This window comes from Nilaparvata lugens, chromosome X, assembly GCF_014356525.2.
Source record: "Nilaparvata lugens isolate BPH chromosome X, ASM1435652v1, whole genome shotgun sequence".
In the NCBI taxonomy this organism is placed as follows: Eukaryota; Metazoa; Arthropoda; class Insecta; order Hemiptera; family Delphacidae; genus Nilaparvata; species Nilaparvata lugens.
In genome coordinates, this window is record NC_052518.1 from 82,694,745 (window position 1) to 82,745,624 (window position 50,880).

At 33.1% G+C, this 50,880-nt stretch overlaps 1 protein-coding gene across 1 annotated transcript; it reads left to right on the forward strand.

Annotated features, from left to right (window-relative positions):
- The first annotated feature begins 4,498 nt into the window (after window positions 1-4,498).
- Window positions 4,499-50,593, forward strand: LOC120354676. Its single transcript, XM_039442076.1, has 2 exons — window positions 4,499-5,219; window positions 50,457-50,593. Exons 1-2 carry the CDS (start codon window positions 4,499-4,501, stop codon window positions 50,591-50,593), a joined length of 858 nt encoding a protein of 285 aa, XP_039298010.1.
- The last annotated feature ends 287 nt before the right edge of the window (window positions 50,594-50,880 follow it).

Consider the following 50,880-nt stretch of genomic DNA (forward strand, 5'->3'; position numbering starts at 1 on the left):
CGGAAACAGCCGAGCCCTCACGAAGTTGAAGTTACCCGAGCACGGAATTTTTCCGACCTTACCTCCGTGCACTAGGAGTGCGGAGCGACGCGGAGTGACGCCGTTCCGACCCCGAAAAGTCCAAAAACTTTTCGAGCTGCGCGCCGCGCCGCATGATCACATGTAGGCTATTCATTTCCAGGTCGGAAATTCTCCGCGCCGCATCACGCCGCTACACTGACGTAGTGCACGTTCTACTTAATAGTAGTCAACTCCTGGCAGACGGCCTGAAGGCCATTGCTGTATAAAATTTATCAAGTTATTATATATATTTTTTGTTGATATCATTAAAGATTTTTTGTATTATTATTATTACCTATTATTATTATTATTATTGTTATTTATTGTTATTTATTATTATTATTATTATTATTATTATTATTATTATTATTATTATTATTATTATTATAAACTAATATTCATCTGGATGCTGTACAAATATTCAATTATGCGAAGGTGATGAGATGATGATTGCTTTTAATGTCGCATGCTTCAAAATATGAAATCAGTGAGAAATGTGAGTTTAATAACTTGACTTTTCGAAAGTATCTAAAGGTGCAGAAACATCGCAAGTACAAACTGAAAAATTGAATACTTGAGCACTAATGCGACAAACGTTCTCTGATGTCAATGTTGATGTTAAAAGGCAGGAAACTTTTGGATTGATTCTGGAAGCTCATGCAAAGATCAAGTTGCCATTTCGCGAAATTATTTCTTTGAAACCTTAAAATATTCTAAGAGAAAAGAGATTCGGAATGAAATTGTAAGAGAAAAGATTACCATGGAGGCCTGTCAAAGAGCCTGTCAGAATAGTGGCACCGTTTCGAAGATGTTGGGTCCTAAAACGAATGAAAGGTTGTTTATGGATGTCATTCGATTATGTAACAACTAACTGCAAACACATTCTGAGAAATAAGATGAAAAGTCGAAGGATTCAAGGATTTCATGACAACTTATTTGTACTCAAAGTAAGCGTGCTGTTAAAACTCAATTTGCATCATCCTTGATCTTTGAACTTAGCGCGTTGCCAGTATAGCCAACGTTTGGCAGATTTAGTCTGCATTGTTTTCAATATTTGTATCTTTGTAATAATTTCAATTTGTTGTCTAGTATTATTTGATTAATTTCAAATTTGTCCTTTTTCACTTGCTTTTGAATAATATTTGTGTTTTGTATCTTTATTCTTGCATTTCTCACTTGCGGAAATCGTTGTAGGTAGGTTTTGCTCCACTCAGCTTGTGTGGCGCTGGTGTGCTGCTTCTTTGTTTCAACTCGATTCCAGAGTTGGGAATTGGCCAGCTCTTGTTTTCAATTTTCGAATTTGAATTTATTCCAGCTGAATATTCAGTACTTTCATGTTTCATTGGCATATTTGCGATAAATATTGGCCTAATTCAATCGAACAACTTGTATGTCTTCACGGATTGTGTTTGAATCTCAAACTTCTGTTTGGATTTTGGGAAACTCAATCATTCTCTCTACATCTCTTGAATCAATCTGCTACCGAATCTGTTCTACAATTCTACCTACGATCGAATCTACCGATAAAGGTCTGCAGTCTCATTGACAGTCGAAATTGCATCCACTTTGGGGTTCCATATACCCTCCCACTCACTTGGTCGACTGTGCAATTTAGCATTCCACTTTGGGGTTATGTATACCCTCCCACTCTCTGGTGATGATGATTCCCATTGCCGGAGCATTTCTTACAAATGCCTACAATCTTCGACAGCTTTCGGCATCCTCAAGATACTCAGGTTGAGTAATTGTATATTCATCATAAATTTGTAATATCATCCATTCTTATCCATTCATCTATCTATTTTCATTCATTCATTATCATTCATACTGCTATTGTTCATTTACTTATATAGATTTATCTTACTTATGAGCTGTGCCTACAAAGGCAATCAAAGAGTTTGTCATTTCAGGACATTGAATAATATTCAAAATTTTGAATACAAAATCATTTTATTTTTTGAATTTGTTTCTTTACAATTTGAAAGTCTTTACAATTGGCATCACATTCAACTTATGTATTTTGAAACTCACATCACAATTAATTCAACAATAAAAATAACAATTATTCACTACTTGATTTTGCAATTATTCGCATTACCTATTGTTTTGGTAGGACGAGTTGTATTCAGGACTCAGCCTACCTGGTCCTCTATTAATTTCGCTACCAGAAAAGTTATTTTGATAGATATGAGGCGCATATTTATCATTATAAGTTTGGTCCTCCGGGCCGGATACTTCATATTGACATATGCTTAGAAAATACATTTATTCTTATTCATTATTTTACATCAATTGTGTAATGATTATTGTCTTATACTTTTATTCATAGTGTTTATTTCTGTATGTTCAAGGTAATATTTGTATTGAGTTGCTCGTACTGATACATTCAACCAAGCACTTATGTCATTGTTCCCAACAATTGGATACAACACCAGTAGCCATCCAGTGTAAGAGGAGGTTGAACATTTTTAATTGGGGTATCGTTCCAATTTTCAATATGCCTCCTAAAGGCAAATGAAACAGCCTTCTCACTGTGAGAAGTGGCATCATTAAAAATCTATCTTGGCTTTATACTGAATATTTCAATTTTAAAATCAATGATGAAAATGATTTTCAAAAACTACTAGCAGTCAAAACTAAATTGCTCAACTTTGAGCAGCGTTATGAAGAGATAAGCCTGGAATTTGATTCAGATGACATTGATGACAATGAACATCAAATTGTCACAGAAAAATGTTTAATGTTAATTGCTAATGTAAATACAATTTTGAAAAATTATGATTCACAGCAGCAAGTTGCTACATTTCAAGCACCGGCAATGGAACATCAGTCACCAAACTCCTCTCCAGTTCCCAAATCACCGGGGTCTGTAGATCATAATAGTGTAATCAACACAAATCAATTGCCATCTGCTTCAGTGACTGCTAATAATGTCAATTCTCTGCCTTTGCAACCCACTATGCCTATTTATCAAGGTCTACAATTACCAATGGTACCGTTACCAGAATTTTCAGGTTCCTTTGATTCATGGCTTGAATTCTGTGATACCTTTTCCAATATAGTTATTGAAAACCAAACTTTGGCTCCAGCTACAAAGCTGTATTATTTGCACAAAGCTCTCAGTGGTGAAGCCCTTGCACGCATTCAGAATATTCCTCCAGGGAATGAAAACTTTGAGCTTGCATGGAATCTGCTTACACAGAGGTACAATAACCCCAGATTAATTGCAAGTACCCACATTCAAGGTATTGAATCACCCCCAGTACTCAAGAAAAATTGTTCCAAATCTCTTAGAGCTTTCATTGATCACTGTAAATGTCATATTAATGCTTTAGAAGCACTCAAATTGGATGTTCAAATTAAAGATTTACTTTACATGCAAAAAATCACTTCTCAACTTGACTCTAATATCTTGCGCGAATGGGAAAAACGCATTGAAATAAATGAAATCCCTACTATGGATAAACTGTGGGAATTTCTTGAAAATCAATGTAAGGTAATGGATGCTATTTCATCTCATAGCCCCTCAAATCCACCAACTAATCAAAAGGTTTTTACTCAAGCTACTTCAAATGCACCCAATGTTAAGCAAAATAATCGTCCTTTTGCTCAAAATAATACTCTGAATAATTTTCAGCCATCAGTATCCTGTCAATTTTGCAATGATCGATCTCATGGGATTTTCAAATGTGTCAATTTTTCAAAGATTCCCATCAATCAACGTTATGATGCAATCAAAAGGAAAAGGTTGTGTTTCAATTGCCTTAATCCTTACACTGACAATCACAACTGCTCTTCTAAGAGATGCCAAAAATGTGATAAGCGACATCACACTGTTCTACATGATTCCTTTACTAGCAATTCAGGAGGTAAGAATGCTGTTTCTAATGTGATTCAGTCTCAGAATGAGTGCACCGTTTCTAGTGCCCATTCATCTTCAGCATCAAATTCAGTTAGTTCACAATCTGATAATTCAGAAACAACAGTTGTTTCACATGCTGCCTCATCCATCATTTCTAATAATAAGTCATCAGTTCAAGTATTACCTACCACAGAGGTTCTGGTTGTTAGTTCAAATGGTGAATTAATTGCATGTAATGCTTTAATGGACACAGGAAGTGATTGTTCACTCATCACTCAAGAGTTGGCTGATAGATTAGCTCTTCCTTCTCATCATGTAACTAATCTGATTAATGGAGTGTCCAGTATGCAAGCCAAATCTACAGTTGTTCACTCAGTATTAATAAAATCATCTGATCATACTTGGTCAACGCAACAAGAATGTATTGTTGTTGAGAAATTTGCCTCATGTATTCCTCGTGTCACAATTGATCTTAACTATTACAAGATTCCAAGCAATATTCGACTTGCAGATCCAAATTTTCATAAATCTAAGAAAATTGATATCCTATTGGGTATTGAAGTTTATGCCGCAATCATGACTGGCAATCAAATTATTGTGTCACCTGATGTTCCAATCCTACAAAATACAAAACTTGGCTGGATTGTTTTTGGCTCTTGTCAATTACCTAAATCAGTGTCACTCAAAAAATCATCTAATCAATTTGTTACCAATTTTGTCTCCACAGCTGAAGTCTCCAATCAGTTGGAAACCTTCTGGAAGCTGGAAGAAGTCTCTTCAGTTATTCCTGCCTCTCCTGAGTGTGCTAGGGTTGAAGCACACTACAAAGAAAATACCATCAGGCATGAAGATGGTCGTTTCCAAGTGTCCTTACCTCGCAAGGATTCATTTGCCACCCTTGGTCATTCAAGGACTCAAGCTATGAAACGTTTCCATTCATTGGAAAAAAGATTTCTTAAAGAACCTGAGCTCAAACCTCAATATGTTGAATTTATGCAGGAATATGAAGATTTAGGTCACATGCACCCTGTACCGCCACCAGCCCCTGAGGAACAAGTCTATTATATTCCACATCACGCTGTCTTCAAGCCCGACTCCACTACAACCAAAACAAGAGTTGTGTTTGATGCTAGCGCCAAAACATCAACCGGAATTTCTCTCAATGATGTTATCTTCAAGGGTCCTGTTGTTCAGTCAGACCTTTTTGACATTGTCCTACGATTTTGTATGCGACCATTTGCTTTCATTGCGGACATAACTAAAATGTACCGCCAAATTCTTTTAGATCCTTCTGATCGTAATTTGCATCGTATTTTTTGGAGAGATGATACTTCAAAACCTCTTCAAGAATACCAATTGGCCACAGTTACTTATGGGACAGCTTGTGCATCTTATCTCAGCACTGGAACCTTGAATTTACTTGCTGAACTTGAATCAACACCTGATTCTCCATTGTATCATTCAATTCATCAAGAATTTTATGTTGATGACCTAATCTCTGGTGCATCTACATTGGAACAAGCCATGGAATTGTCACATCAATTGCTCACCACTTTGAATAAAGGATGTTTTGAATTAAGGAAGTGGATGTCCAATTCCCCTGAGTTACTGAATTCACTCCCATCCAATTTGCTAGAAACTTCCATTGTTAAACCAATTTCAGATCCTGATGATGGAATAACCAAAGCTCTAGGTTTACTGTGGAATTCCAATTCTGATAGTCTATCCATCTGTTCTAACATTGATAAAATTTCTGAAAAGACTTCATTCACAAAGCGTGAGTTTCTGTCAGTTATTGCTTCAACTTTTGATCCACTTGGAATCATTAGTCCCATCATAATCCTTCCAAAAATCTTATTTCAAAATTTATGGCTTGCAAAAATTGATTGGGATGATAGTCTGCCCAATGACATGCTACTGAAGTGGTTGCAGATCATACAAGAACTATCCAAAATTTCAAGCATTTCAATACCACGTTGTGTAGTATCAAAGGATCAATGTTCCATAGTTGAACTTCATGGTTTTTCTGATTCTAGCGCTACTGCTTATGGAGCTTGTGTGTATGTACGCACCATCCAAAATAATGTTGTTCAAACTCATCTTCTTTGTGGAAAATCACGTGTTGCACCTCTCAAGCCTGTCTCCATTCCAAATTTGGAACTTTGTGGTGCCTTAGTATTATCACGACTCATTAACAAAGTTGTAAGTGCTTTGAATTCTCTTGATTTGACTATTTCAGGTGTTTTTCTCTGGTCAGATTCTCAAATTGTCTGCAAGTGGTTGCAGTCTCCTCCTGACAGAAAGTCAATTTTTGTTTCATTGAGAGTAGGTGAAATCCAAGAATCTACCTCACAGTATGTCTGGAACTATGTGAAATCATCTCACAATCCAGCTGATTTAATTTCTCGTGGCATGATTCCTAGTGAATTAGCAAACAACAAACTCTGGTGGCATGGTCCCCCATGGTTGGCTGATCCAACTGATAGTTGGAGGTCATTCTCTTCTCATGTAGCTATTCTAGCTCCCAATACAGTTCTTGTAAATACTGCAGTTGTTTCACCTTTATCCATTATTTCTGAACGTGTTTCCAATAGTTTTAAAATTATTCATGTCACTGCTTATGTTCTGCGTTTTTTACATAACATTCGTCAGAAAGTTGCTGATCGCCGTACTGATGCCCTTTCAGTTGATGAAATTTAAGATGCTGAAATTCATCTATTGAAGGCCATTCAAGCTGAAGCATTCCACAAGGAGTTGGAAATTTTACGTGCAAATGATGAGTTGAATGCCTCCAGTAAGTTTCATTCTTTGTCTTTGTTCATTCACTCTGATGGCCTCATAAGAGTAGGAGGACGTTTAGCTAATGCTAATATTGATTTTGATTTCAAGCATCAGATATTGCTTCCTGCCAATCACAAATTCACCAAGGCACAGATTTTTTATCATCATAACAAATTGTGTCATGCTGGTGTGCAAGCAACCATGGCTGCAATCAGACAACGGTTCTGGATACCATCAACAAGGCGTACTGTTAAGAATGTTCTGCGAAAGGCGTACTGTTAAGAATGTTCTGCGAAAGTGTATCAAGTGTTTTCGTTTCACTCATACTCAAGCTGCACAATTGATGGGTCAATTGCCCTCTGTGCGTGTAAATATTGATTTTCCATTCATGAATGTTGGTCTAGACTATGCTGGACCTTTTAGTCTCCGTATTGGTGGTCCAAAGTCACGGACATTTGGTAAAGCCTATTTTGCATTTTTCATTTGCATGATAACTCGTGCTGTACATATAGAAGTAGTATCAGAGCTGTCCACTTCAGTCTTTCTGGCTGCTCTCACCCGTTTCATCTCAAGACGAGGTATTCCAAGGAATATATATTCAGACAATGCTACCACTTTTGTGGGTGCAAATAATGATCTCAAAGAGTTAGGTGACTTCCTCAACTTGCCTAGCAATCAACAAATACTTCAAAATTCAGCTGCATCTTTGCACATTCAATGTAATTTCATTCCCCCAAGAGCTCCTCATCATGGTAGTCTGTGGGAGAGAGGAATAAGAAATTTCAAGAGTATATATAAAATTATTGCTTTCAAACATATTTGGAATTTTGAAGAAATGTGTACTCTTTCTGCACAAGTTGAAGCTATTTTGAATTCTTCACCTATTGTTCCATTGTCTGAGGACCCTCTTGATCTTCAATTTTTGTCACCTGGGCATTTTCTCATTGCACGCCCACTCAATGATTTGCCTTCTCATGAGCAGAAATTCAACCATGTGAATTTTCTTGCACGTTGGAATAGACTTGCTGAAGTCACAAAGGAATTTTGGCAACAATGGTCTGAAGAATATTTAGTTACTCTTCAGAAAAGACATAAATGGTCTTCTTCATCACCCAATCTTCAAGTTGGCACTCTTGTGCTATTGAAGGATCCTGGGACACCACCAACACTCTGGAAGCTTGGACGTATTACAGAGGTTTTCCCTGGCTCCGATGACAAGGTTAGAGTCATCCAGGTTCTAACTGATTCTGGTGTTTTCAAATGTTCTATTGCTAGTGTTGCACCTTTGCCATTAGATGATAGCGAATGATGCAAATCTCTTTAACATATTTTTTCTTTCTTCTTTGTTTTACAATTCTTCTAATTGCAAAACGGGGCCCAGTCTATGTTAAAACTCAATTTGCATCATCCTTGATCTTTGAACTTAGCGCGTTGCCAGTATAGCCAACGTTTGGCAGATTTAGTCTGCATTGTTTTCAATATTTGTATCTTTGTAATAATTTCAATTTGTTGTCTAGTATTATTTGATTAATTTCAAATTTGTCCTTTTTCACTTGCTTTTGAATAATATTTGTGTTTTGTATCTTTATTCTTGCATTTCTCACTTGTGGAAATCGTTGTAGGTAGGTTTTGCTCCACTCGGCTTGTGTGGTGCTGGTGTGCTGCTTCTTTGTTTCAACTCGATTGGGAGTTGGGAATTGGCCAGCTCTTGTTTTCAATTTTCGAATTTGAATTTATTCCAGCTGAATATTCAGTACTTTCATGTTTCATTGGCATATTTGCGATAAATATTGGCCTAATTCAATCAAACAACTTGTATGTCTTCACGGATTGTGTTTGAATCTCAAACTTCTGTTTGTATTTTGGGAAACTCAATCATTCTCTCTACATCTCTTGAATCAATCTGCTACCGAATCTGTTCTACAATTCTACCTACGATCGAATCTACCGATAGAGGTCTGCAGTCTCATTGACAGTCGAAATTGCATCCACTTTGGGGTTCCATAAACCCTCCCACTCACTTGGTCGACTGTGCAATTTAGCATTCCACTTTGGGGTTACGTATACCCTCCCACTCTCTGGCCGGTATGGTGATGATGATTTCCATTGCCGGAGCATTTCTTACAAATGCCTACAATCTTCGACAGCTTTCGGCATCCTCAAGATACTCAGGTTGAGTAATTGTATATTCATCATAAATTTGTAATATCATCCATTCTTATCCATTCATCTATCTATTTTCATTCATTCATTATCATTCATACTGCTATTGTTCATTTACTTATATAGATTTATCTTACTTATGAGCTGTGCCTACAAAGGCAATCAAAGAGTTTGTCATTTCAGGACATTGAATAATATTCAAAATTTTGAATACAAAATCATTTTATTTTTTGAATTTGTTTCTTTACAATTTGAAAGTTTTTACAATTGGCATCACATTCAACTTATGTATTTTGAAACTTACATCACAATTAATTCAACAATAAAAATAACAATTATTCACTACCGGTACTTGATTTTGCAATTATTCACATTACCTATTGTTTTGGTAGGACGAGTTGTATTCAGGACTCAGCCTACCTGGTCCTCTATTAATTTTGCTACCAGAAAAGTTATTTTGATAGATATCAGGCGCATATTTATCATGTGCATTGTGAAGTGCATAGTTACAGCATATTAAAATATAAAGATTGGCAAGCTCACTATATCTGACGATTGAAATCCAGGAAAGAAATGCATCCAAAGTACAAAATATTGAGCGAATGGTCAGAAAATAGGATGCAATGATTCTCAATAGTGCAGTAGTTCCCTAACCTAACAAATCAAGATGGCTTGATCGAAGAGAGAGAGAGAGAGAGAGAGAGAGAGAGAGAGAGAGAGAGAGAGTCAAATTTCCAGAGAAAGATAATTACTGTTTGGATAAGAACAATGAACTTAAGAAAAAAATAAGCTCAAGGGTGGAGAGAAAAGACAGGAGATTCAGACTTGCGATGGAGATGAGAGTGAGAGCGAGATGTGTGAAGCGAGATGTGTATTATTGCTTTCTACCTGATACCGCTTAACCTCAATAATATTGTTTTGATAATTGATGAATATTTTTAATAATAATGATAATACTTTTATCATAAATATAATAATTAATAAATATTTCCATTTTCACAAACTCTTTATAATAATATGGTGAATGTGAAACAGCTGCATCAAATAAATTATCTCAAAAACCTCTGTTTAGAAAAAACTTTCCTCCAGTTGCACGTATGTTGGTTAACATTTAATCACAATAGAATGCTATACTTTAATTGAGATTAGTGCTAACTGATGCATTTTGGTTGCACAAAAAAGAATTTCAAGCAATAACACTGCTTACACTGACCAGCGTAAAAAATTTTAATTCTGATTAGTTGGCACCATTCTAACGGCGATCAGCTGAAATGAAGAAAATTTGGTTGCACAAAGGTAAAAATTGAAAAATAACACACGTTAAACTAATTGACCTAAAAAAAATTTAACAGGCCATTCACGGGAAATTGAATCCAACTAACGCAGATTAGGCACCTACTGATAGCTGTCTTCCAAAATTAGTTTTTGGTAAAAAAACTACAGAATCAAAACTACAAAAGTATGAGCTAAATATATGAATGAATTTCATCAGTAAATAAAATAGAAAAGAGGATTTAGCTGATATTAGCATTCAAAATTGGATTCTGATTTTTGAGGTTAGTTTTCGATCTGGTTTGTCTGCAGATAGCACGACCATGACACTGGCGACAGAAAGATCATTTTTTTGGAGCATGCGTAATGAATAGTCACCGCTTCAATAACATAACCTCACTTTTTTGCCATTTGTTGAGAATAATAATTATAATAACATCACTGTCGGATAAATTACAGTGTTACCGGATTGTGAAACCGTTCAAATCTTGGTTAGTTAACTGGAAAACTTAATCAGAGTTAAAAACTAAACGTTCTTTGTGCAACAGGAATAAATCCATAAAACTAATGCTGATTTGTTAATCGGCGTTAATGCCCATATTTAACAGACATACATGCAACTGGCCCATAGTTTTGAAAATTCGTTATCCTGATGCAATGTTTAGGCCTACACATGGCATGCATTATCAATTTTTCCTACAGTTACCTTGAAAAGTGGCCATTCCTGCACTGATTACAGAACGCAAAGAATCACTTTTCCACTCTAGTGCAGGAAAAGTTTTCCTGCACTCCAGATTTGCAACATGGCAACACAAAATAGTTGGTGGGTTATATGGAGGATTAGTACACGAAAACAAAAATTATGTTGGTAACAATGACTGTGGTTAGATTTAGATAAGAATCATTTCAATGGCTACCCTACATTTATGATAAGATCCCAATCTAGAAATCCAAAACAAGAATAATGTTTATCTAAATCATAATTAAATAATAACTCATCATCATTTAATAATAAATCATGTTTATTTTCTATTGACAGTAATAATTATTTCAACTATAAGCAATGAGAAATGTAGCAAACACACATTATGAAATTCGAATTTTCAGGTTAAATAATTACCGTTCGAAATCCATGTCAATAAAATTAATAAAATAACATTAGAATATACTACAATAAAATATTTTCTGTTGTCTATGTTATTTTATAAATATTTTTTAGTTTACTTATATTATTTCTCAGTAATTTAGTGAGTTAACCATGTCTAAATATCTGAATACTGTTTTTAGTTGGATGAAAGGAAGTTAGGTACAATTCTTCCCGCTAGGTCGCGTGCTTGTCGGTTCAGCCATTCTGCAGTCATCCCAACCAGCTGTTGACGTGTATTTTTAATGCGAATTTTTTGTTTTATCTGTATTTTTTCTGATTCTTGAATGAATGAAGATGAGAACTTTGGCTGAGAATTTTCAACTTCAATTGGATTATTAATTTTTAAATGAATTAAGGTTGTTATTAGTAACAGCATCACACACACAAACATTTGATGGATTTCAGTCATCATTTTATCCATAATTACTCACTTTTCATATTCAATGGTAACTGTAGGAAAAATTAAATGTGAAATACGTGCGCAAAGTTCCTCTGCTGCACTCAAGAAACCATTCCGCCCTCGCCTACGGCTTGGGCATAAACATTTCTTTTGGTGCAGCAAACTGTCACTTTGCGCACTAGTTGCACAAATAACTATATTCAGTTAGAACAGCTTTTTGAGAATAATAAACGTTTACAGTTTTATCAATGCTGTATCGGCAATATGAAAACGCATGCAGTTGATATGTCTTTGAATAAAGGTGTTGATATTCACATAAAGATATTATTTTCTTCCATTTTTATTTAATTAAAATTTTAAAATTATTAGAGCCGTTTTATTTCCGCCATTTTGGAACCGCTTTAAATCTAACATACTCTTTTGATTGAAAGGTGGCAAGTTTTTTTTTAATTCAAAGGTGAAATTGAAATTGGAATATGATACATGATTCCGATACAGGATTTCCAGAGAAAAGGTATGGTGAAAACCGCACATAGATATCTCAAACCTTTCAAAATTTATTCTCATTCATTTCCTTTATTATAATATAGAAGATGATAGATAGATGGATATATCATCCATCTATCTATCATATTCTATACTATAATAAAGGAAAGAACTGGCTTGAACACATATACACGTGTAGAGGAAAGGAAAATTATGTTTGATGCATCATCACGTCTGAACTACTGGACTGATTTACTTGAAATGCTGCTTATAAATTTTCAATCAACCGAGGATTCTTATAGGCCTATTTTCAATTCTTCTAGATTTCATTACGTCAACTTTTAAAATAGACCCTTGTGAAGCACGGGTTACCTGCCAGTTAAATAATAAAAATATGTAACACAATAATTAGGGGAGAGTATTGAGAAGTTTGGTGCCGATGATATTCGAATCCACCGTTGAATCTGTTTGATAATTTAGTTAAAATACTAATGAAGTTATAATAATGTTTTAATTCAAAACTCTTTATTAATATTATTATATTTCCAAACTCGATGCTTTGACGTCTTGACTAATCCATTTTTGTCACAATCAAGCCGACTGATCTAGTTCTCAAAGAGGCCTGCCTAGGCAGTTTTTCAACCTGCTTCAGCAAGTTAGTGTGTTTGCTTATTCCTTAACACCCGAAACGATGTTAGGCTACTGGTTGATTTCGGGAGGCTTTGAAGCTCACAATGGTTAGCACAGAAATAGCGCCTTCAATTCAGCCCTTTCAACACCTAGTCATGAAGATCAAAGAGCCCCTCGATAATGAAATCGTTTTTCTCTCCGGACCAAGATGACACTTCTTATACCTCCGTGCATAATGCATGCAGTATTTTTAGGTGTAATACTATGAACAATACCTGATTCTACTTCTTCGAGAAAACGGGGAAGACTGATCGTTTCCAGTTCTTCGTTTAAGAGGATTATAAAGTATTTTCTTATAAAAAATTATGAAACCAATCAACTTATTCTAGTCTCCTTGTCCTTTTTTCTGGATTTTTTTTTATTCAACAATCACAAAATATGCTTATATAACATAGCATATGTTTTCCAATACGAGTATTATTCAATATTAACAGTACATTCAACTCATTTGGGTGTAGGGGAGAGCTTTCTGCCCCACAGCCGAAGGGAAAGAAATCGACCAACACACACTGTTTCAAGCAACTTCTTGACTTCATCTGCAAACGGAAACACCTTCCTGGGAGCGGAAATCATTCCTGCTTCAAAATCAGTATTAATTTTCTCGTGTTTACAGTCGAGGGTTTTCGTTTCCTTGAATCAACGTGATAGTTGATTACTTTTTTCTGTTCTATTCAAATTTTGCAGTTTTGATGAATAGTATTTGTGTATTTTACAAGCTAGTTAGGGTTTAATTGGATGAGATGTTGAATACTGATGACATAAAGGCAGTTCTAGATGTCAAACAAAACAGACCACTAAAACTTTATTCATTTAATCATTTTCACATTGAATGAAACACAAATCATATGTGTTTCACAATCGATTCTCTATGTTTATATAATGAAATTTGAGTTTCTTGCATAATCATGTATCACACATAACTTCACATATTACACTGATATACAGTTGAATCTTTACAGCCAAGACGCTTGTTTCCCAACTTCAGTCTAGTCGGTAGTAAAACAAAGGCTAGTGGGATTTCGGACCTTTGTGTTGGACATCTAGATGATCTAGTTCGTACGACTAGACTTCCAACATCTGATTCACGAACCGTTATCAGATCGGATTAGATGTTTGAAGACAAGTCGGAAAACAAATCGTACAGTGAATAGCCTGCTTAGTAAAAGCATAGAAGAACAGGAAGTAGCCTATTGTATTGTATTACATTAATTTCTCCACGGTGAAAGCTCATACAGTCATATGAGAGCAACATCCAGCAAAAAGTGTACAGTGTCAATCGAAAGTTGAGATCAAGTATTTAAATCAGTTATTATTATTATTTGTTTTGATGAAGTATCCAAGATACTTTGTCCAAACATCCTATGTTTGGATCTTTATCCAATATCTTTGAGATAGCTTATCCTGAGTATCTTAGGTATCTTAATAAAAAGATAGCCTACTGTATCCAAACATGTTTGTATATTTATCCAATATTTTGAATACTTTATCAAACCAAGTAACTCACTTTGATACTTCTTTAAAACAATACTATAACTTTGAAACTTTGAAATTTTATTGGAGCTGGAAGGCAATTACATAACCTTTCATGCTAATTAAATTCAAGCTCATACCATTTGAAGCTTTGAGAGTGGGGGAGTAAGAAGAGCTCGTCCAGCAAGAGAGATGAAAAATTGGCGAGCAAAGGGGCAGGATGGCTCGCTTGCGTCCAAAAGTAATTTTTGCTGGAACAAATATTCGTAAAATGTGAAGGTCAGTGCGACTGGTGCATATTCGTCAGGCTGTCGGGCAGCATTGCTTTGCAGCATCGCTCAAAAATAAGCTAAATTTTATTGTCTTCCAGTAAATGCAACTTGTTTACGCGCCTATGGAATGTCACCACTGTCTAATGGTCAACTTTTTGAACCCACCACTAGCCACACAACAGGCCTATCAGCTTCTCTTTCATTCTTCACCAAAAACTCTTCTCTCTGTCTCTCGTTTCAATTACTCCCAGAACAATGTTTCTGAACTTTCGTCGTATCTTATTTATCTATTTTGTAACTCTTGTAGTTTTTGTTGGTATCTAGAAAGCTAGAGAGTTGCATAACAAAAAAGCAAACATTGCTTTTGAGATGAATGGTAGAGTTCCAGGGTTGTCTATCGAGGGGAGATTCATGAAATGAATCATCATTCTTGTGTGTTCATCAACATCATCAACGTCTTTATTCGTTAATGGATTGCAAAAAGTAGCCCATTATTTTGAAATAGAAGTAAAAAATCACACGAATAAAAAGTTATGAAAATGAAAAAAATGTCTAGAGAAAAAGTCATAGAGAAAAACGTTCATCAGTGAATGATCATCATTCCCACATGACTATAGAATGATATTCTGTGAATTTGAAGACACAATCACAGATATAATTATTCTGTGAAGTGATATATTCTGGATAATTATTGAATTTAAATTTTTAATGGAGATTTCTGTCAATTAATACGGATAGAATATTTTCACTTGAATCAGTAGTCTAGCTGTACATTCTAAACGGGAATGTTTGATTTTCATAGTGAAGAACGGGGACCTGCCTGTAATCTTTATAACACAAGTTTACAATAACCATTTATTATTAACTTTATATATTGAATATAATGATCCTATCATTCATGCAATAAAAAAAAACCTCATAACAATAGGATTACTGTATTCTGAGTAATATATTACAAAGCTTTATTGTCGTGAAAAAAATAATCTTGAACATGAAAGCGTTAGTGAATGCTGAATGGATAGACAAATTTTCCTTAATACAGCTGCTGTGAAGGTTCTCGGTTTCGACCTTGAAAATTTGTCACAGTAAATGTTTTTTCTGCAATAAGATGAGATAGCATTTTGCTTTGTAAAGTATGTTCTTCTTCGTAAGAAACATGTCAATACAAAAGTGCTCTCCAAAAATTGCATTAATACATCACTGTTGTCCTCGAGTTAGTTGTAACATTACACAATTTGAATAGAACCAGAATAAGTAACATAAGTGAATAATTTAGAAACTATACAAAATAAATGGATTGAGAATGAATTGTGAGAATATTTCATAGTATTCCATACTGGAAAGTTCTAGTATAAGTTGCTTCACAACTTCAAAGAGAATAAGCTCTATGGTTATTGAAATTGAATTGTCAATGTTCGTAGACCTCTATTAGAAATAATTGCGTAGAATTTGAAGGGAATTGAGTAGACTAGTAAGCTTGAAAGGAGAAAACTGGACTGGAACTAATAAGTTGACGAAATGAATTGCAACAAGATTTTAATAGTATTATTCCAAATGCTAGAAGCAATAAAACTTTCTGAGTACAAGAATCAATTTTTTGTTGAGTATTTTTTGTTTGTAGAGAATTTCTTTAGTACCTCTAGATAGATGAGCGAGGTGTGAGGAGTTCAGATATTCAGTTGTATAATTAATTATTGCCAGCTCACACAGAAGTAGTCTAATGCCAAATGATTTTTGAAGTTTTAGATTTAGTTTGAAGAAGGAGTTGCAGTCATTATTTCCTTACTCTGTAGAGGAGTTCAGAGAGTATTATGAACATTTAGATGGGAGTTTGAGTGGTTGAAGCGATTAGTTCTATGTTCGGCTCAAGACCTTTCACATATCCATAACACCGAATGAACACCGGAGGTCGGTATGGATGCAATAAAATTCTGATATGATCCTTTGATAGAATATGTTGAAAATTGAATTTTTTTCCCCACTCGAGAGGAATTCAGAAAGCAGTGGGACTTTGTCAGAAAGAGCTTCTCTCCCCAAAATATCGCCATTTGATGCTGCTACGCAAGTGATTTCCGCGATTGGTTTGAAACTCCACCCAAACACGCCATATTAGTCTACGTCAGCAGTTCAGCAGCTCATTCCAAGAATGTGGAAGTATCACTCAATCCAAGAACGAAACTTCTACGATCTATTATCTTCTATTATCTATTGAGCTTCAAAGAAATTGAAATTAGAAACGATTGGTTTTGGTTTTATCAAGAAACATCCACAGGGAAGCTCAATGAAATTCTTACAACCTTGTAACCTCACAAGGTCGGCAGGCTTTCCTTATTATTTTGGCTTCATTATGTACATTAAAGGGGTTATGTGAATCTCTAGCTTCTTCTTGTTTGAACTCGGAATATGGCTCGCCACAAAAACAATATTTGTCATTTCTAACATTTCAATCGCTATATGCTGGCTGCAATGAGTGGAGAAAAAACTTCAATAATCGACTTAATCGCAGAATACTCATTTGATGTCACATTTCTACGTTAATCTCAAGAGTGCATGGAACTAAAATAGGATAGGGTCGATATGGTATTCTCAATAAACCTTTCGTTTGAGAAAGCTTTCAAAAAGAACATTTTCCTGACGCTTCTCATTGAAGCTAGAACTGATGTAGTTTTCCATATCATCTTCAATAATTATGAACTTCACAGTTATAATCTTATAATAGTTGAATTATGCGAATATGAATGCATCCATTGAAGCGTTCACAAGAACAAGAGGGGGGTGTGGAGGAGGTGGTTAACTGAGAATACTATTAAAAATGTTTCCATACATGGCCCCTCCAGAGAGGCCGTCCTGGAGCCGCCCCTGCCAGTAGAGATACCTTTTTCTGTAAGGAATTACTTTAATTTCCTTTCATTCTGCTTTCAACTGCTGAAAATTATGACATGATTCTATTTCATGACAAGTTGAATAATTCGAACTCATGCAACACATACAATTCATAAAACAAAGAATAATATATATCTCTGTATACTGTATAAATCAGTTTACGGGTAAATTACGAATAAAGTTTCTGATGGAGGTTTGAGATGTATTTACTACATTAATTGGAAACAAAAGAAAACTAGTTTATATATGATACTTGAAATATTATTTTTCATATAAAACTTTTGTTCATTTGTTGAAACTAAGCAAAGAACCAATGATGAGATCAGTGAGGCTTGGGACTCAATTAAAGTCCTACTACATGAATGAACAAAAAACAGCTTTGGTCTACGTCCAGTGTGGAGATTTCCAATTCAACTTTTCACTTGTATGAAAAATATACCAGGTAACTGGGACCAACTGAATCAAAAATAAAAATGTTCACTTGATGGAAGATCATTGTCAGCTTAATGTTCATGAGAGAGCGTTAGCGCTTCCATCTTGTTCTCTTTTCTTAGTTTTCCACGTTCCTTCAGTTTTCTCTTTGGTGCCGGTTTGTATACTTCAATCTTCAATCTTTATGCTCGTGCTTTGAGTATTAAAATACAAGACAGATTATACGCACAATTCGTGTCTCGTAAATACCTTAGAATTTTTCTGTTGTTTGTTGAATCTGAAAATATGCATCTTCGGAATTAAAAGAATCGCATCCTGTCCATCATATTCTGATCTGAGGTTACTTCTGTTGTATTCTACACTTCTCTGTTACTCACTTCCCAGGCCAGAGATTGAGATAGTATCTTTTGGACATTTCTCAGGTTGTCATGCTTAGAATTGTATCGGCCTTGACATTATACGGATACGCAGCAGGGGTGTACTCTCAGGCTCCGCTCTCATTCACTTATCAAATCTTCACGTTTCAAGTCTTAAATCAAGTAACATTGACTGAATTAAATATTTATTTGATATCTACCTTGATACTATTTGAAGATACGGATCATTCCATGCTTCAAGATGAAACTTAGTTACAGGTTCAGCTTCATGTCATATTAAAAAAGTCCATATTTTATCTTACTTTTTTATTACTCTTTTTTATCAAGATCATAAAAACTTTGAACGAATCAATTTGCTCTAGAATCTGTTATGATGAGTCGAGTTCGAATTGAATTGTTCCAAGAAATACAATATACAGGGTGTCCCAGATAAGGTGTAAACCCCGGCTACCATAGATTCTACATGCAATTTGCAACAAAAAATGTTCAGTAAAATTTTCTCCTATCGACCTTCGTTTTCGAGATATATCGATTTTTCGATATTTTTCAAGTAGGCGTACTTCCAGTCATTAAATCGTCAATATCTCAAGAACCATTGGTCTTAAGTGAATTTTATGGACATCGTTGAAAACAGTACAAAATTTCACATTGATTTGAGGTATAAAACATGCCAAAGTCGATTATTGAATAGTATTCTTTAGCTGTCAAAGTTGAAAAAGAGTGATTTTTGAATTTTTTTTGAAAACTTCAGACACATTTTTCTCGATTTTTTTTCCAGGGTACGAAATAATTTTTATAGCGCAAAAACTTCCTTTTTTGATTATCTTTCGAATGAGACCAAATACAGGTGTCTAGCTCAAATCCTCGAATCAGAGTTCCAGTTTAAATTCGATTTTTTAATTAAAAATGAGACTTATCTTGTTTGAGTGTGAATAATTGTCTACAATTTGATAGCTTTTTGTGTCGAGTGATTGAGGGCGTAAAAATACTTTTTCTATAGGAAATTTGGCTGAGAAATTCAATAAAACTGGTTAGAAGTTCGTATCTGCAATTGTTATTGAGATACAAGTTGAAAAAAGTTCAAAGTCTAGTTAAAATTTTCATTTTTTAACACTCTAGTTTTGAAATTTTCCTGAAAAATTTATACTCATTCGATATTTTATAAAATGGCAAAGTTTTTTCATTATTGAAGGAATATTGTTACCGTGAAAAAAAATCAAGAAAAAACTGTTTGAAAAGTTTAGATTTTAACTCGACTTTGAACTTTTTTCAATTGTATCTCAATAACAATTGCAGATACGAGCTTCTAACCAGTTTCATTGAATTTCTCAGCCAAATTTCCTATGGAAAAAGTATTTTTACACCCTTAATCACTCGACACAAAAAGCTATCAAATTGTAGACAACTATTCACACTCAAACAAGATAAGTCTCATTTTTAATTAAAAAATCGAATTTAAACTGGAATTCTGATTCGAGGATTTGAGCTAGACACCTGTATTTGGTCTCATTCGAAAGATAATCAAAAAAGGAAGCTTTTGCGCTATAAAAATTATTTCATACCCTGGAAAAAAAATCGAGAAAAATGTGTCTGAAGCTTTCAAAAAAAATTCGAAAATCACTCTTTTCCAACTTTGACAGCTAAAAAATACTATTCAATAATCGACTTTGGCATGTTTTATACCTCAAATTAATGTGAAATTTTGTCCTCTTTTCAACGATGTCCATAAAATTCACTTAAGACCAATGGTTCTTGAGATATTGACGATTTAATGACTGGAAGTACGCCTACTTGAAAAATATCGAAAAATCGATATATCTCGAAAACGAAGGTCGATAGGAGATAATTTTACTGAACATTTTTTGTTGCAAATTGCATGTAGAATCTATGGTAGCCGGGGTTTACACCTTATCTGGGACACCCTGTATATATTCAGCACTTTTATTAGATAATACATTTCCTACATAGACCATTCAAGACTGATTTGGGTGATATGGAAGGAGTATTATAATTACAGAAAAACACTAGTACACTTATTAAATTTTTCATCAAACACGACTAGTTTCGGTTATAATGCCTTTATCAAGTGTTCTACCAAATTTAATTATTATTATTCTGCTCATGAGGACTTTTGCTATTTTGTATATGTTGTATAATGCATATTCACAAAAAGTGATTCAACACTGAATTTTTCTTAAGTTTTCCTTGATGAGATTGAAGATCACTCATCACTATTATATAGATTTTCAACTCTAGGTAATGAGATCTCAAATACTTAATTTTAAATAAATTGGTTATTTATCAAATAATAAATTTGTTGAGGACCACTTATAAGTGTTAGTTTAAGGGTTTAACATGCTCCACAACAGGGACATTGCATTCAGAAGGAGATATCGAACGTGTGAGTAGTTTACATTTTTATCCAAAGTGAAGCCGTCAACTAGATGTCGTCAACTAACACTTAAGTTTCCAACATAATAATAATTATATTAGATAGATTATAATAGATTACTATATATTATATAGATTACTGAAGATTGACGCATGAAATGTAATCATAGTAATGATCTCACAGTTCAATTGAATAAACTAATCAATTTACGATCATCTGCATCAATAAATGATAATCTTGAAGAAAATTCGTTAGTTTAAACGTTTAACTGAAGAGCTGAATGATTTCTCATCCATTATCAGAAGGAATCCAAGGTAATCATCCATACATCTTTTTTCCCATTACAAATAATCTTCTCTTGATTCGTCGGTGCCATTCCAGTATGGATTTCTTAAAACCTGAGTACTCAATTTCAATTTGGCTCATCAATAATTGGGAACTTCCCTGAAGTAATGTTCCCTAGAAATTGATATTGAGATCAAAAATCGACAAGGTATGAGCAAACTTGATACTGTCAACAATATAGAATTCTTACACGTCCGTGTGGAAAATTAATAATGGTTACGACAAAGGTCTATTCAGTTCACTGTATAACGCTGTAAGTTTGTCTTTGAAAGATCGAGCGTCTGAATAGGGCTAAAGAATGAGAAATTATCTGGCGCATAGCATGGCACCTGGCACAAGCGGTTTTTGACTTTCAAAAGAAACGTTTATTAACTATAACAGCTATTATTATCAAGAACAACCATATTGATAATAATAATGATGTTTCATTTCCAACAGCACAATATACAAGAATTCAAATCCATAACATCCTAAGCTTGGCTTTCGCCGTCAGCTCGAGTTGAGATTTTTCATTTTATCTACGATGAGAATTACAAAAATATTTATTTTAAAAGTAAACATATACAAATAAATCAAACATAGAAGAGAGATAAAACAATTTAAAAGCAAAACAATTTTCAGAAAATCTCAATGGGCTATCCCACAGTATCAATACATGCAGAGACGTTATATTGAACAGAATGTGAGTCGGGAAGTGTCTTATTTCATTTGTTTTCAATTGACATCATCCATATATTATGTGCTTACCCTACTCCAATAGTTGAAATTATCTAACAAGAACCACCAATAATGCCAAGCCACTCTACAAAATTCAACCAGCCCCCGCCAATCTCCTCCGTTCACAACTTCTAGGTACTCATTTTCTGATAGAATTGATTTTCCCAGCCACCTTCGTCACCACTCACCCAAACACCAAACACCGGGCCACAAAATGAAACGTGTCCTCTCTTTCACCCGCATTACACATTGAACACATTCTAATTCTTCCCTCCAACCACGGTCTGTCTATCAAATTTAACATTTTCCCCTCTCACTTTCATTATCCACCTGATGTTCTCAAACCAAATTCCTCCTTTAAATAGCCATCACCCCCCCCCAAATTCACACTCTTAAGACCTTTTACAGGATATGATATCTGGCTGCATTTGCTGGGATCTTAAAATCCTCGATGTTTCTCAGTTTCCTCAAATTCCAAATTTTATTAACTTTACTTTTCCAATAACTCAGATTGTCAACTCAAATCAACATTCGCACCCAGCTCTTGCGACATATCTGACCAGCTCTTATACCAGAACTAGAATACTTTATTTTTTACAACTTCGGCTGCTATTAGTTTAGTTAAGCGAAAATCTTGCATTTTCATTACCTTGCAAACATTTAAATGTAATCGGAGCGTATATTTAAAAAGCGGTGGCTCTCCTGTTTCTAAGGCTAGAATATAACTCGGTGTATTGTAAAGCAGGCTGAACAATCTTCTAATGAAAAAACGCCACAAATTTCCCACCAGTTCAAACCTTCTATATCCCCACACCTAAGCAGCATACACTATGATCGCCCTTGCTATAGCTCTGTATAAAACCCACTTAGCCGACAATGGTACTTACCTATTATTTATGAATTGCTTCTATCCAGCATTTCGCAGCTTTCCCATCCAGCTTTCGCACTTCCCAATACATCTTCAATATGAGTTTACGTATTATTGTTGAGTTTACTGAAGCCCATATTCCAATACACAGAAAATCGCCAATTTCTATATTAATACATAATCTATATCATTTATATAGAGAGTTTGTAGAAAAGTCTGTTCACCGTATCGAACGCAGATGAGAAGTCGACGTAAAAACAGAAGAGTTTTCGACTAATTTTTAACTTGAATATCGATAATAAATTGAATATATTATTGTCGACTGTGGAATATCCCTTCCTGAAACCTGCCTGATATTCGTTTAGTACGGTATTTTGTTAACGTGAACCCACTTTTCTAATCTGCCCAATAAATTACCAGTGAATAGTTTTGCTATTGCGTCTATGAAAGATATTCCTCTGTAGATCTCGTCTGATTTATTTCTCTCTTTTTGTGTAGAGAGAAGACTATTGATTTTTGGAAAGAGCTTGGGACGCTTGCCGTTTTATAAATCACACTAAATATATTCTACTAAAAATATTCCAGTTATTCTTCTCAACATCCATTTTCGTCTGGGCCATTCTTATAGATCTCATAGCCATCCTGAATAGATTCGACAGACTAAACATTTTATCTCAAGCTTTTTTACAGTCGTTATCAAACCACCTCTGAATGAACCCTGACCCTGACACTGTAGAAACGATGAGCTTGATGCCTTTTCTATGCAATCGCAAACTTCTTTTATTGTCATCTGATTGTCTTCATTATCGTCAGTTACTGATTTTCTCAATCTTTCTGCCACCCTACCTGCAAACAAACGCTCATCACTTATTCCTCATATAAGCTTTCTCGGCAAGGACCTACTGAAACAACCATATTATGTACTGTATTCTTTGAAAAGGAACCATATTAATTAAATCATTACATGCATCTGACAATTATTTCGAAAGATTGTTTCGAGAAAAATTATTTATTTCACATGTAATAAGTTTCTGAAAATTGTAAAGAAATGTGATAAGTTTTTGAAAATTTTGAAGAAACTAGGGTTCGAAGTAGAACTTTCACAAGTTATTTTGGCAACTGTAGTAGAAGGCAGAAAATTTACCTGAATTCCAGTTTCCATTATATCCTCAAAATAAATTGATTATATTATACAAATCATTTGATTGGCTACAGCTGATAGATCCAGATGGTTTATATTTCTGATGATGTCGATGTGAGTCTATCATGTGCCCGGATGATGAGGTGAGGGATGATACAAATAAACACCAGACGAAGTCGGAATCAAACCCATGCCCGGTGTAGCGTTAGCAGGGTAAAGTAACGATCTAAAAATGTCAGACCACCAGACTAATGAAATTATGGAGTTTGTTCAAGATGAATTATTGTAATTTTTTAGATGAAGATTTTTATTTGGTTAGTCTACTCAATTGGTAGATTTATTATAACGATTAATTTTGAATTACATTATTATCTTTCTCTAGGTTGATGAGAAGATCAACCTTTTGTCTTTTTTTTAACAACATAGAGAGTTTATAAGAATCACCCTTGTACTCTGAACTCTATTTTTTGAGTAAAATGGAGAGGTAGAGGAAGTAGAGGTGATCAAACTCGAGGTCCAAGGTTCCTCTTGATTCTCATATAGGAAAACATAGAAATCGGCTCAGAATCGGTGGTTAAAGGGATCCAATTGAGTAGTCTTTAAAACATACAAAAATTTGATGATGTGAAGAGCGCGAGTTCAATGCTGGATTTCCATTGACTGATAGCTTATACTATTAATGCGATAATTATCACTACAACTTTCATTCTCACTACAATTAGATATTGTGTAACAATACGCCATACCGTACAGTATACATTATTATGCAATGTCCTCACGGCTCGCACTGTGAGCCGTTTCGCCATACCATGAATGACAATCTACCACCAAGGACCATATCTATAAAAAATATTCTTAAGAACGTTCTCAGCCAATCACGCGTTGGTTGTCAAGCAATCAACAACTAGAATGTATAGTTCTGATTGGCTCCTTTGATTGATTGCTGGGCAATCAGAGCGTGTTTGGCAAAAAACGTTCTTGAAAATCGTTTATAAGTTTCCCTCGACCTCCTAACGTCCTGATCCTACTTGTTCGTCGCATACGAGTGCTCTCAAACTGGCGTCCGCAACACAGGATTTCATCCAGATGTCTACAAGAGCACAGCAACCCGCGTTGCAGACAGGCAGTTTTCCTGCCTGATAAAAATCTTTATAATATTTCAACAAGAGATCTAGTTTCTCCAACGCCACGCCAAACCTTTGTCACTAAGGACCAAGCCATACCCATACGAATCGTTTTTCATGTGCTCTCAGTCGGCGTTTCAAGGGTCGCCAGGGCAAAAAGCTCCATGATTGGCTGATTATCAGCTGACTGGGATTGCGTTTAGGAATCAGCTGATAATCGCCAATGGTGAGCCCTGCCTTCTCTAAAAACGCCGACTGAAAACGTCTGAGAAAACGCTTCGTATGGCTCTTCACTACTTGGCCCTTCACTACTCGTCAATGCATGCAAAATGGATCGCTGTAAGATCTTGAATGTGGAACACGACATCTAAAGTGTCCTCCGACTGGCTAATTCTCACCAACAGCTAATTCTCATCACTGGCTAATTCTCATCCAATCAGAAGGCATTATCCTGGTCGTCTTGGGGAGAAACTGGTGAATGTGAAAAAAGGTAAACTCTCGGTTTTCTTCTCTCATTGCGTGTCTCACCATATTACAGTTGTGGAAATGCACGTTCCTGCTCTTTGTTGTTTTGAATTTGTTTGTTTACATAACCTAACTTTGTTGACATTCTATACATCTCGAACACTTGAGGGACAGAATGGAGTGATCGTGAATTGACCTACAAGATATCCACGGTTTTGGATCTTTCCAGTTTGGAGTGACATCGCGGCGTTGGAATGCTCGTCAGTGGCCAGCTTAACTTGTGGAGTCTTATTCACCGGAGTATTTCCTGGGTTTTACCTATCATAGACACCTCACTTTTCTCTGCCTCTCATGACATGACTAGTGATGCCTCTGACATATTGTGAGGGTAAATATAGTGTAATTGGCAACAATGTCTAATTTATTAGGAGCAAGCTGATGTGTTTTACATCTAACACCTACTCACTTTCATAAAAAATATGTATTTACCAGGGAGAGAGAAGATATGAGTTGATAGAGAGTTCATAAGGCAATGTGACCAGTGTCGGTCTTTCTGAGGCAGGATGTCTATCGTTATCGGTTGGAGTTGTGGACAAGAGTTGAAGCATTGACCATCGCCTAGATAACGAAAAACGGCACATAGAGCGAAGCTAACAAGCCAAGAGAAAATGGTATTATTATTTTTTTAGATGCGGAATGCTGATAATGGACTGTTTCTGTCATTTTCACGAGCTATATTCGTCGTTGGACGTTCGCACTGCGTTTACGGGGCATGGATGACGTATAGCAGTCGTCGTAAACTGTATGATGGATGGCTGATGCTAAAGAAAATATTACATTGACAGATAATATAAAAAGACGGATTGGATGGACCCGTCCACATTTGCCCTTCTCTCTTCTCATACGCACTATATTTATACATCTATAATAAACACACACACACACACACACACACACACACACACACACACACACACACACACACTTACACATTCTCACACACTAAGTCTGTGCAAGACAGACACAACCACTTGCGCAGCTTGAGTTCACTCACCATCCTTATAACACAACTTCCTCCACAGCTCTTGTAAGTTGCACTGAAAAACATATGATTAAATCCAAAGAAATAGATTGGTATTTTTTGTATCTTCAGTGCAGTTTCTCACACGAAACGCCAATTATCCGGATAAGCTTACTAGAACTAATTTGAATGAGATTGATGAATCGGATGAATATGAATTATTGCAAGAATGATAATATTTTAGTATATTATGCCTATGCAAAAAAATCAAACCCGTATCTAGTATAAAATAGAAAATAAAATCAGGCACAATCCATGCTACAATGATAAAGTAGACTGAATAAATATAATTATAGTTATATGATAATGAGTAAGTGTATCATGATTATATAAAAAAGGAACATTAAAATAGAATAAAGAAAAATTTGATTCGATTTATGTTATTGGTGAAATAATCGGTAGATTTCTCGAAATTCAACAAGAACTGTCGATGACTGTAACGAAACATGCATATTGGAACCAAATTTTAAAGAGTTGGTGAAAATTATGGAAACTGCAAAATATTTCCGTTACTAGGATAATTGGAGAATATTTCTGACTAGGGATCCTATTTGAATTAAAATTCTGTATCGAAATCATGTATCATAATTATGACCATCTTCCTATTAAAAAAATGAAGGTAGATTCGAGTGGTTCCAAGATGGTGGACCAAAATTTCGAAGTGACAGAAAATAATTTTTCAATTCGAATAGGATCCCTAGTGAAACCTTATATCAAAATAACCTTGTAAAAGAAATATAAAGCTGTTTCCATAACTTTCACCAAACATGGTAATATATACATACACCTCATAACCACTACTGCATGTAATGAGGCTAGCAAACTACCGCATTACTTGATAAAAAAACTGTTACTATGATAAAAAACAGTAAACTATCCCATTGTTTGTCAAAATGTTTAGAGAATTCTATTATGAATCTCTCAACAAAGATAAACACCGTTTCAACTCTAGTAACTATTTATTTTTCTACAAAATTTTGTTAACGAGAAAATCTCGAAACGTCTTTAACTGAGCTGTTAAGTTACTATTTGTGGTATTACTTTGAATGAATTCATATACATGTACTTATATATTAACAAGTTTTATCATAAATATTGGTTTCCTCATTCAGCATACCTGAGTTTTCTACATGCTTTTCTCCTGAATCTGTATGGTTATAAATTTTACCATTTTTATGTCTCCCTTTTTAATTTCAACATTATTGTTCAGGCTCTTCTTGTGTATCTCGAGTATCATTACCATACATATTCCTTCTATGCTTTACAATCTACATTTTTATCACTCACATCTTTTTGATCATCATTACATCTTTGCCTCTATTCTCGAGGTTCTTTCATCCAACCATCTTCATCGAATATTTCTTTTCAACCTCTTTCTTTCTGAGTTCACTCTCATTCTTCACTTCTCGTTTCTCTTCTAAACTATGATTCTAATTAATTTCACGTTTTTAATAATTAGCCATTGTTTCTTTGATATATTTTTCTGAATGTACATCTTGTCTATCTTTCATACCATCATATGGTATGAGATCACTTCATCAACACACTTACTCTCATCAGTTCTATCTTTTGTTCTGCGTTTTCTCTTTCTAGATTTCGTTTTTTTTATTATTCTGCTGAAGCTTACACATCATTTTCGAGCAGTACAAGATCGAAAAACTTGTCACTATAGTGATTGGCAGAATATTTGGATGAACTATCTCTTCCATTAGTTGGATTTGTAACTTCCTCATTATCATAAATGATAATTATTCTCTTTCTTTTGTTTTGTACTATCATATTCTTCCATTTCAGGATTATTAAATTTATCGGGAGTTCGTTCTATTGTCTAAATTCATCTCATCATTGATAGCAACGTCAAATTGTACCGATAGTTCTTCCACATCCTCGTCCTCCTCCTCCTCCTCCTCAACTTCACTAGCCACTAAATTTTGCTCTTGACTTTCAAGTATCCTCCTAGCATTTTGATAAACTCTTGCATGAAATAATTATCTAAAATATGGCCTGACGGATTCTGTTTATCTATAAATTTGCTCTGTTGAATATATATCTCTTATCGTTCTTTCTCTTCATATTCACGTTCCATTCTTTCTCTTTCCAAATCTTCTCTTTCAATTCACTCCAATTCTTCTCTTTTGAATCTCTTTTCTTTTCTCATGTATCTCCTCTCTTTCCAACCTTTCTTTTTCAAATTTTTCTTAAATTTCTTGAAATCTTTTCTTTGTGTTTTCTCATTCTTCTTGAAATCTATGTTTTGTACTGAATTTTCTTTGTAATATTCTGTTTCAATATTCTCTGTGTTGTACAGAATCTGATTAAGTCTTCATGTTTGCTACAGAAGAAATCTCCATGTTGTTGTAGTAGGCTATGTCTTCATTCGGTTCAAGAATATGTTATTCTTCTACGAGAGTCACAAAGTTTTCGGTTGAGGGTTGAGGCTTGAGAAATATTATTCCATCATGAAACACATGATTCTAAAAGTAACAAGTTAGTCACTACAAAAACATATGATGTTCCTAAAGTTAACAAAATGTAGCCACAACATGAGATGACATTTAAAACAATATTAGACAGCGACCCATATGGCTAGTTTCAATAGTAAGGCTAAAACTTCACGCTAAACGACGTGACTTGAGTCAGCTAGACGAGTTTATATCATAATATGATCATATTATAATGTTCACATAGGAACGAAATGTTCATATGTTATCAACTAATCTTGCAGAATCGCGTCGCATCTAATACGCTATTAGCCTAAATTCAGATTCACCCGTTCCGTTAAAATGCATAGGTGAATATCTATTCAACTTGTGACTTTCATGAAACGGACCCCCGGTCAACAATAATTCCTCATTTCTCATTTGCATGAATCATCTTCATCAATATCAACTCTACACACGTTGCATATATCGCGTTTCTCTGGTACTGCGCCTAACGTTCACAATCTGATATTCATATCGTTCATATTGAGATTAATTAAATTCAATATTGGCCAATACTATAATTTTTCATAGATGTTCATAATATATTCCAGTAGCCTACCTGGAAGTCTGATCTATGATAAAATGGCGAATTTTGATGTGACGTGTTGTTCTCGGGAGCAGACTGCTCATGAGAATATTCACATGTGTCAATTTTTCCGATCTTTTCGATTTCAATTTATCTGTTTTCTTACGTGTGATACGACACATTCAGCATAAACAACCCTGACAATTACTGTTATGCAATTATGATGTAACTAATAATCCAGGTAGTGAATCACAAGAATTGAAATAATAGACTGCTAGAATGTTAACAAACCTATGAAAAATGAACATCCAGCTAGCGTAATGTAAACATTTCTAAAACGTAGATGTTCTGTGATTGGTAATACATGAAATGGTAAAAACAACTTTCAACTTTCTGTACCAACATCAATGTACTTTACGATCCAAACGTTTCTAGGTGGAAATCCAGTAAAAGACACAAGACCGATCTCAAAACCTATTTGTCACGCCCAACACCTCCAACACAGGCAAGCTTCAGGCACCTTGCGTCTATTGAGATTTCTGAAAAGCATTCACAACAAGAGACAGTTTCAGGATTCATAGAAAATCAATAGAAAGGATGCACACAAAGCGTCAAAGCGATTCCGAAAGATGCGTTTTGAGCGAAGAATGAACAGAAAGCGGTGGATCGTGAATTGGCAACTCAGTCGAGCTCAATGAAAGAAATTCCATACTGTGAACAGGTGTTGGTTTGGGGTATTGCGGGTACCGATTAGCCGCCAACCATAGATATAATCATTGTGGAATGGATTCGTGGGATATATATGTGGTGTATATGGACCGAACGGAAACGGAGATGGCTTTCATTCTTAGCAGAAAGGATCCGGAAAAAAATGCTCTCCTGTGTTATCGAAAACGCCAGAAGTAAGAGACAGAAACGTGTGAAAGAAAGTATTTGAAAGGATGAAGGGAACCAGCGGGGACTGAATGACCCACCCTTGTGATGGAGCTAGTAAAAAATAAGCAGCAACTGTTTAATAAATTCAGATTGCATAGGTGGTGAAACCCAAAATACATAAGACATAAAATATCACAACTTCGCAGCGTGAATGAATTCGCAGTTTCTTTGAGTTATTATTGTATTTTGAAATTGTTTTGATGAAATAAACATCTATTCTATTGAGGATAGATTTAGCGAAGAAAATAGGACTACTTTGATTTGTAGTACACATTTTTGACATAATAGAATTCACTATGCATAAAAAATCATGCATCTCTAGATTTCTTTCACTCTTTCTATTGTGGATCGCAGCTTTGAAGTGTTACCGTATTGAGAGAATCGGCTCAGCAGAAAATAATGGTATTGTTTAAATACACATACATTCTTGACATATTTTATAAACATTGAAATACATCCTATTTTATCATTCACATTTCTCAAGTATAGTTTTTAATGGAATAAGGTTAGGCTGAGGTTTAGGCTAAGGAGACTATAGCGCCCCCCCCCTGGGTCTGAAATCTCACTATACAGATAAGATGAGAAAATTTAAATAGTTATCAGTGAAATTCACTATCGATTCCACAATTTGGTTTATCAATAAAAAATGTCATAATAATTTTGTTGTCTAGCCAATCGAGCGCTCAACCGACGTAGGGTACACGTCGTGAGTAGGTGAAGGTTAAGGGTAGAAACAACCTCACTCCTCACTACAATCAATGCCTCAATATCAGACACATTTTATAAAATCCACCAAGTGACTAATTGAAGGAAAGAATGAAACAGTAAAATGATACACTGAATTGAAGAAGATTCAATGCCTACGATTACTATCCATTTTTTGATGCAAAGTGCGTGACATACACATTACCTTTTGGACTTAATTAACTTCTAAATATGAAAGAGGAATAGTAAAAGCTAAGCTTGGTTTTCCTTTTCCAGATTATGATATCTACTATTATATTATAGGACATTGTGATAACTGTATTGATAAATAAATAATTGATTGGTTGTTGGAGAGTTATAAGCCCTGAAAAGGTTGAAAAACTATTTTTCCCCTTTAGTATACAACGAAAACCTAAAAATTGCACCTCCAAACCAGCCACAATACTCTAGCTTGGGGTAGGGGTGGGGACTTATGGTATGACTACTCTCTAACTATCCTTGATAGGGTTACGTGTCAAAAATTTTGTTCCAAACTTTTCCCTCTATAAAATCTTTCATTGACGACTTTTTGAGAAGAGGGATTTGCCAGTAGATGAAAAATATTTTTAGCAGATACAAGAACATACGCATGAGCCTGGGAAATTGAAAAGAGGATTAGGCCTATCAAATAAGAGGATTAGGAGGATCATGTATGTCATCTGACGTGCTACCAATTTATCCTAATAGGTTGGATAGCATTCACCTATCACCTAAGGAAAGTCATCGGTTCCTAATAAGCTAATATCTTAATATATCATGAATGGATCTAATGCTTATGAATAAGAAATCCAGTTCAGAGCAAATTAAATTATAATTTATTAAAAAATGATTCAAAAATTCCAGTTCACACCAGAACAAATAATCATACATGGATCAAACATAGGTTGAACATGATTGAGGCTACTAATATGTTTGTTCTGTTCATCAAAACAGATTCAAACAGCTTTCACAAAAACTCAGAAATTATTACTTCAAAATCAATATTAAAATATATAACTTAGATTAAGATTACTAATCTATCGTTTACAGGTTTCAAAACAGGCTTATGGCTTCCAACATTAACCAAGAAATTCAGCACAACATCAAAAGAAAAATTGAAATCTACATTTCATGTATGTTCAATAACATCAATAAACTTTACAAGAGCATTTGGATCACAAATAACACATCTTAAATTTCAATTATTTAGGAAAATTTCAACAGAAGCCAACACTCCTAACATAAGCCAGCCATTAAAAAGTTTGAGAGAGACAAGAACAAGAAGCCTTTCCGGTGGAGCCAAGACACGTCATCATCGATTGCCAATTAGCAAAGAACACAAGTCTGCAAACATTATATCTATTGTTTTCAATAAAACTTTATTTTTAAAGTTATTTTAAATTTAATTAACCTTTATATTGTTTAGAATTATCTGTTTATTCAGAAATATAACTCTGTTACAGTGATTCAGTGGAATGTTCAACACTAGTATATATGATAAATTCCCTATGAAAAGTTTAGTCTGTATATTGATTAAACCAATATTTTCTATCAAGTTTTATTAATATTTTGAATATCGAATTGAAGATTCAATTTTAATTGAGAAAAAATGTAATATTACAAATACCCCCCTCTCGACATAAAAAATTTTACTGTTTGAGAATTTAAAAAAAATTAACATTACATTGTAACAAATGGAAATTGTTGAAGTTAAATTTGAGAACAGGAACAATTTTTTCCACACAAACATTACATGTCAACTTATAATTGAAAATTATTATAAAAATTCATCAATAGCATTTGTTATATATTTCCAAACCATATTTGAAAGTATAGAATATCAAAATTATTTTTTGATTTAGCTTTATAATTCAAGGAAATTATCTCAACAGAAAATTTAATATATTTAAAGAATAGTTATTGAAATTTTACATAAGTTTAATAGATAGAAAATTTAAATGTTATTGCATAAAAATTTAGTATGTTGAACAGAATTTTTTCAAATGAATTGATGAATTGTTACATTTAATTTTCACATAAAATTGCAATAAATTAAAAAATGTCCATTTCTTTCACTGTTGACGCGGTTGATTTTTTATCGATGCGAATTTTGAAGACCGTCTGTTAAGGCACTCAGTATGAATTTCAGTTAAGTGTGACTCCAGTGTTGGGCTGATCTGGATACGCGTAGACATCTGTTAGCATGGCCTCATACTTGTAGTCGACTGATGCATACCAAGCTCGATACAGGTGATATCTGTTAGCATTGCCTCATGCTTGTAGTAGATGGATGCATGTCAAGCTCACTCAAATACACGTAAATTGTGTATCATACATACAGTGTACATTTCAGGCTTGAAATGACAATGTAACTTGTTTTTTTGGAAAAGAGATAGACGCTGCATACAGGATTAACTTAGGTGAGGATTAACTTAGGTAGGGTTTGGATTTTTGATATTTTCAGCTTTCAAGGTTTAGAGTTCAGCAAACAGGATTAATTTAGGTGAGGATTTTTTGTTTTGAATCAGTTTCTTTCATGATACAGTGACTGTTATTTGAGTTTAAAGTTGCGAACTTGGACATGGATGGCAATTACCTCCAGGTAATGTAGTAGTGTAGAAGCTTGAGTTGCGTAGTCAGCAAGCAATAGGCGTAGTCATTAGCGTCGACATTGGCGTAGGCATTGGCATCGACATTGGCGTAGCAATCCATTAATGAGTCACACCAGTTCGAAAATCACCCAAATGTTCTTAACACTCTTCATGGCATTCACTTGTGTTGTAGATTTCGAGATTCACGCGATAATAATTATTTTGAACTTTACTTCCACGTTGTACCTGTTATTTTAATATGCTTATAAACTAGAAAGAAAAATTTGATTAGGCTACCAATACAATCTAATGCACATAAACGTTATTTACAAGTATGTAATCAGTATGAAAATGAAATTTATTGTTAACATCTTATTATACAGTCAGCAATACATAAGTTGTGAAATTTCTTTAAACTCAATAGAGACATCAATTACAAAAATTTTAATAAAATATTTTATAATTTCATTTCCATTTGTTCACTGTTCAAATAATAAAATTCAATCCATTCTTAAAAATTTAGAACATAATCAAATACATGTTACATAAATGTCATAACACTCTGTATCATTATCAAAATTGCAAAAAACATCAGATCATCACAACAAAATAATTGTTAATACATACTTCAATATATTCATACAGTTGGTCTTCCACTAAAAATCATTTCATAATACAATATATCTGCATTTCATTATCATTCAATATAACATTTCAAATATAGTATTTCACATTTATGATTTATCATTCAGGGTTTCAAAGTTATTTATGTAGACAAATTTATAAATTTTCATTTTAATTTTGTTCAAATAATTTATAAAAAGCAATTTATGCAATATTCTTAATCATCGTTTGTTGGATACTATAGTTTATTTCGACTTTTCAATGTTCTAAACACAAACTACATTTCATGACAAAACTTTACTACTAATCATTTAACAAGAAATCATTCAAAACATCAATAATATTTCGCTTCAATGGCAATCAACATTATCAATCATTATTTTGCATCCATGGCAATCAACATAATTAATCATTACTCTGCATCTATGGCAATCAACATAAGTAATCATCACAAAAAATATTATCCCATTACTGCCTCTCTAAGTCATAACCTTTTGGACATTTCTCTTTTAGGCAATAATGGTTTTCCATCTCAAAAACAATCATATACCAGCAAAATACCAATCATCAAACCTCACTAAAATTTCCACATACACCCCAGCATCCATTTCAAACGATAATTAATCATATCAGAGTTTATAAAGAAAAACAGTTTCAAAATTTAGAAAAAAGACATCAATTTAATAGCCTATTCAATTTTAGAAGAGATTCAAACTTCAACTCATTTCAATTAATAATATGACAAAACTTTTACATTCAATTAACTCATCATTATTCAAATTGACTTTTTATTTATCTTGCACATTTCTTATATATGACAACACAATTCATTAATACTTTGAAATTTTGAAATTTTTATTATTATAACAAAATAATTTATACATCATATTAAATTTCAACATTTTCTAAATTGAACCATTCATTTTTAAAATAATTTATGAATTTGAAGACTGTATAATAACTACAAACCATTTCAACAATTGTAATATTACATTTTTCTTCTCACATTTGAATCGAATCTTCAATTCGAGATCTATGGAACTTTATAGTAAATGTCAGAGTTATCAATAGACGGACAAATTTTTTGACGGAGAATTTATTATCGTAAATGTTTGTTGCATTGTTCCATGGTGTCACCGAGGCAGGGTTAACTAGCAGGGTTACTAAATAAATCGTTTATTTAAATTGAGATATATATAAAAATTTAAAAAAACATTTTCAAAATAAAGTTTTATTGAGAACAGATGTAGAATGTGAATTCTAAACTTATAAGTTATAATTTTTTTGTGACGTGTCTGTAAAAATCGATACTGAACGAGGCGTTGCCTTTGTGACTTGCAACTTGTGGTTTTTTCCTGTTCCTCTTTCTTCTGAAAAATGGCTGGCTACAAGTGTTGTCGTGGAGTTTTGCTCTAAATCATTTTCGTTTATTAATGTTTTAAATTGAGTTTTATATAAATTTTTGTGCTGTTTTGTTCAGATTTAGCTGTTTGTATAGTCAAGCCAATAGCCACTGTGTTTCAACTGTAAACTAGATAAGTATTTTAGTTCGTAATAACTCTGAAATAATTAGGCTTAAGACATATATTCTCCTTGTGTATTTGTGTATTTTCATCTGAAGATTATAAGTTAATTTGCTCTGAAAACTGGATTTCTCATTCATAGGCAATAGATCCATTCACAATTTATCAAGAATCTATTTTATTGGAGCCGACAACTATTCTTAGGTTGATAGGTGTTAAATGCTATTCCAACCGTTTAAGGAAAAATTGGTAGCACGGCAAATGTTACCTCTGTGGTGGGACAGAATTACAAAATAAATATGTCCCAAATGGTACACCATGAAATCCCTGGTTATAGAAATTATTAGTGGATAGATATCTTGATAGGTTATGAATGGTTTGTTGCTGAGTGGGAAATCGGTTCAAGAGAGATCAAGTCCTAATGAATATATTATCTGTGCAGACTAGCAAAATGGCATACAATATGAAAAATATTAAAAATGATGATGAGTTAATAGCTGCCTTAACACAACTGTTTGATAATTTTAAACAAGAGCAAAATGCTAGGTTTGATGAGTTAAATGCTAGATTTGATGAGCAAAATGCTAAGTTTAATGCTAGGTTTGATGATATGAAGCAAGAATTTGCTGAAACAGTGAGTGATAATCATGAAAATGAAAACAAATTGAAGCAGGATGATAGTAGTGTTAAGTTACAAGATCAGCTCATTCAAGTTTCTGACAATGTAGGCCTAGTTACTGTTGTTGGAAAAGTCAACCCTAGTGAGATAGTAGAATTGAATAAAGAAGTAGGTAGGGAGTTGTCTTCACTGAAAGTCAACTATCATGAAAGTAATATTGCTACATTGAAGGTTAGGAAAACTATAAGTAAAGTGAATGTTTACATGAGACAGGTTTCTGTGGAGGTTAGGAATAATGTGAACAAAATGAATGTTGCTTTGAGTCAAGTTGATGAGTTCAACTTTCAACTGAGAATTGAAAAGGTGTATGCTATGCATTCTCAAGTGAACATGACTAACTTTTGTAGGCAAAACTGCTTGGTTGAAACTAATGAACCCATGAATAAAATCATGCTATTGAAGAAAACAAAACGCAAAGTTTCCATTGATGTGTTAGTATTCAAAGGTTGTTTCAAGTTGCTTACTTACAAGATGATGACAATGAATCACATGATGAAAGGGTATTCCCCAGTACACAATGATTAGGAATCCTGTGTTATGCCGGGATTCAGAATAGCATAATCACTACACAGTGTATGGTAAGAGTCCATAATTGTGTCTTTTTTCTTTCCTGTAGCCTATTTTTCTTGGCCCTTAATCTTTTCAATTTTCGATTCTTTCCTGTCTTTGTGTAATATTCAGTAAATTTCTTCTATGATGCATATCTTAACCAATCTTGTCCATAGTCATTTAAATTTGTATTTTTTTTCTGAAATAATTTTGGAAGTTGAAATAGTAGCTTATTTTCCTAATCTTTAAATTGTTGATAAAACTTAACTTTTCTAAAATCTATCCATTGTAGGGTAAAGAATTGTGTGCTTGTGACATATTTTTTCATCATGTATCACTTATGTGAAGTGTATCAATTTTGTGTGTGTTGTTTTAGGGAATTTATTTACCCAGTTTTCTTTTTCTCTTGTTTGTATTTTTTAGGGAACTTATTTACCCATTTTTCATCTTGATCATCTTTGTATTATAATCTTGAAATGTTTGTACTTATTATACAGTCTTTAAATTTTAAATTAGTTTAAAAAATAAATGGTTCAATTTAAAACGTTTTGTTATATTATTAATTGAAATAAGTTTTTGTGATTGATATCTTTTTCAAAATTTTAAAATTGTTTGTTCTATAAATTTTGATATGATTGATTATCGTTTGAAATGGATGCTGGAGTGTATGTAGAATTTTTAGTGGAGTTTGTTGATTAGAATTTTGCTGGTATGTGATTGTTTTTTGAGATGGAAACCCATTATTGCCTAAAGAAGGAATAACAGAGGTTATGACTTAGAGAGGCAGTAATGAGATAATATTTTTTGTGTTGATTACTTATGTTGATTGCCATAGATGCAAAATAATGATTAATAATGCTGATTGCCATAGATGCAAAATGATGATTAATTATGAATATTGATTGCCTTTGAAGCAAAATATTATTGATGTTTTGAATGGTTTCTTGTTTAATGATTGATAGTAAAGTTTTGTCATGAAATGTAGTTTGTGTTTAGAACATTGAAAAGTCGAAATAAACTATAGTATCCAACAAACGATGATTAACAATATTAAATAATTTGCTTTTTATACAATTTTTGAACAAAATTAAAACTAAATAATTTTGAAACCCTGAATGATAAATCATAAATGTGAAATGAACTTGCTATAAATGAAATGTTATATTAAATGATAATGAAATGCAGATATATTATGAAATGATTGTGAATAGAAGACCAATTGTCTGAAATTATTGAAATATGTATTGAAATTAAATTTTGTTGTGATAATCTGATGTTTTTTTTTTACAATTTTGATAATGATACAGGGTGTTATGAAATTATATTTCTATTTTGAAGAATGGATTAAAATTTGATATTTGAACAGTGAATAGATGAAAATGAATGATTTTTTTTTAAATTTATCATTGATATGTCCATATTTCACAATTTATGTATTGCTGACTGTATAATAAGATGTTAACAAATTTCAATTTCATAGATACTTGAAATAATTTTCATGTGTATTAGATTGTATTGATAGCCTAATCAAGTTTTTCTTTTTAGTTTATAAGCATTTTAAGATAACAGGTACAGCACAGACATTAACATTGAAATAGTTATCATGTGAATCTCGAAATCAGTAACAAGTGAACGCCATGAAGAGTGTTAAGAACATTTGGGTGATTTTCGAACTAGTGTGACTCATCTACGCTGATGCCTACACTAATAACTACGCCAATAACTACGCCAAAATGCCAAAATCTACGCTGATGCCTACACTAATAACTACGCCAATAACTACGCCAAAATGCCAAAATCTACGCCAATGCCAATAGCTACGCCAAAATCTGCGCCAATGCTGATGCCAAAGCCAATAACTATGCCAATGTCAACACCAATATCAACACCAATAACTACGCCAAAATCTACGCCGATGCCTGTGCTGATGTCAACGCCAATATCTACGCCGATGCCTGCGCCGAAGCCAATATCTGCGCCAATGCTGATGCCAAAATCTGCGCCAATGCTGATGCCAACAACAAAAATCAAAGCCAATATCTGCGCCAATGCTGATGCCAAAATCTGCGCCAATGCTAATGCCAATGCCTGCGCCAATGCCAATGCCTGCGCCAATGCCAATATCAACGCTGATGCCAAAGCCGACACCAAAGCATACGCCAATAGCAATGCCAATGCTTATTGCTGACTCTGTATCTCAAACTTCAACACTACTGCATTATCTGGAGGTAATTGCCATCCATGTTCACATTCACAATTTTGAATTCAGAAGAACAGTCACAGTATCATGAAAGAATTGATTCAAAAAATCCTCTCCTAAATTATTCCTGTATGCAGAACTCTAAACCTTGAAAGCTGAAAATATCAAAAAACCAAACCTTACCTAAATTAATCCTCACCTAAATTAATCCTGTATGCAGCGTCTATCTCTTTTCCAAAAAACGAATTACATTGTCATTTCAAGCCTGAAATGTACATTGTATAATTACAAATATGATACAAAATTTATGTGACTCTGTATTGAATTTGGTATGCAGCTGTCTACTACAAACATGAAGCAATGCTAACTGAGATGTCACCTGTATCGAGTTTGATATGCATCAGTCGACTACAAGTATCAGCCCAACACTACGTGCATCCAGATCAGGCCAACACTTAACGTCATCACATTGGAGTCACACTTAACTGAAAATCATACTGAGTGCCTTAACGGACTGTTTTCAAAAATGTGCATCAATAAAATCAACCGCGTCAATAGTGAAAGAAATGAACATTTTTTGATTTATTGAAATTTTATGTGAAAATTAAATGTAACAATTCATCAATTCATTTAAAAAAAAAAAAAAATAATAATAATAATAAAAATTTTTTTATTCAACATACTAAATTTTTTTTATGCAATAAAAATTAAATTTTCTATCTATTAAATTTATGTGCAATTTCAAAAAACTATTCTTTACATATTAAACTTTCTGTTGAGATATTTTTCTTTAAATTATAAAGCTAAATCAAAAGTAATATTGATATTCTATATTTTGAGATATTGTTTGGAAACATATAACAAACGCTATTGATGAATTTTTATAATAATTTTCAATATTTTTGGATTACATGTAATGTTTTTCTAGAAAAAATTGTTACTGTTCTCAAATTTAAATTTCAACAATTTTCATTAGGGTCAATGTAAATTTTTTTCTTTAAATTTTCAAACAGTAAAATTTTTTTATGTCAAGAGGGGGGTATTTGTAATATTACATTTTTCTTCTCACATTTGAATCGAATCTTCAATTCGAGATCTATGGAACTTTATAGTAAATGTCAGAGTTATCAATAGACGGACAAATTTTTTGACGGAGAATTTATTATCGTAAATGTTTGTTGCATTGTTCCATGGTGTCACCGAGGCAGGGTTAACAAATTACTAAATAAATCGTTTATTTAAATTGAGATATATATAAAAATTTAAAATAACATTTTCAAAATAAAGTTTTATTGAGAACAGATGTAGAATGTGAATTCTAAACTTATAAGTTATAATTTTTTTGTGACGTGTCTGTAAAAATCGATACTGAACGAGGCGTTGCCTTTGTGACTTGCAACTTGTGGTTTTTTCCTGTTCCTCTTTCTTCTGAAAAATGGCTGGCTACAAGTGTTGTCGTGGAGTTTTGCTCTAAATCATTTTCGTTTATTAATGTTTTAAATTGAGTTTTATATAAATTTTTGTGCTGTTTTGTTCAGATTTAGCTGTTTGTATAGTCAAGCCAATAGCCACTGTGTTTCAACTGTAAACTAGATAAGTATTTTAGTTCGTAATAACTCTGAAATAATTAGGCTTAAGACATATATTCTCCTTGTGTATTTGTGTATTTTCATCTGAAGATTATAAGTTAATTTGCTCTGAAAACTGGATTTCTCATTCATAGGCAATAGATCCATTCACAATTTATCAAGAATCTATTTTATTGGAGCCGACAACTATTCTTAGGTTGATAGGTGTTAAATGCTATTCCAACCGTTTAAGGAAAAATTGGTAGCACGGCAAATGTTACCCCTGTGGTGGGACAGAATTACAAAATAAATATGTCCCAAATGGTACACCATGAAATCCCTGGTTATAGAAATTATTAGTGGATAGATATCTTGATAGGTTATGAATGGTTTGTTGCTGAGTGGGAAATCGGTTCAAGAGAGATCAAGTCCTAATGAATATATTATCTGTGCAGACTAGCAAAATGGCATACAATATGAAAAATATTAAAAATGATGATGAGTTAATAGCTGCCTTAACACAACTGTTTGATAATTTTAAACAAGAGCAAAATGCTAGGTTTGATGAGTTAAATGCTAGATTTGATGAGCAAAATGCTAAGTTTAATGCTAGGTTTGATGATATGAAGCAAGAATTTGCTGAAACAGTGAGTGATAATCATGAAAATGAAAACAAATTGAAGCAGGATGATAGTAGTGTTAAGTTACAAGATCAGCTCATTCAAGTTTCTGACAATGTAGGCCTAGTTACTGTTGTTGGAAAAGTCAACCCTAGTGAGATAGTAGAATTGAATAAAGAAGTAGGTAGGGAGTTGTCTTCACTGAAAGTCAACTATCATGAAAGTAATATTGCTACATTGAAGGTTAGGAAAACTATAAGTAAAGTGAATGTTTACATGAGACAGGTTTCTGTGGAGGTTAGGAATAATGTGAACAAAATGAATGTTGCTTTGAGTCAAGTTGATGAGTTCAACTTTCAACTGAGAATTGAAAAGGTGTATGCTATGCATTCTCAAGTGAACATGACTAACTTTTGTAGGCAAAACTGCTTGGTTGAAACTAATGAACCCATGAATAAAATCATGCTATTGAAGAAAACAAAACGCAAAGTTTCCATTGATGTGTTAGTATTCAAAGGTTGTTTCAAGTTGCTTACTTACAAGATGATGACAATGAATCACATGATGAAAGGGTATTCCCCAGTACACAATGATTAGGAATCCTGTGTTATGCCGGGATTCAGAATAGCATAATCACTACACAGTGTATGGTAAGAGTCCATAATTGTGTCTTTTTTCTTTCCTGTAGCCTATTTTTCTTGGCCCTTAATCTTTTCAATTTTCGATTCTTTCCTGTCTTTGTGTAATATTCAGTAAATTTCTTCTATGAAGCATATCTTAACCAATCTTGTCCATAGTCATTTAAATTTGTATTTTTTTCTGAAATAATTTTGGAAGTTGAAATAGTAGCTTATTTTCCTAATCTTTAAATTGTTGATAAAACTTAACTTTTCTAAAATCTATCCATTGTAGGGTAAAGAATTGTGTGCTTGTGACATATTTTTTCATCATGTATCACTTATGTGAAGTGTATCAATTTTGTGTGTGTTGTTTTAGGGAATTTATTTACCCAGTTTTCTTTTTCTCTTGTTTGTATTTTTTAGGGAACTTATTTACCCATTTTTCATCTTGATCATCTTTGTATTATAATCTTGAAATGTTTGTACTTATTATACAGTCTTTAAATTTTAAATTAGTTTAAAAAATAAATGGTTCAATTTAAAACGTTTTGTTATATTATTAATTGAAATAAGTTTTTGTGATTGATATCTTTTTCAAAATTTTAAAATTGTTTGTTCTATAAATTTTGATATGATTGATTATTGTTTGAAATGGATGCTGGAGTGTATGTAGAATTTTTAGTGGAGTTTGTTGATTAGAATTTTGCTGGTATGTGATTGTTTTTTGAGATGGAAACCCATTATTGCCTAAAGAAGGAATAACAGAGGTTATGACTTAGAGAGGCAGTAATGAGATAATATTTTTTGTGTTGATTACTTATGTTGATTGCCATAGATGCAAAATAATGATTAATAATGCTGATTGCCATAGATGCAAAATGATGATTAATTATGAATATTGATTGCCTTTGAAGCAAAATATTATTGATGTTTTGAATGGTTTCTTGTTTAATGATTGATAGTAAAGTTTTGTCATGAAATGTAGTTTGTGTTTAGAACATTGAAAAGTCGAAATAAACTATAGTATCCAACAAACGATGATTAACAATATTAAATAATTTGCTTTTTATACAATTTTTGAACAAAATTAAAACTAAATAATTTTGAAACCCTGAATGATAAATCATAAATGTGAAATGAACTTGCTATAAATGAAATGTTATATTAAATGATAATGAAATGCAGATATATTATGAAATGATTGTGAATAGAAGACCAATTGTCTGAAATTATTGAAATATGTATTGAAATTAAATTTTGTTGTGATAATCTGATGTTTTTTTTTTACAATTTTGATAATGATACAGGGTGTTATGAAATTATATTTCTATTTTGAAGAATGGATTAAAATTTGATATTTGAACAGTGAATAGATGAAAATGAATGATTTTTTTTTTAAATTTATCATTGATATGTCCATATTTCACAATTTATGTATTGCTGACTGTATAATAAGATGTTAACAAATTTCAATTTCATAGATACTTGAAATAATTTTCATGTGTATTAGATTGTATTGATAGCCTAATCAAGTTTTTCTTTTTAGTTTATAAGCATTTTAAGATAACAGGTACAGCACAGACATTAACATTGAAATAGTTATCATGTGAATCTCGAAATCAGTAACAAGTGAACGCCATGAAGAGTGTTAAGAACATTTGGGTGATTTTCGAACTAGTGTGACTCATCTACGCTGATGCCTACACTAATAACTACGCCAATAACTACGCCAAAATGCCAAAATCTACGCTGATGCCTACACTAATAACTACGCCAATAACTACGCCAAAATGCCAAAATCTACGCCAATGCCAATAGCTACGCCAAAATCTGCGCCAATGCTGATGCCAAAGCCAATAACTATGCCAATGTCAACACCAATATCAACACCAATAACTACGCCAAAATCTACGCCGATGCCTGTGCTGATGTCAACGCCAATATCTACGCCGATGCCTGCGCCGAAGCCAATATCTGCGCCAATGCTGATGCCAAAATCTGCGCCAATGCTGATGCCAACAACAAAAATCAAAGCCAATATCTGCGCCAATGCTGATGCCAAAATCTGCGCCAATGCTAATGCCAATGCCTGCGCCAATGCCAATGCCTGCGCCAATGCCAATATCAACGCTGATGCCAAAGCCGACACCAAAGCATACGCCAATAGCAATGCCAATGCTTATTGCTGACTCTGTATCTCAAACTTCAACACTACTGCATTATCTGGAGGTAATTGCCATCCATGTTCACATTCACAATTTTGAATTCAGAAGAACAGTCACAGTATCATGAAAGAATTGATTCAAAAAATCCTCTCCTAAATTATTCCTGTATGCAGAACTCTAAACCTTGAAAGCTGAAAATATCAAAAAACCAAACCTTACCTAAATTAATCCTCACCTAAATTAATCCTGTATGCAGCGTCTATCTCTTTTCCAAAAAACGAATTACATTGTCATTTCAAGCCTGAAATGTACATTGTATAATTACAAATATGATACAAAATTTATGTGACTCTGTATTGAATTTGGTATGCAGCCGTCTACTACAAACATGAAGCAATGCTAACTGAGATGTCACCTGTATCGAGTTTGATATGCATCAGTCGACTACAAGTATCAGCCCAACACTACGTGCATCCAGATCAGGCCAACACTTAACGTCATCACATTGGAGTCACACTTAACTGAAAATCATACTGAGTGCCTTAACGGACTGTTTTCAAAAATGTGCATCAATAAAATCAACCGCGTCAATAGTGAAAGAAATGAACATTTTTTGATTTATTGAAATTTTATGTGAAAATTAAATGTAACAATTCATCAATTCATTTAAAAAAAAAAATAATAATAATAATAATAATAAAAATTTTTTTATTCAACATACTAAATTTTTTTTATGCAATAAAAATTAAATTTTCTATCTATTAAATTTATGTGCAATTTCAAAAAACTATTCTTTACATATTAAACTTTCTGTTGAGATATTTTTCTTTAAATTATAAAGCTAAATCAAAAGTAATATTGATATTCTATATTTTGAGATATTGTTTGGAAACATATAACAAACGCTATTGATGAATTTTTATAATAATTTTCAATATTTTTGGATTACATGTAATGTTTTTCTAGAAAAAATTGTTACTGTTCTCAAATTTAAATTTCAACAATTTTCATTAGGGTCAATGTAAATTTTTTTCTTTAAATTTTCAAACAGTAAAATTTTTTTATGTCAAGAGGGGGGTATTTGTAATATTACATTTTTCTTCTCACATTTGAATCGAATCTTCAATTCGAGATCTATGGAACTTTATAGTAAATGTCAGAGTTATCAATAGACGGACAAATTTTTTGACGGAGAATTTATTATCGTAAATGTTTGTTGCATTGTTCCATGGTGTCACCGAGGCAGGGTTAACAAATTACTAAATAAATCGTTTATTTAAATTGAGATATATATAAAAATTGAAAATAACATTTTCAAAATAAAGTTTTATTGAGAACAGATGTAGAATGTGAATTCTAAACTTATAAGTTATAATTTTTTTGTGACGTGTCTGTAAAAATCGATACTGAACGAGGCGTTGCCTTCGTGACTTGCAACTTGTGGTTTTTTCCTGTTCCTCTTTCTTCTGAAAAATGGCTGGCTACAAGTGTTGTCGTGGAGTTTTGCTCTAAATCATTTTCGTTTATTAATGTTTTAAATTGAGTTTTATATAAATTTTTGTGCTGTTTTGTTCAGATTTAGCTGTTTGTATAGTCAAGCCAATAGCCACTGTGTTTCAACTGTAAACTAGATAAGTATTTTAGTTCGTAATAACTCTGAAATAATTAGGCTTAAGACATATATTCTCCTTGTGTATTTGTGTATTTTCATCTGAAGATTATAAGTTAATTTGCTCTGAAAACTGGATTTCTCATTCATAGGCAATAGATCCATTCACAATTTATCAAGAATCTATTTTATTGGAGCCGACAACTATTCTTAGGTTGATAGGTGTTAAATGCTATTCCAACCGTTTAAGGAAAAATTGGTAGCACGGCACAATATAAATAAGAAAATCAAGATGGATGGTAAATAAGTTCCCTAAAAAATACAAATAAGAGAAAAAGGAAAAATGGGTAAATAAATTCCCTAAGTAATACAAGGAAGAGAAAGATTAATTAGAGCCTATCCTACATGTCAGTTGAAAACTTTCATAAGGAAGTATATTTAATAAAATATACTACTATGGAATTTTGTAGATTCCAAGTATGACTCTAATTTGTTATAACTGTGATCTATCACTCCCACAGAAACAACTGGTGAAGGAAGAAGATATTCTACTATTGTGACTGGGTGGAGAGTTCCTAGATGTCTGTAAGGCAATGTGATAGCAGACTCTAGTATCGGACCACAAAATCAAAAGTATGCAAAAGTTTTTACAAACATTTGATGTTGCAGTCTTAAGGTTTTTATATCGCAGACAAGTAGGTCAGATAATCGAGTCCAGCCATATGTGGTTCACGCCCACACCTCTAAAAGAATCACACCTACTCGTCTACCAAAAATCCAAAGTATTGGACAGCAAAAAAATAAATGAAAATAAAAAATGCAAAATGGGTTAAAAGCCCAGAAGAAAACTATAACCTAATTACATATGGCTTATGGCACGATATGCAATGAAAGATGAGGAATGGGGACATAATTTGCTCTGAAAAACCTAGCAACCTAATATGATACCTGACAAAATAGACATAATTAAAATAAGTAATACATGATGAAAAAATATACCGCAAGCACACAATTATTTACACTACAATGGATAGATTTTAGAAAAGTTTTAGAAAATTGTTTCATCAACAATTAAAGATTGGGAAAATAAGCTACAATTTCAACTTCTAATATTATTTCAGAAGAATACAAATTTAAATTTACAAATTCAAATGACTATGGACAAGATTGGTTAAGATATGCATAATAGAAGAAATTTACTGAATACTACACAAAGACAGGAAAGAATCGAAATTTGAAAAGATAAAGGGCCAAGAAAATAGGCTACAGAAAAGAAAAAAGACACAATTATGGACTCTTACCATACACTGCTTAGCGATTATACTATTCTGAATCCCGGCATAACACAGGATTCCTAAACATTATGTGCTTTCTGATGGTATTTCTTCATCATACTATATTGATTGACTCTCATAATTTTACCTGTACTTATCTCTTCAAGTTTGAAACACCCTTTATTGAGATCATCTCTTACTATGTAAGGTCCACAATATTTAGGACACAGCTTGGCGGAAAACTTCTTCAGCTTGCTTGAAAAAATGTAATTTCGAATTACAACGAAATCATCAACCTTGAACTTATAATTGGGTTTTTAATGCATGTTCTGTTTGAATCTTCTGATGACACCTCTATTCTTTAATCTGTACAGTATTCGTTTGTTTCTGATACCTTCTTCTTCAAGTTCAAACTTATTTTCTACAGGATATTTGATATACTTAAAAACAAGATATGACAATTTATTATTCATCATAAGCTCCATGGGTATGTGACCAGTTGATTCATGAAAATTGTTGTACTCAGTCAAGTTTTCTAAGAAAAGCATTGTATTCTTTTTGTCAATTTGCATTTGAAACTCAAACCTATCGAACTTACTATTGTTACCAGTATGATTACAAATCGGTTTTGTGGACATGTTTATTTTGTTCATGTTTTTCCTAACCTCGGTTATAGCAGCTGTATTTTCCTGACAGTCTATTTTCAAAGAGGACAATACCTTGAATTCCCTGTCTACTTTTTCGTTTAAATCCACAACCTCTTTTTCAACATGCTTAATACTTTCATTATTTTTCACATTAATAGCATCTTGTGTCATATTTTGTTGCTCAATTATGATCTTATTTTTATTTACACTTTGTACAACTTCATCGACCCTATCAGAAACTTGAATGATTTTGTTTTGCATTGATTTTTCTACATCTAACATTGATATTTCAAGATCATTAGTTTTCTGCTTTATATGACCTATTTCTTTGTGATTTTTACTTAATGTGTCATGAATCTCTTTTATTTCTTGCTTTGTACTAACCTGCTCTAGTCTAATGCTAGCAAATTCTTGTTTCATCTCATCAAACCTAACATTTTGTCTATCAAACTTTTGTGTTGAAAACGCTATAAGATTTAGATCATTTTTAGCTCATACAATACTTTTTTCATTTGATATTTCTACTACTTCCTTTTGAATTGTTATATTTGAAACGTTTTCACTTACAGCTACACTATCGTTTGAGTCATTGTTCAAGGTTAGGTCTAAATCTTGAGATTCTTCATCAATGTTTTGAATATTTTCACTGGATAAAATTTCATTACTTTTTATCGTTCTTCATCTTGCTACTGCGTAAAAAATATTTACTCATTAGAACCTGAACTCTCTCAAACCGATTCCCCACTCAGCAGCATCTCCCATTCACAATCTATCAAGATATCTATCCTACTAATATTTTTTTATAACTGAGGATATATTTTGTAGTTTGGGTCCCACACCTGGGTGTACCATTTGGGACACATTTATTTTGTAATTCGGTCCTACCACAGGGGTAACATTTGACGTGCTACAAATTTATCCTAATAGGTTGGATAGCATTCTCCTATCACCTAAGGAAAGTCATCGGTTCCTAGTAAGCTAATATCTTAATATATCATGAATGGATCTAACTTATGAATAAGAAATCCAGTTCAGAGCAAATTAAATTATAATTTATAAAAAATGATTAAAAAATTTCAGTTCACACCAGAACAAATAATCATACATGGATCGAACATAGATTAAACATGATTGAGGTTACTAATATGTTTGTTCTGTTCATCAAAACAGATTCCAACAGCTTTCACAGAAATTACTCAGAAAAAACTCAGAAATTATTACTTCAAAATCAAAATTAAAATATATAACTTATAGATTAAGAATACTTATCTATCCTTTACAGGTTTCAAAAGAGGCTTACGGCTTTCAACATTAAATGAGAAATTCAGCACAACATGAGAAGAAAAATTGAAATCTACATTTCATGTATGTTCAATAACATCAATAAACTTTACAGAAACATTTAGATCACAAATAACACATCTTAAAGTTCAATTATTTAGGAAAATTTCATCAGAAGCCAACACTCCTAATGTGAAATTTGTCTAAGCAAAAGAGTGGACTGTATAAAGGGGTGAATTTGTAGGTTAAGAAATTTAATGAAGTAATCAGAGACTAACAAAATCCATATATAAATTTGAAAGGAGGAAATATCCAATGGCTTTCATAATATGTATTGAATGAAAGCAAATTGACATGTACAGCAAATGGTAACTCAGGATTGAGATTAAAATAAAAAATACCTAATGAAAGGTTGAATATATAATCACAAGTTTAATTAAAATGTTTATAGTGCAAATAATAACTGAAAGAGCTCTGAGAAATCTAGAATGGTTGATGATTAAACCTAAAATTGAACAACAGGCTTGATGAATAATGAAAGTTACAAAATATTGAAAAATCACAATTAAAATGCTCAAATTGAAAAGTGCTCAAGTAACAAATACAAGAGTAATCAAAATTTGAATTTGCAAAATTTGTAATGAAAAGTTTTATAAGAAAAAAAGAAAGTTCAAAATCAAACAAATGATGAACGATTACCAAAGTTCTACAATTTAGAATGGATAAGCTGAACAAACAGTAGTCACAAAGTTGAGCTAATAATCGATACAAAAGACAAGATCTGCAAATGTGCAAGGATCAAGAGACTGAACTGGCACAAAGGAAACTAAATAAAAATACAATATTAATGGAATACAAACAAAAGAATGGTTCTAATTGCATGCTTGAATTTAAATAATGACAAGATAAGGGAGTGATGTTTAAACACTTTCAATACTTTGACATATTTAAAGATTGATTTACAATAAAACAATATGAATTTGAAATCATGAGATTGAAATACTTTATAGATAACCAAAATAATTGAATGAGTTTGAGACTATCTAAACTTTTAGAAATCAAAATGAAAATACATTAATATGTGAATTAATAATTGAAAAACAAATAACAATTATTCAAAATGAAGGTTACTAATTATTGTCAATATTAAATCCAAAAGGATACAACCACCAATGGAAGATGAAAGCTTTAAAATTAGTGGAAAACACTCAATTGAAAAGATTCACTGAATATTGAGATAATATTGAATATAGGATTCACTGATAAATTAAGACAAGTCTGGGAAGATAGAGCAAATATACTTTAAACTCAAAATATCCAATTTAGAAGAGATAGCACAAGATTTATAACCAAAGTGGATATTTTGCTATAGTTGATGTGATGTGAAAATATCAAAAATGTTAAATATAGGACTTAGCTCAGAAAGTTTGAAGCAGCAGCAGGTGGAGACGAGCACCAGCGTGTCCAGGCAGGTGGTGCAGATCAGGATGAGAACCTCAAACCAAGATTCTGGAGACCAGCAGGAATCCAGGACGACTCTAGGCTGACAACAGTGAACCCCTCACTGTTATAAGAAACCGATGAAACTCTGACGAGGACACTCCAAAGGCAATGGCAAAATTGAATCCGAACGTATGGTAGTAACGTTACCAGATACAAGATGATGTTAAAGAAGAAATCGATTCTTCAATGAGTAGCATTGCAAAAAATCCAAATTGCAAGCTAGATGCGAGATCCAAAACATAAGATGAATTTGGATTGAACACTGAATGAATAAAGAGGTTTCAACTCTGAAGAAAAGTTCCATGTACACTGCAAGGTTGTGATGCACATG

Excerpts from the sequence above, each read along its gene's own strand:
- LOC120354676 (XM_039442076.1), top strand. The coding sequence starts at position 4,499 with ATGACTGGCAATCAAATTATTGTGTCACCTGATGTTCCAATCCTACAA. Across the intron at positions 5,220-50,456 it reads TCTTTTAGATCCTTCTGATC|GACTTAGCTCAGAAAGTTTG; the intron begins GTAATTTGCATC and ends TGTTAAATATAG.